The 72089-nt window shown below is 44.4% G+C and overlaps 1 protein-coding gene across 2 annotated transcripts; it reads left to right on the top strand.

Annotated features, from left to right (window-relative positions):
- The first annotated feature begins 33825 nt into the window (after positions 1–33825).
- On the top strand, positions 33826–38547 carry LOC122483251 (protocadherin-8). Of its 2 annotated transcripts, none has more exons than XM_043580023.1 (3): positions 33826–36399; positions 36894–37101; positions 37590–38547. In XM_043580023.1, the coding sequence occupies exons 1-3, from the start codon at positions 34057–34059 to the stop codon at positions 37961–37963; spliced, it is 2925 nt and encodes a 974-aa protein (XP_043435958.1). In that variant the 5' UTR covers positions 33826–34056; the 3' UTR covers positions 37964–38547. The 2 variants fall into 2 exon arrangements, with proteins under 2 accessions (XP_043435958.1, XP_043435947.1); XM_043580012.1 differs by having other exon boundaries at positions 33826–36690.
- Positions 38548–72089: the final 33542 nt, after the last annotated feature.

Raw genomic sequence — 72089 nt, 5'->3', positions numbered from 1 at the left:
TCTATGAAGTCAGCATTACCTTGATTCCAAAACCAGACAAAGACCCTACTAAAAAGGAGAACTATAGACCAATTTCCCTGAGGAACATGGATGCAAAAATCCCCAACAAGATATTAGCCAACTGGATCCAACAATACATTAAACAAATTATTCATCATGACCAAGCAGGATTTATACGTGGGATGCAGGGCTGGTTCAATATCCACAAAACAATCAGTGTGATTCATCACATCAGTAAAAGATAGGACACAAACCTCTCAATAGATGCAGAGAAAGCATTTGACAAAATACAGCATCCTTTCTTGATAAAAACCCTCAAGAAAGTAGGGATAGAAGGAGCATACCTCAAGATCATAAGAGACATATATGAAAGACCCACTGCTAATATCATCCTCCATGGGGAAACACTGAGAGCTTTCCCCCTAAGGTCAGGAACAAGATAGGGATGCCCACTCTTGCCACTGTTATTCAACATAGTATTGGAAATCTTAGCCTCAGCAATCAGACAATGCAAAGAAATAAAAGGCATCCAAATCAGCCAGGAGGAGGTCAGTCTTTCCTCCTGGAAAAATGACATGATACTCTGTATGGAAAACTCAAAAGATTCCACCAAAAAACTGATAGAACTGATACATGAATTCAGCAAAGTCACAGGATATAAAATCAATGCTCAGAAATCGGTTGCATTGCTGCACACCAATAATGAAGGAACAGAAAGAGAAATCAAGGAATCGATCCCATTTACAATTGCACCAAAAACCATAAAATACCTAGGAATAAATCTAACCAAAGAGGTGAAAAATCTATACACTGAAAACTATAGAAAGCTTATAAAAGAAACTGAAGAAGACACAAAAAATGGAAAAAGATTCCATGCTCCTGGAGAGGAAGAACAAATATCGTTCAGATGTCAATACTCCCCAAAGCAATCTACATATTCAATGCAATACCTATCAAAACAACCCCAGCATTTTTCACAGAGCTAGAACAAACAATCCTAAAATGTGTATGGAACCAGAAAAGACCCTGAATAGCCAAAGCAATGTTGAAAAAGAAAACCAAAGCTGGAGGCATCACAATTCCGGACTTCAAGCTCTATTACAAAGCTGTAATCATCAAGACAGTATGGTACTGGCACAAAAACAGACAGTCAGATCAATGGAATAGAGAACCCAGAAATGGACCCACAAGCGTATGGCCAACTAATCTTTCACAAAGCAGGAAAGAATATCCAATGGAATAAAGGCAATCTCTTCAGCAAGTGGTGCTGGGAAAACTGGACAGTGACATGCAGAAGAATGAACATAGACCACTTTCTTACACAGTACACAAAAATAAACTGAAAATGGATGAAAGACCTCAATGTAAGACAGGAAGCCATCAAAATCCTCGAGGAGAAAGCAGGAAAAAACCTCTTTGACTTTGGCTGCAGCAACTTCTTCTTCAACACATCTCCAGAGGCAAGGGAAACAAAAGCAAAAATGAACTACTGGGACCTCATCAAAATAAAAAGCTTCTGCACAGTGAAGGAAACAATCAGCAAAACTAAAAGGTAACTGACAGAATGGGAGAAGATATTTGCAAATGACTTATCAGACAAAGGGTTAGTATCCAAAATCTATAAAGAAGTTATTAAACTCAACACCCAAAAAACAAACAATCCAGTGAGGAAATAGACAAAAGACATGAATTGACACTTCTCCAAAGAAGACATCCAGATGGCCAACCAACACATGAAAAAATGCTTAACATCACTCATCATCAGAGAAATACAAATCAAAACCACAATGAGATACCACCTTACACCTGTCAGAATGGCTAACATTAACAACCAGGCAACAACAGATGTTGGCGAGGATGTGGAGAAAGAGGATCTCTTTTGCACTGCTGGTGGGAATGCAAACTGGTGCAGCCACTCTGGAGAACAGTATGGAGGTTCCTCAAAAAATTAAAAATGGAACTACCCTATGACCCAGCAATTTCGCTAGTAGGTATTTACCCAAGGTATACAGGTGTGCTGTTTCAAAGGGACGTATGCACCCCAATATTTACAGCAGCACTATTAACAATAGCCAAAATATGGAAAGAGCCCAAATGTCCATCAATGGATGAATGGATAAAAAAGATGTGGTATATATATACAATGGAGAATTACTTGGCAATCAAAAAGAATGAAATCTTGCCATTTGCAGTTAGGTGGATGGAACTAGAGGGTATTATGCTAAACGAAATTAGTCAGAGAAAGACAAATACCTTATGACTTCACTCATATGATGACATTAAGATACAAAACAGATGAACATAAGGGAAGGGAAGCAAAGATAATATAGGGACAGGGAGGGGGACAGAACATGGGAGACTCTTAAATGTAGAGAACAAACAGAGGGTTACTGGAGGGGTGGTGGGAGGGGGGATGGGCTAAATGGGTAAGGGGAATTAAGAAATCTACTCCTGAAATCATTGTTGCACTATATGCTAACTAATTTGGATGTAAATTTAAAAAAATAAAATTAAAAAAATATCTACCATCAAAAGAATTTGGCCCAAAATATAATGGTCAGTAAAAAATAAAATATTCATTAACATATGAAAAAAAAGAATATCTGTCTCTAGGGGCGCCTGGGTGGCTCAGTCAGTTGGGCAGCTGACTGTGGCTCAGGTCATGATCTTGTAGCCTGTGAGTTCAAGCCCTGCATCGGGCTCTGTGTGACAGCTCAGAGCTTGGAGCCTGCTTCCAATTCTATATCTCCCTCTCTCTCTGCCCCTCCCCTCCTCACACTCTGTCCCTCTCTCTCTCAAAAATAAACATTACAAAAATGTTTTAATAAATACAAAGAATTTTTGTCTTTAAAAAATTTTTTTAACTAAAAAATAAAAAGAATTAATAGTAGGAATATAAGGGAAGGAGAATAGGAAGGAAGAAGGAAGGAAGGAAGGAAGGAAGGAAGGAAGGAAGGAAGGAAGGAAGGAATTGCAATGGCCCTGTACCCATCAGTCAGATCTACTCCTTCATCTGGTTGCTTCCTCTTCCCCCATCAGCCCCACAAATCTATTCCCACTGCCTTTCTCACTCTGTTCTTCACCTATTTCACTAGTCTCTTTCTTACCATCCTTCTGGGTCCCCAAAATCATTTCTCTTGGCTCTCTATAAACCTTAACTCTATTCTCCTTCAGGGCCAGGCATTTCTCAGAGCCTATCAGACCCAAGTTTAAGATGTGACCTCTTCTGTAGAGACCATCTCCCCCCACAAATATAAATCTGCGATCGTGAAAAAAGATTTCAGTGTTAGGGGCACCTGGGTGTCTCAGTCAGTTAAGCTGCTGCCTTCGGCTCAGGTCACGATCTCACAGTCTGAGAGTTCAAGCCCCACATCAGGCTCTGTGCTGATAGCTCAAAACCTGGAGCCTGCTTCAGATTCTGTGTCTCCTTCTCTCTCTCTGCCGCTCCCCCACTCATGTTCTGTCTCTCTCAATCTCAAAAATAAATAAACATAAAAAAATTAAGATTTCAGTTTTAATCCTGCCATTTTATTCCCTGTTCCTGACAGATTTGTAATTTGGGGCTGGTGAATTCTAATAACGGTACACCTTGTGTTTGTTGCTCTGATAGGCTAGAAAGCTTCCAACATTTTATTTATTTATTTATTTATTACTAATTTATAAATAGCCCACTTCGCTTTGCTCGCTCTTGAACTCCCCAGATGTCAGGACACCAGTTAAAATAATTTCTGGTGGCCTGAACCTGTTACCACTTCAGGCCTCAAGCCCAGACCTTTGCAAATCAGTCAGCAGAGCAAGAAGGTTGCTATTCTCACATTTTAAAGCTTTCCCCTGTTAATATCGCCTGGCTGGATTTTCTTTTGCTAGAGAGCATGAGATCAGTGTTGAGACATCTGACAACAGCTTTTCTTCATTGTCTACAGGTGTCTGGGGAATTGACTCTGCCTGGATCTCCTCCCAGTCTTCCTCTGGCTCCTATATCCCTGCTTCCAACGGTTCCTCGTTCCCCACACCAAGAAAGGCTGGGTTGGGGAGAGGACTGGCAAGTATCCTTTCTAGTCTATGTTTCTCTGATTTCTTTTCTGTGCAGCACGTGTACACCTACTCCTAACTCATTTTTAGCTTTTGGTCAATAACTCCCTCAAATATTTACGGAGTGTCTTCTATGCACAAGCACTCACCGGGCAGCAGCAAATCAGACCTTATAGTCAAATGAAACAACTAATCATTCATTTAAAGATTTCATTACAGTTGTGAGAAGTGTGAGATGGGCAAGACGGTCTGAGAGAATGTAAGCTGTGACACAGCCCTGCTGGAATGTCAGGGAGGGCTTCTGTGAAGAAGTGATTTTGAGTTGAGTCGAAACTAAGGAGCAAAGTGGCTATAGGAGGAGGTAGAGGGGATCGGAAGGGCAGGCCAACAAGTGGAAAGGAACGTGGCCCTTGGACGCCCTGAAATAAGGCTCTAGGTGGCCAGGGCTCAGGGAACAAGGGGAAAGTGCCACACGTTGAATGCAGTGAAGCAGGCAGGGGCTGGGTTCCACAAGACCAGCAGGCCATATTAAGGATTTGGGGCTCTATCTGGAGTAATGAAATTTCAAACCTTCCCAGTCATCCATAGCATCAATTTCAAAGTCAGTTCTGTAAGCGAAGAGAACAAATCCACAGAAATTGAGACACTGCCCAGTTCCTAACGCCATTGACAGTTTGTAGGAAACTCTAAACCCTCCAGAACTGCAGCTCTGAAGCTCACTGTCCTGCCCAGGAAAGTTCCCAGTGATATTGTGTTAACTGAAACATCCTGCCGACCACTGTCCTGCTAAACAGGCTCAGTCTGGTCCCACCTTGGCCGGGGATGAGGCTCTCCCTTCGTACCAGCACGCCCCTCAGTATTCCCAGACAGCTAGTATCCAGCATGATGACCATCGTTAATAATACAGTATTGCTCCTGGAAATTTGCTTAGAGAGCAGATTTCAGGTGCTCCCACCACACAAACACAAATGCTAACTATATGAGGAGATGACATATTAATTAGCTTCACTGTAGTAATCACATCACTGTGTGTATGTATATCACATCGTCATATCGTACACCTCAAAATAGACAATCTTATTTTTTAGAATTTAATTTAGTTTTTAAAAAGAGGCCCGACTCCCCCACTTTCTGTCTGCAGGTCAGTGTCCTTGATGTTGTTGTGCATTGATGATGGACCAGTGGGACACTGGACAGTCTCGCCATGCAGATGAACGGGGCTCTGAAAGGAGCACGGGCTGGGTGTCAGACTGACAGGTGACAATGGGTGGTCCCCTCTGGGTTTCAGTGGGACGACCTCAGGCTGCTTGGCTTCTGAGTGGCAACCTGGAACAGGCCACCTTGCTTAGGTGGTTTCTCAGTGTCACTTTTCCTCTCTACTCAGTCCCACATGCCCTTCTCTCTATCCCACAGCATCCGTGCCAGACGTCTTCCATTCACCCCTGCAGATCCACTCTCCGTCCTGCTCCACCCAGCTCCGTAACCAGGAGCCTGACCCCCATGGACCACTTCAACAAGCCCCCTCGCTCTGCAGTTGCCGGCTGAAGTCAGCCCACGGGGAGCACTTCAGGAGAGAAGAGAAGGAGTGGAGGCGTTTATGACTTCTGCTCTCTTGTGTGGGTCACCGTGAACTGACCTCAGCCAAAGTTCATGGCTCCACCAGATGGACCTCTCCGGACAGCCGTCCTCACTGGTGCCAGTAACTGCTCCCTCCCCTGCTCTCTCAGGCCTTGGAGTTGCATTGGTTCCTGGTGTTGCCAACCCCTTGGACGTAGCACCAGCCCTCCTTGCTCTCCCTACACTCTGCCCTCATCTTTGCAAATGGTGCCTTCATCAAACTCCCCAAGGGACTGAACTTAAGGGTGCCATGCTCCTCCCCACTCCCTGAGCCACACACCCAAACTCACAGCCCAGAAGTCTCAGCATTCCATCCCCATCTTAGGCCAGTGACTGCCTTTTTTTTTTTTTTCTAATACATTTTGACTCAGATTCCCTGGTGACTGACCTGCATAGGCCCTCGAAGAAGCTGAAGGAATTTAACAAGTGTAGAGTAAGGGGAGAAGCATGGCTGATGCTCTGTTCCTCCCCTTCCCTAAAAGGCCTGACCCAATCTGTCTCCCTTTACCTCCAGCCACACTGTTCTCCTTGCTGCCTAAACACACCAGGCACCACCCACCAACAGTTTTACAACTCCTGTTCCCTCTGTCTGTAATACCCTTCCCCCAGAAATCCACCTGGCTCACTCCCCCACCAGATCTCTTCCTCAAATGTCACCTTTTCCATTAGACTTCTCTGCTCTCCCAATTTAAAATTACCCCCCCCCCCCGCCCACCTCAGTATTCTCATCCCCTTCCCTGCTTTCTGCCTCTCCAGCCCCCCTTTCTAATACACTCTCTAAGTATTTCTTTTGTTCATTGATCACACATACACCCTCACTTGAATGCTCTATGAAATGTTCCACGAAGGCAGGGATTTTTGTCTGTTTTGCTCACAATCATATCCTCAATATCCAGACCCAAACCACACATGCTATTTGTTGAACAAGTGAAATCTTGGTTCCAGAAACAGATATGTAGAAAGGGCTCCACACCAGTGACCATTTTTGGTCCCCAAACCTTTGATCAGTCTCCCGGCATAGTCACTTCCTGCCAACTCTCAACTGCAGCGAGTATCTGTGCCTCATCCGTGACTCTCTGCAGAACGGAAAACATAAGCTCTGCTAGGTGCATGTCCAGTCGCATCCAGTTGGGCTACATTCCTGGGGAGCTGAGGCCTTGCTCTTTCCAGTCTCCATTTCAGAAGTTGAATGATGCACTGGAACTATAAAGCTTCTCTTTACCTGGGAATATGACCCCACTGACCCTGCGGTAAGATATACACTTTGAGCAGACATAGCCATTCACTCTATTCATTCTGAAAGCTCCTAATACATGCTCGGCTTTTTGCCAGAAGCTGAGAAAGGAAAGATGAATAAAATATGGTCCTCTCCCTCCAGGTGCTCTGACACACCACACCGGTCTTCTATGAGGCGAGAAGATGAAAGACATTCTCTTCTGTAGTGCAGAATCAACCCACTAGGTTCGACCACTCCCAGACGGTGCAATAGCACTAAACACATGGAGAGACTTTCCATCCCCAGGAGAGCCAGGCCTTGCCTCTGGATCTACAGTCTCTGAGAAATCAGAGACATGATCCACCACCCCCTCCCCTTTTTATTTTTGAGAGAGAGAGAGGGAGAGAGCACAAGTGAGCAAGGGGCAGAGAGACAGAGAGACAGAGAGAGAGTATCGTAGTAGGGGCAGAGGGAGAGGGAGACAGAGAGAGAGAAGCGGGGCTCACCCAAAGCCGGGCTCTTGGTTGTTTTTTTGTGTTTTTGTTTTTCTTTTTGTTTTTTTTTTTTTTACCGAAGCAGGGCTCATGTTCCCCTGAAGTGGGGATCAAGCTCTCCTGATGTGGGATTTGAACTCATGAACCATAAGATCATGACCTGAGCCACCCAGGTGCCCGTGATCCATTCCAATATCAGAAACCAAGAGAGAGGAAGCCCAAAGTTGAGGTGAGTTCCTGCCACATCCTGGGACCTACAACTACCGCAAACCCCTGCAGGCAGGGACATAACCAAAATCATGACTCAGGCCCAGCACCTGCAGAGACCAGGCAAAGAAGTATTTGTTGAGTGAATGAGTGAGTGAGTGAGTGAGTGAATAAATAAATAAATAAATAAATAAATAAATAAATAAATATGAAGGAGCTAGAGGTAATAAGGGATTACAGTCAAAGGTGGGTCCCCTATTTTGTATCCATCCCTCCTGAACGCTACCATCTGCATTCCCAGAGCCCATGGGTCCTCTGGATGTCCACTGCAACGGGGGTAAAGGTTGGAGCCGAAAGAGGGGTTCAGTGTCAGGAGAATAAGCTCAATGGTAAAGATTAGAAACAGAGAACAAATCAGTAAATTCAGTTGAGGATTAGTATCTGGACCCTCAGGTGTCAGCTGAACATCGATTATTCATTAGATAATGCAATTGCACTCAACAAAAGGCACAGCAAAAGCCCTGGACAGTTTTAAGTAGCAGAATTAGCTATTTGTTCCCTTAGGTTTGTGTGCTCTGTGAGAAACTAAATGCGGTTTCTCAGGAATAATGCCCAGGCACAGCTTTTTAAGATAGCCATCGAAGTGGACCAAATACATCATTTCTTTTCACACGCTTTCCATTAAATTTCAGTAACTGTCTCTAAGAGGTTAGACTCCAAGAACCAGAATCAAGGATGCAGGCTCTAGGGCAGCCAAGGGGTGAGAGGCAGGTCACCAGGAAGCCTAATGCAATGAATTAATTCTCTGAATGCTGGGCCTCTGAATGATGGGGGACAGTGCTGGGGAAGGCGGGGGGGGGGGGGGAGGGCGCTGGGGGGGCACTTAAGGAACTGCACAGACCACCTCCCAGCTGATGTTTCTGCTGTTCAGATGCGCTGATGAATACTCTTGTTCTCCCACCTCTCAAAGTAACACCTGGAACCTAGTTATAAAGCACCTTAGTATGGAAATAATTCTGCCTGCAAAGCAGATGTGTGCTGCCCCTGCCATTTCTTGGGCATATGCAGAACTTACAGGGTGTCAAAATCTCAAAACTACTCTTCAAAGCACAGTACCTGTTCTCTCTCTGTTCACATTTCTAAAATGATGGTTGGCACAGGCTTCATGCAATCGATCCCAGGAAGCTTCTATCAACCCTTTTGCAGATGCTCTCAGTCCTGAGCATTTCCAGAAAGAACAGTACTTTTCTTTGAATAGTCTGCCAGCTGGTCGGAGAAAGGCAGGTGCAGATCTTTTTAAATGCCATATGCACTGCGTCCTCTCCCAGCTTCCCCGCCTGCCCCCCGCCACAATCTTGAGAAGCGGTTGTTCGGGTTGTTTTATTTTTTTCTTCCACACAATTTTCCCGAAGACTACTGTGGTCAAAAGCAACAGTTATTTTTAAAAAACAATGAAAAGTGTTAATACTAGTGATTTTAATTTACAAGTGGATTTTCAACACTTGCTACACAAAATTCTGTCTAATATAAGAAGAGCCGCCAAGGCTGGTCTGGAGAAGGAAAGAGGACATTTGACTTTTACCTCCTAGGACTAGTCGGCTGAAAATGGCACTGTTCTGTTCACTTTCTGTGCTCCTCTGTTCGCCTTAGAATAACTGAGGCAAGGAAAGGGATGGAGTGTTTCTTTGTGATCTTGCCATCACCACCAACCTGCTATCACATTAGATTTTTCCATTTTGTGCAGGAATGAAAATAAAATAGCAAGGCCCCGGCTATCTTTGATACAAGCCTAGAATAGCAACTAGAGGAATAAACAGCTCCAACCTCACTCATCGCTCTTTCAGGTAGAATTCTATTACATTTAAAAGTATCCTTTGAAATTCTGATTAGCCCCAAGCCTTTGAAAGCAGATAGTTATGCAGAGGCCCACCTAAAGCAAAATTCTCGAGCTGACAGCTCCACAGCCTTTTGACCCTCCACCCTCTGGAAGCCTCTGCTCAGCCTCCTGACTCCACCAGCAGATGTTTTTGAGCTCACTGAGGTACAAACCCTTCTGATGGGCATATGAAACCAGGGGTAAAGGACAAAACCGGTCGTTCTAGGGAAATAGGTATGTAAATTGACCCGAGAGAACAGAAAGCACTAATATATATGCAGCCTGAACAACACACCCTTCGTTCATTTATTCATCCCACAAAGATTTATTGAGCACCTACTAACATGCCAGGTACTCAGCTGGCTGCTGGGGATATGATGGAGAAAGACAGACGTAGCCCCTACCCTCTAGGAACTCACGGTCCAGTGGGGGAGACAGGCAGCAACCAAATGATCCCACAAACCATGAACAGCAGTTGCTGGGACCAGTGTGGCAAAGTGAGGTCCACGGGGTCCTGTGAGCACGTGGTCAGGGCTTCAATGAGCCAAGGCTTCCAGAGGGAGTTTTGACCTGAGATCCAGGAGATGAAGACATAGAAGGAAGGAGGGCAGAAAGGCCTTCACGTGGAAGTTTGTGGTCCTCAGTGCAATCCAACCTGCACAGACACCAGGCGTTGCTGTAGCTGCCTTACTTAGGCTGAGTGCCTGAACTGCACAGAGCCAGTGGGGTCTCATTGCTCATTTCATATTTTCTGAGCATTTACTGTGGGTAAGACACTGTGCTACCTGTTTATGAACACTATCACATCCATTCCTTACAGCATCCCTGGCATGTCAGGGGTACTACTATCTGCCAACCTAAAAGATGGTTTGGATCTGGCTTGTGGGTATTAGTTTACCCATCCCCAGTATAGAATGCATGTGAGGTGGCTGGAGTGAGAGCAGCCGTTTTGGACCATGAGGTGAAAGTATCTACTGGGAATGGCAGAGAAATAAACTAGAAGGAATCTGTATCCTGGTTATCACAGAGCCATCCTGTGAGCTAAGGAACTGAGGCACAGAGAGGCTGAGCAACATTCCCAAAGCCAACCAGAAAGTGACAGGCTAGGCCAGGACTGAACCTGACTCTATAGCATTCTGAAGTCTGCACTGCTCCTCCCACGCCTCACCATCTCTGATCAGGGATCTGGCGCCCTCACTTAAGCTTTCCCAGTGTGGCGGCTGAACACTCTGAAGGCTGAGATCTTCTGTAGGCCTACTCAAAACCTCTTTTGTTTCAAAGTAGCTGATTCCTCCCCTCCTTCATAAAACACAGGCAACAATTTGCCCATAACTGCCTCACTGAACACCACACATACACACAAACACACACACACACAGGCACAACCTCTAAGTGGTTGAAAACAAAGCGTGGGCACATCACCACTCTGCTTTCTCCTCTACAGTAACAACAACCCCACATCCCCCATTTATGGGGACACCCCATAAAGCACTAGTCTGCATCCACAGGCAACCGCAGCATTGCTTGCAGCAGAAGAGTGGACGAGTCTCCTGGCAAGAGGTCAGCAACAATATTCCAGCAGCTGTGGGGAAGGGCACATTCCTGGAGTCAGAGCCAAGTTGCAAGGGTTTTCCATTGCCCTTTGGGTTTCCATTACCCTGTCATTCTTGCAATGTGCGTAAGACTCCCAGATCCTACAAACTGGGCTTTTGGATTTCCTCGAAGGATTCGGCGGAGTCAGTCCCTAGGACACCAGAAACTAAGTCATCAGAAAGGATTAGTAAAGGGCACCAGAGGCTTTGCCAATACTACTGATCCAGGGACAGCTTCCGACTGACGGCCACAAATAAAAATAAATAAAAAAATTAAAAAGAACGCATTTAAAATTGCAGTGCTAAAATTCAGTGTGCTTGCGTTTGTACCTTGTAAACCTCCCTAGCACGTGTCAGAGCTAGGGTCCAGTGTGTACAGCCAGCAGAGGCCGCCTGTCCGTTGGCATGTTGCATTCGGACAACCCCAGGGCCTGCTGGTTACACCCACCACAGGTCAGTTTGGTCAGCTCTCTCTTCATGCCCCTTACCACCTTGTGCAGCACACAAAGATCCATCCAGAGTTTTATTTGGGCCCTCAGTTCGTCGAGATGGGTGGAAAATTCTGGAGGTATACAGAGTAAAGGACACACTGCTGGAAAATGCATGCCTTGTTCCTGGCTGGAGCTTTGCTTTCATATTCCTCAGTTGGGCTTAACCACACATGAATGGTGTATTAGTCAGGATTAGGCTCATTTGCAACCGACAGTAGCTTAAGCAAGACAGAACTTTATTTCTCTCCCGTAAATGAAATCCAGTGGGCTCACAGGGTAGCTCTGTGAAAACTGGGGACTCAGGATCCCCCTAGCTTATTTTTCTGCCATCCTCAGTACATGCCTTCTGCCCCGTGGGTCATTCCAGCCACCGTGTACACCTCCTAGACCAGGGACAGGCTCCACCCATAAGCCAAATCCGATCCTCCACCCATTTTGGTAAACAGGTCTTCTTGGTACACAGCCATACCCATTTGTTTGCATACAGTCTATAGCTGCTTTCAAAGTTCAGCGGTAGAACTGGGTAGTTGTGACAGAGATCATATGCCCCTCAGAGCTGAAAATACTCACTATCTGGTCCTTTACAGAAGAAGTTTGCCAACTTCTATTCTAGACCAAACAAGGAAAGGACAAATAAGGTCACAGCAATCCAAGCCATTTCCCAAAAATCACACAGGACATATCTGCTGATAACCTATCGCAGAATTTAGTCTCATAGCCATATCCAGCTACCGGGAAGGCTGAAGGATACAGTCTTGATTCGAGATGGCCATGTGCCCAGCTAACATTTTCGGGTCACATTACTAAGGAAGAAGAGGAAAAGGCACTTGAAGAGTTGGCTTGCCATCCAGGGACCCTTTTTGTCTCTCAGACTCAGGGTCTGGACAGAGACAGGCTGACTGGTTTCCTTGGCCCCCTCCCAGGTGCACAGACTGATGTGGGCCCCTACTGACTCTGGCCGAGCTGGCCCCTTGCAAGGGCTCCTTGCCTCCCCTGCTCTGAGCCACTGCTAGAGGCTCCCATCTGAGGCAGGCAGCCTCCACCCACACTATCACAGCAGCCAGATGGGAAGAATGATAGAAAAGGAGATGAGGGGCGCCTGGGTGGCGCAGTCGGTTAGGCGTCCGACTTCAGCCAGGTCACGATCTCGCGGTCCGGGAGTTCGAGCCCCACGTCAGGCTCTGGGCTGATGGCTCAGAGCCTGGAGCCTGTTTCCGATTCTGTGTCTCCCTCTCTCTCTGCCCCTCCCCCGTTCATGCTCTGTCTCTCTCTGTCCCAAAAATAAATAAACGTTGAAAAAAAAAAATTAAAAAAAAAAAAAAAAAAGAAAAGAAAAGGAGATAAGCTGACAGACAGAGATGGAGAGGTAGAGAGTCAGAGATCTAAGAGAGAGGACTGAAAAAAGGCTAAAGGTAGGCATAAAACATTACTGACAAACATAGAGGTGTGAAAAATTATTTTTATTATTTCATCTTCATTAAATTCTGCATTAAATTCGACTCTAAAACACTATCCTGCTGAGCTGGTCAGAAACTCATTGTAGTCAGCATGAGGGCCCCTCTCCCCAGATTTGAGCAAAGGTCCCAGGGGTTTCTGTAGCAATGCCCATCGATGAGTCACAGTGGGTATACTGGGACACCATATGGTCCCTTCAGATGAGGCTGAGAGACCCAGAGAGGCATGCTACCTAGACATGCTACTCTCTACAAGGCTGGGCACCCTCACCAGGGCACAACCACCTACTACTTTCCTAACAGAGGGAAGGCTCCAACCACACCCTCATTCAGACTCCTAGAAGCATACCCCTTCTCAGCTTCCTCTCTGTCTCTTCAAGCAGCTTCTATTTTCTTCCCAGGAAAAAACCTCATAGTCCAGAAAATACCAAGAATCTGACTACCTGTTAGAATGGGAAGTAGTAAGAACAAGAGTAAGATAGACACATGATGAAAGATAGATAGATAGATGTCACCAAGTTTGACATCTGTGCCAATATTACCAGGTTTAACAGCTGTGTATCTCCCCTACCTTGTAGCCCATTTGCAAGTCTCTGTGGATCCTCTAGGCCTTGACCCCAGGCTGGGTTTCCTCCTGTTGGGGGCTGTGAGAAGGAGAAGGAGGTGAAATATTTGGGAGAGAGGTAGATATCTTGAGAACCCCCAGAGGCAGCTCTACAAAAAGCCTGAACTTGGCTCTGATAATAACCACACCTAAATTTAAACCTATTCTAAAACAAACATTTATGTTAAGGTCCTTGTTGTCTATAGAAATTGATTATTACTAAGTGTTAAATATCCAGGCACCATCCATGAATGGAATTGGATCTTGACCTGTGGAGGGTTCCCGAGTGGGACAAGTTGAGTTACTACCCAGCCCATACCCACTAGGAAAGCTGTGCCAGTTATAAAAATACTAAAAGACTGCTACCCTCATTGATAAAAATCCACTGCTCTGAGGTCCTAAGTGACACCTTAGCTACTCCCTGGTGATCTCCCCAACTTCCCACAATCAAACAATTAAAGATTCAATCCTTCCTTAGCAGGAAGCCTGTAGCTCTTGCTCATAGATTAAGGCTACTGTCCCTTCTGATTGGTCAGTCTCCATGCCTTACTGGTTGCTGAATATTTTGAAATCATCCTAGATAAGAATGTTTTGAAGGGGGAGAAACATGAGCAGCAAGGAGAGGGCTCTCTTCTGGGGTGACCATGCACAGTTTTGCAGGCTGTTCACTGTGTAAGTTCTCCTGACTGAGGTAGCCACTGAGAACTGAATCCCATCCTGTGCTCTGTTTGCCAAGTCATGTGACCTGGGATAGGACTGCATATCCAGAGAAAAGGGAGCCTTTATCTAATGCACACAAAGGTGCTGTGTGTTCTAGCTGCCAGCTCACCTCAGAAGTTAGTCTAACTATCCAGGCCTGAGTGGAAGAGACCTGACTTAGGGTTGGAGTCATAGCCTGAGAAGTCAGAAGTACCTACAAGAGACATTTGGGAGCATAATGCAACCCTTAAAAAAATGGTTAGAGATAATGAGGGAGAGTGAAAATATGAACATGATTCCTCTGTGGGGGCTGAAGGACAACATGATTGATACAGAGAGAAAAAAAGAACCAGTCTGAGAAGTGATAAGATGAATTTTGTTTCCTACCAGCTTTCTAGGAAATTATAGCTGAGTATCCAAAAAAAAATGCCCAACTAAAAGACACAGAGTGGAGCTCAAAAGAGGGGTCAACGCTGGAAGTAGAAAAGTAGAGGGGCCTTAGAGGTAGGACAGAGAAACCCAAAAATTAGATGGTCCCCTGGAGAGCAAGATGGTGGTAAAATTGGGGTATGGCTCCATATAACAGAAAGTGCTTGGGGGTTTGCACTGTTAGAATTGGATTTTTTTCTTTTTTTGATTATTTTTTAATTTTTTTTAATGTTTATTTATTTTTGAGAGAGAGCACACATGTGAGAGGGGGACAGGCAGAAAGAGAGGGAGAGAGAGGGGGACACAGAGAATCCCAAGCAGATTCCAGGCTCTGAGCTGTCAGCGCAGAGCCTGACGTGGGGCTCGAACTCACAAACCAGAAGATCATGACCTGAACCAAAGTCAGATGCTTAACCAACTGAGCCACCCAGGCGCCCCTAGAAATGGATTTAAATTTTTCCTTACCATTAACCAGCCAGGAGCAATTGCAGACACTAATTCCTCTGAGCCTCAGTTTCCTTAAAAATAATAATACCTACTTTACAGAGCTGTTGAGAAAATTAAATTAAGTATGTAAACTGCCTGACACAACATGAGGCAAGAATCCGGGGCTCAACACCCATAACTATTACTAGAAATACCACTGCTAATATTCTCAGTAAAGGGATATGCTCCAAGTCTTGGAAAAAAAGCTACAGAGCAGGACAGAACACAAGCAGAGTCATCAGAGACATATTAAAAGGATGTATGATAAGTAACAAACTTCCTAAGATGTGTACTAGGACCATGCCCCTTTCTCCTGGAGACAGAATTTAATATATGAATGTGATTTTGATAAATGACATGTAATATGAGCTTATCTATGAATGAACTAGAATCACATCTGAGCTGGGTTTGGCATCAGGAGAGCTGAAGACAGGAAAGGAGTGATGCTATAAAGGCCCTGAGGAAGAAGAAAGATTCCATGAAGGCCAAGTGCTGAAGCTGCCTTGACCAGCCTGGGAATAAGCAAGGTGAATGCAAGGCAACAAGCTCTGTTTTAGGGAACTGGAATCAGTCTGGGGGCTCTCAAGGAAGAGGGAACAGGGGTGCCTCGGTGGCTCAGTCAGTTGACCATCTAACTCTTGATTTTGGCCCAGGTCAGGATCTCACAGTTCATGAGATCGAGCCCCAAGTTGGGCTCTTCACTGAAAGCATAGAGCCTGCTTGGAATTCTCTCTCTCTCTGTCTCTGTCTCTGTCTCTCTCTCTCTCTGTTCCTCCCCTACTTGCACGTGTGTGCTCTCTCACTCTCTCCCTCAAAATAAATAAATAAACTTAAAAAAAAGAAAAGAGGGGAAGGGGGGCCAAGATGGTGGAATAGCATGGAAGTTTTTTGCATCTCTCACCCATGAAATACAGCCAGATCAACGCTAAACCATCCTGCACACCTAGAAAACTGATTTCAGGATTAACACAACAATCTACACAACCTGAACCACAGAACTCAGCAGGTACATGGCATGGAGAGGTAAACTGGGGGAGAGAAGAGCTGCAGAAGGCAGGGAGCTGTTTTTGTGTGCAGAGAGAGGATGGAGATGGGGGGAGAGTATGGGAAAGCATCTCACCCTGAGTGAAAGCAGTTGGAGAGAAATGAAAGAGTGTACAAGGTACTGAACAAAAAAGAGAGAAAGGAGAAAGGAGAGGGTTTAAATTCCATTAAGACTCTATAAACAGGAGGAGCACAGAGTCTGAAACTCCATAGCTCAAAACCTGGCAGTGCTCTGGTGGGAAGGGTGAATCCCAAGGAGCAGAGAGCAAAGTTCTCAGAGTGCCCAGAGTCCTCAGGCCACAGGGGGAGTGGTGGTTCCCCTGCTGGGAGGACATTTGGTAGAGGCTGTGCAGCTACCCCAAGGCAAGGTCCCAACAGACCATGGAGAACAACCACATTTGCTAGTGCTGGAACAAGGACAATAAGGGTGAAGCCTGGCACCAGATGTGTGTTGTGATTTTCTATAATCCCTGAAACCCTGCTGCTACACAATTGCATGAACTTTTTCTGGGGTGGGCTGGCACCTACTATCAATCTCTGGGCATCAGGAGCACCACAGTCTCATGAACTTTCTTGGGTGCAGCCAGCACCCAGCCATTGCTCAGTTAGACTCTCCCCCAGAGATTCTGAGTGGGTAAAACCTGCAGCCCCTCAGAAGTGAGAGATTGAGAAACACAGCCACATCTGAGATAAAACTCAGGAGGGAGGTGCTGTCTGGCAACCTGACGGCTTGGTCATGGACAGTGTAAAAGCAGGGAGTGGACGGAAGCTGGAGACAAAGACGGGTGCGCGATTGCTGGTTGGGGAGAACAAAGTTCCAATACTAGAGACTGGGTAGCTGGGTGATGCCATTTTCACCCCTTCCCCGCATGCACATACACACCTACAAGCACCACAACAATCCACCCCAGTAAGCTAAGCAGCACCATCTAGTGGAGAACTGAACTGTTTCACTAAGACCTGCCAAACTGGGCCAACCTTGCTCTTCAGGAACACCACAAATCTCTCTGCCTGCTGAGTTTTCAGACAATAAAGTGCTTCATAGTTTGACTTCTATGGGAAACAGATGTAATTTCAATTGTATTTCATTATGTTTGCTGGTCAATTTATTCATTTTCTTTTTCTTTTTCATTTCTTTTCTTTTTCTTGAATACAGAAAGATAAAAAATTTATTTTCACTTTCAATTTTTTTTAATTTTTCTTTAATTTTTCCCAACTATATTTTTGGCTTTTTTGTAAATTTTTCAAATTCTATTTTACTTCCATCATTTCATTTTATTCTATTTCATTGTATTAATTTTTTCAAATTCTCGAATGTTTTCCTTTTTTTTCCCCCTTTTTTCTCTAATCTATCAAGCTCCTTTCAATAACCAAACCAAAACACACCTAGGATATAGCATCATTTATTTGATTTTTTTTCTTGTTGCTGTTGTTTTTAATTTTTTAATTTTAATTTTTTTTACCTTATTAATTCCTTTTCTTCCTTCAAAATGATGAAACAAAGGAATTCACCCCAAAAGAAAGAGCAGGAAGAAACGACAGGCAGGGACTTAACACAGATACAAGCAAGATGTCTGAATCAGAATTTTGAATCACAATAATAAGAATACTAGCTGCAGCTGAAAACTGATTAGAATTCCTCTCTGAGGAGATAAAAGAAGTAAAACCTGGTCAGGATGAAATAAAAAATATTATAACTGAGCTGCAATCTCCAATGGATGCCATGGTGGCAAGGATGGATGAGGCAGAGCAGCCAATCAGCAATATAGAGGACAAACTACTGGAGAATAATGAAGCAGTAAAAAAGAGCAGACAAAGCAAAAGAGCACGGTTTAAGAATTAGGGAAATCAGTGACTCATTAAAAAGGAACAGCATCAGAATCATAAGGGTCCCAGAAGATGAAGAGAGAGAAAAAGGGGTAGAAGTAACCCCTATGATTTGTGAGCAAATCATAGCAGAAAACATTCCTAAACTGGGGAAAGACACAGACATCAAAATACAGGAAGCACAGAGGACTCCCATTAGATTCAACAAAAACCGACCATCAACAATGCATATCATAGTCAAATTCACAAAATACTCAGGCAAGGAACGAATCATGAAAGCAGCAAGAGAAAAAAAAAAGGATTTAACCTATAAGGGAAGACAGATCAGGTTTGCAGCAGACCTATGCACAGAAACTTGGCAGGCCAGAAAGGAGTGGCAGAATATATTCAATGTGCTGAATCTGAAAAATATGCAGCCAAGAATTCTTTGTCCAGCAAGGCTGTCATTCAAAATAGAAGGAGAGATTAAAAGTTTCCCAGACAAAGAAAGTAAAGGAGTTCGTGACTGCTAAACCAGCCCTGCAAGAAATTTTAAAGGGGACTCTCTGAAGGGAGAAAAGAAAAAGAAGAAAAAAAAGACCAAAAGAAACAAAGACTAGAAAGGACCAGAGACCACCAGAAACTCCAACTCTACAAGCAACATAATGGCACTGAATTTATATCTCTCAGTACTCACTCTAAACATCAGTGGACTAAATCCTCCAATCAAAAGACATAGGGTAACTGAATGGATATGAAAACAAGATCCATCTATAAGCTGTTTATAAAAGACCCACTTCGGACCTAAAGACATCTTCAGATTGAAAGTAAGGGGATGAAGAATCATCTATCATGCTAATGGTAGACAAAAGAAAGCCAGAGTAGCCATATGTATATCAGACAATCTAGACTTTAAAATAAAGACTATAACAAGAGATGAAGAAGGGCATTATATCATAATGGGGTCTATCCACCAAGAAGACCTAACAATTGTAAACATTTATGCTTCAAATGTGAAAGCACCCAAATATAAAAATCAGTTAATCATAAAAATAAACTCATTGATACTAATACTAAAATAGTAGGGGACTTCAACACCCCACGTACAACAATGGACAGATCATCTAAACAGAAAATCAACAAGGATACAATGGCTTTGAATGACACACTGGACCAGACGGATTTCACAGATATATTCAGAACATTTCATCCTAAAGCAGCAGAATACACATTCTTCTCCAGTGCACATGGAACATTCTCCAGAATTGATCACATACTGGGAGACAAATCAGCCCTCAACAAGGACAAAAAGACCAAGATCATACTGTGCATATTTTTAGACCACAATGCTATGAAACTTGAAATAAACCACAAGAAAAAATCTGGGAAGATAACAAATACCTGGAGACTAAAGACCATCCTATTAAAGAATGAATGGGCCAATCAAGAAGCTAAAAAGGAAATTAAAAATTACATGGAAACCAATGAAAATGATAACACCACAGCCCAAAACTTCTGGGACATAGTAAAGGTGGTCATAAGACAGAAGTATATTGCAATCCAGGCCTTCTTAAAGAAGAAACAAAGGTCTCAGATACACAACCTAACCTTACATCTTAAAGAGTTAGAAAAGGAACAGCAAATAAAGCCCCAAACCAGCAGAAGACAGGAAATAATAAAGATTACAACAGAAATCAATTCTATAGAAAACAAAAAACCAGAAGCTGGTTCTTTGAAAGATTTAACAAAATTGATAAACCCCTAGCCAGTTTGATCAAAAAGAAAAAGGAAAGGACCCCAATGAATAAAATCAAGAATGAAAGAGGAGAATCACAACCAACACAGCAAAAAATACAAACAATAGTAAGAGAATATTATGAGCAATTATACGCCAATAAAATGGGCAATCTGGAAGAAATGGACAAATTCCTAGAAACACATACACTACCAAAACTGAAACAGAAAGAGATATAAAATTTGGACAGACTCATAACCAGTAAAGAAATCGAATTAGTAATCAAAAATCTCCTACAAAACAAGAGTCCAGGGCCAGATGGCTTTCCTGGGGAATGCTACCAAACATTTAAGGAAGACTTGACATCTGTTTTCTTGAAGCTGTTCCAAAATATAGAAATGGAAGGAAAACTTCCAAATTCTTTCTATGAAGTCAGCATTACCTTGATTCCAAAACCAGACAAAGACCCTACTAAAAAGGAGAACTATAGACCAATTTCCCTGAGGAACATGGATGCAAAAATCCCCAACAACATATTAGCCAACTGGATCCAACAATACATTAAACAAATTATTCATCATGACCAAGCAGGATTTATACGTGGGATGCAGGGCTGGTTCAATATCCACAAAACAATCAGTGTGATTCATCACATCAGTAAAAGATAGGACAAGAAGCACACGAACCTCTCAATAGATGCAGAGAAAGCATTTGACAAAATACAGCATCCTTTCTTGATAAAAACCCTCAAGAAAGTAGGGATAGAAGGAGCATACCTCAAGATCATAAGAGACATATATGAAAGACCCACTGCTAATATCATCCTCCATGGGGAAAAACTGAGAGCTTTCCCTCTAAGGTCAGGAACAAGACAGGGATGCCCACTCTTGCCACTGTTATTCAACATAGTATTGGAAGTCTTAGCCTCAGCAATCAGACAATGCAAAGAAATAAAAGGCATCCAAATCAGCCAGGAGGAGGTCAAACATTCACCCTTTGCAGACAGCATGATACTCTATATAGAAAACCCAAAAGACTCCACCAAAAACTGCTACAACTTATCCACTAATTTAGCAAAGTCGCAGGATATAAAATCAATGCACAGAAATCAGTTGCATTGCTACATACCAATAATGAAGGAACAGAAAGAGAAATCAAGGAATCGATCCCATTTACAATTGCACCAAAAACCATAATATACCTAGGAATAAATCTAACCAAAGAGGCAAAAAATCTATACACTGAAAACTATAGAAAGCTTATGAAAGAAACTGAAGAAGACACAAAAAATGGAAAAAGATTCCATGCTCCTGGAGAGGAAGAACAAATATCGTTCAGATGTCAATACTCCCCAAAGCAATCTACATATTCAATGCAATCCCTATCAAAATAACACCAGCATTCTTCACAGAGCTAGAACAAACAATCCTAAAATGTGTATGGAACCAGAAAAGTTCCGAATAGCCAAAGCAATGTTGAAAAAGAAAACCAACACTGGATGTGTCACAATCCCAGACTTCAAGCTGTATTACAAAGCTGTAATCATCAAGACAAAGCAGGAAAGAATATCCAGTGGAATAAAGACAGTCTCTTCGGCAAGTGGTGCTGGGAAAACTGGACAGCGACATGCAGAAGAATGAACATAGACCACTTTCTTACACCATACACAAAAATAAACTCAAAATGGATGAAAGACCTAAATGTAAGACAGAGAGCCATCAAAATTTTCGAGGAGAAAGCAGGTAAAAACCTCTTTGATCTTGGCCGCAGCAACTTCTTACTCAACATGTCTCCAGAGGCAAAGGAAACAAAAGCAAAAATGAATATTGGGACCTCATCAAAATAAGAAGCTTCTGCACAGTGAAGGAAACAATCAGCAAAACTAAAAGGCAACTGATGGAATGGGAGAAGATATTTGCCGACGACATATCAGATAAAGGGTTAGTATCCCAAATCTATAAAGAACTTATCAAACTCAACATCCAAAAAATAAATAATCCAGTGAAGAAATGGGCAAAAGACATGAATAGACACTTCTCCAAAGAAGACATCCAGATGGCCAACTGACACGTGAAAAGGTGGTCAACATCACTCATCATCAGGGAAATACAAATCAAAACCACAATGAGATACACCTCACAGCTGTCAGAATGGCTAACATTAACAACTCAGGCAACAGATGTTGGCGGGGATGCAGAGAAAGTGGATCTCTTTTGCACTGCTGGTGGGAATGCAAACTTGTGCAGCCACTCTGGAAAACAGAATGCAGGTCCATCAAAAAATCAAAAATAAATTACCCTACAACCCAGCAATTGCACTATCCCTAGGATAAGTATTTATCCTAGGGATACAGGTGGGATACAGGTATGCTGTTTCAAACAGGCACATGTACCCCAATGTTTATAGCAGCACTGTCAATAATACCCAAAGTATGGGAAGAGCCCAAATGTCCATCGATGGATGAATGGATAAAGAAGATGTGGTGTGCCACATCTTATATATATACATACACAATAGAGTATTACTTGGCAATCAAAAAGAATGAAATCTTGCCATTTACAGCTATGTGGATGGAACTAGAGGGTATTATGCTAAGTGAAATTAGTCAGAGAAAGACAAATATTATATGACTTCACTCATATGAGGACTTTAAGATACAAAACAGATAAACATAAGGGAAGGGAAGCAAAACTAATGTAAAAACAGGGAGGGGAACAAAACATAAGAGACTCTTAAATATGGAGAACAAACAGAGGGTTGCTGGAAGGACTGTGGGAAGGTGATGGGCTAAATGGGTAAGGGGCATTAAGGAATCTACTCCTGAAATTATTGTTGCACTATACGCTAACTAACCTGGATGTAAACTTAAAAAATAAATTTAAAATAAATACATAAATACATAAATCTGAAAAAAAAGGCATAAGAAAAGAAAGAAAGAAAGAAAGAAAGAAAGAAAGAAAGAAAGAAAGAAAGAAAAGAAAAGGAAAGGAAAGAAAAAAGAAAAGAAAAGAAAAGAAAAGAAAAGAAAAGAAGGGCTAAATGTTTCCCAGAATGGAACCCGGAGCAGGCAAAACAGTCTGGAAGTGGGGCCTTGTATCTGTGGCATCTTGACTTCCTAGCAGTGCTGACCAAGATCTCACGTCCTCCTACTTTGGTCCCATGGGCCTTAGGATGTCTGTGTTGAGCTGAATCTGGGATACAGAGTCTGCCCTGACCACCTCTCCAAACTCATACTTATTGAAATTAACCAGGGGTCTCCTGCATATGGGCAGAGACAGAGATCCATACCATGTCCCTGGTAAAATCTAAGGAGATGCTATTTCATTCATTCATTCATTCATTCATTCCAAAACATATTTATTCGTGACTTCGTTATTCTAGGCACTAAGGATAAAACAGTTAACAACCTCCTCTCTGACCCATGTTCAGCCTCTAGCCACTGCCCCATCCCAGCTGAGCAGAAGTGTACCTTCTTCCTTTTACCACTGCCCCCACCTTTTGGATCCAAGGTGCTGAAAACTTTCTATGGACTTCAGATCTAGCCTTGCTCCGGTGCTGCAACAGTTGCCCCCAGCTGCTTTCCGTCCTTCATCATCTCCTGCCTTCCACACTTGTCTGCAAACTGGCTCCGTGTCCCTTTAGTTTAAGCACACCCATCAGCTCTATGGCTTACTGTGCTCACTGTTTTATGGCTCTTAAAGGGCTCTGCATTCTTTGTACCATGGAAACCTCACCTCAACTGTGAGACAGGTAGAGGCAAGAATTATCCACTTAGGGGGACCTGGGTGGCTCAGAGTCTGAGCATCCAACTTCGGCTCAGCTGGGTCATGATCTCACGGTTCTTGAGTTCCATCCCTGTTATCAGGCTCTCTGCTGTCAGCACAGAGCTGGTTTCTGATACTCTGTCCCCATCTCTCTCTGCCTCTCTCCCACTTGTGCGCTCTCTCTCTCTCTCTCTCTCTCTCTCTCTCTCTCTCAAAAACAAATAAACATTAAAAAAAATGAATTATCCACTTCATTTAACAAATTTAGAAACAGGATATTTAGGATGCCTGCATGACATCTTGTGTCTCTTCATATTTTCTACATTCTATATTAAAATATTGTATTATTTTATGTGTTACTTACACCTTGCCTATTTCAAAAAAACATATGTGAATATTATATTCATCTCTAATAGGACATATTCTAGTATCTGAACCTTTTGGATATCGATGGTTATAAATAGAGCCTTAGAAGTACAGAGTGGCAATTATTCCTGCCCTATGCTTACTCCCAAGTCCAATGCTTGGCCTAAAATAGCCCCCTCCTTCTCACAAGGAGTTTGCTGAACCATCTCCCTGCTTCTTAAGTGAGCTCCCAGAAGCTGATCTTCTCTCCTGGGAATCTATCACTAAATTTATCACTGTTTATCACTAACCACATTACACTGAAGTTGTGTGATGGTGTACTGCCTTCCCCAGTGACCAAAATGCCCTAGGGAGTGACAGCACATACCCTGGTGCCTAACCCTGTGGATGGCACACACAAAAATGAACTAAATTCTCCTGATTCAAACTTTCCTAAATATTGTTCATGATCCCTTCTCTATTGATCACCCTACCAAAAAATTTCTTCTCAGGCTTCCCAGATGTCAATATTCATATTCATGTTGTCTAGCTATTCTTAGTGCTTCCATCCATGTGATTGTAAACTCTTTTTTTTAAACTTTATTTATTTATTTGGGTGGGGGAGGGGGGAAGAGAGAGGGAGAGAGGGAGAGAGGGAGAGAGGGAGAGAGAGAGGGAGAGAGAGAGAATCCCAAGCAGGCTCCACACTGGCAGCACAGAACCCCACATGGGGCTCGAAGTCACAAACCATGAGATCATGACCTGAGCCAAAATCAAGAGTCAGACACTTAACCGACTGAGTCACCCAGGTACCCCATGATTGTAAACTCAAAAGGGAGAGGGTTTAACTCCACTGTAAAGCACTCAACAGAGCATAGTTCTATTCCACACTCTGTAAGTTGCTTAGGAAAATGTTTTTGATCCTGGTAGTTGGTTGATGGTGGTAAAAGTAAAAGCCATTAGGATTGTGATTAATGAAGATACTTTATGCAAGTTTTCCCCCAAGCACAAGCAAGAGGACATGTAATCCCATTACCAATACTCAATCTTTCACTCTTGGGGGATTTCCTTGCTAATTAGTCTGAAGCTGTAATTTAGCCTATACTTTAAGGAATGTGTCACATGAGGACACTTCTAATTTATTTCTGACCTTCCTTGAACTTAGAGGCACATATGCCTTTGCCCAGCATTTCTCCCAACTGCTATTTTCTTGCCGCAAAAAAAAAAAAAGTAATAGTTTGTCCAAGACCTGAGAAGGGGAGGCAAGCTCAGGGCACATGCCCTGACTCTTGGCCTGTCTAAGGGTTTTGTCCAGCTCTCCTGTTTTATTCCCTCAAGCCTGCCTTCTAATGACTCAGCAGAATGAGCTTTTACACTGCATTAGCAAGACTTTGAAGTGGACAAAGGAACATAAAAATGAAGTCTGTCATACGTGGGTGGAAACTTTAAGAGCCAATACACAATTTGCTACATTCCCTCTTCCTTCTGCCACAACAAGGAGAAAGTTCCAGATGGTGGCTACTCTAACAGTCTAGGTCCCCAAGTGAGGACAGCATGCAGCATATTCCCAGATGGACATGCAGAGTAAGCAAGAAATACACCTGCTGCTTTAAGTCACTAAGATTTGGAGTTGTTTGTTACTGAAGCATAACCTAACCTGTGCTGACTGATACAATTGTCCTAAGTAAAGGAACTCCTATCCCAGACTTTGACAAAGTGTATTTTGCTCTCACCCCTGGATTTCCTCCTGGAGATCTACCTCTGCCATTGACCTCAGCGAATAGCTTTCTTGATCCCCAGAAATTCCATGGCTTCTGTATCACTAGACTCCCCCTCCAAAATACTCTACTCACAACATTCCACTCCTGGAAAAAGCCACTCCACTCCTCCTTTTCCAGAAGTCCAGCAAACAGGCTCCACTGGGGTTTGATGGAAAAGTGTGTAATCCATCATACATCTTACATTGTTCCCTTCTCCCAGCTCCCAGCCTTGAAGGATGTGGGGCCTGGCAGGGCCCCCTGGCCACTGAGGGAACAGGAGTCACCCAGTCGCCATGTTCTGACAGCTTGTCACATTATTTTTCCCTGTGGGGGCTCTGATCCCTCCATCTAACCTTCTTCTCAGTCCCCTGAGACCATGGACCTCTATACAAGGCTCCCCAGGCAAAGCAAAGCAAGATTGATGCCCTACAAATGGCCGGCCATGCCCGGGAGGGCTCTCAGTTCAATGCATGGAGCAGTCCATTCTTCCCCATCTCGCGTTCCCACACTGGACCCGGGAACTCAGAGCCAGGGCGGCAAGAATTCAACCTTTATTCATCCCAGAACACAAATGATCCGCCACACTCCCCTAATCTCCCTGGCCTTCTCACCTTACCTACCCAAAACCTTTCTGAAGCGCCTGGGTCTTCCTGGGATAACATGTGATTCACACTGCCCTTTGGACTGAGGGGCTGGAGCCAAGGGAGAATCAAAAAGTTTGAAGGAAAAATACTCATTTAAATACTGACCAAGGAGCGTTGCCCACCCCCACCAATGTGCCTCTTTTGGCATTTGGCCCTTATTACAGTAAGTAGTGTTTAACAACTGTAGGCTGGGTTGTGCTGCTGAAGAATCATGAATTAGTATTAATGCCAATGGTTATTTGTATCCACAATTCCCTGCGCTGCAGGTAAAAGCCTCCTAAGGGTTTGGACCTAAAAGCAGGCCTTCAGGGACTTGGTGGGGCGGGGGGGGGGGGGGGGGGGGGGGGGGGGGGGGGGGGGGGGGGGGTGTTGTGCTGTCGAGCAATACATATAAAAATGACTTCATCTAAATTCCCTGAGTGATTTCATAGACCAAAGCACCTCTGAAGGACAAAAAGACAACTATAAAATTACCTGAAAATAAATGCTTCTAAAGTGTTCAGAAATAATCCAGGATGAGGAGAATTGGGAGGCCGATAACGAATCCATCAGCTTTTTTTTTCTTTTATCCCACATCTAGACTTTTTTCTTCCAAGGCCGCAGCCTGTCACCATGCAGTTTATCAGCCGTCACTCCATCTCGATTCTGGGTGACATGAGATCAATGGCCTAAAACTGCTCTCAGATCTACGCAGAAATTTATAACACCAGGCTCTGCGGTGCCCTGGCTGGGCCTGGGTCCCAGGGCTCTGAGGGTGAGGCTGCCATGCAGACTTCATTTCCATTTCAAAAGTGGATTGTGACCCACTTGGAGCAGGCGAGTTCAAGCCATCAGACGCAAAAGAAGGCCTGAGTCAGAAGTCTTCAGCACTTACAGAACAATGACTTTGAGGAAAAAAGAAAGGAAGGAAAAAAAGACCAGTCAATGATTAAATTCTCTCTGCCTTGAAAAGGCTCCAGCTTCCTGCTTTAATTTCTTTTGAATCATGTGGCATTTATTAATAACTAAACCCCAAATTTGCAACGACATGTTTTAGGCTCTGAAAGCAATCAATCCATCCAATTTATCTAACTACAGAACTCCTGAGTATGGTTTGAGCAGAGATTTGTGGTTCTTTTCATCCTCACTGAGGGCTCCTTTGGTTGTCTACAACCTCTTTTTTTCCACCATGAACTCTGTAATTTGGTCCTAATTCTGCCTCACAGTGCCCATCAACCATCAACTGGGTCCTAGGAGGCCAAGCCATATCCTATATCCTATATTTTCCAACCAAAGGGCTCCAGGGAAATTCTTAATCCCGCTCCCCTCCAACCCTCCCCCTCCCCCCCCCCCCCCCACTAAATCTTTCGATGATAAGGAGAACACTGGCCTTCTGTCCACACCCCCAGGCCACAGGCAGCTATGGAACATGCCACTTCTCACCCCCTCTACCAGCACTATTTGTCTTGGACAGATGTCCAACAGAAGACCTACTGTGAGGACTCTGGACCTGCTCCTGGCCGAACCCAGAGTAGCCTCAACTTTCTGAGCAAAAAGAAACCCCTCCCTTCCACTGCTGTCTGCCTGAACTCTCCTTGGAACCAGACTTCCAAGAGGAGGTTCCCGGGAGAAACTGCATTCTCCAGAGGACTGGAGATGCTGGAGATCACCAGCCAACTCCTCTGGCACCGGCACCACTTACTCCAGAGCCCTCTGGCTGGGGGAGAAGGCAGGCCGGCAGATAAGGAAATAGTCCTCTGGCTAGACCCACAGACAAGTGCCGTCTCAGTGCATGTCTCTCTGTCCTGAGTCTCTTGGGATTCAGCCAGACCACTAACTAGCTAGTCACTGTTCCCAAACCTGCCACTTGAGAGCTCCCTCCTAGATCAATCTACCAGTTTAGGTTCTTTGGTCCATTTTCCTGCCCCTACCCTGGTAAACCTGTGATTTCACAATGACATCCTTCAACCCCATTGCCTAAGGATAGAACTAGAATTCCTTAACTGTGGTGTATGAAGCCCTGACTTGCTCACTCTGGCTTTCTTCCCCACAACATTCCTACTCCGGACCCTCATGGCAACCTATACCCCAACCCTTGGACCTTCATGCCATTGAGTTTCCTATTCCTGCAAGAAGGATTGACCTATTCATCTCCATCCCTCTCTCTCCCCTGCTACCCCCAGCTAATGTCACCTCCTGCAGAAAGCTTTCCCTGAGCATCTCCACTCCCCAGCACAATTGGGGCCCTTCCTCTAGGTTCATGCAGGCGTGCAATGCACACCTGCACCACTGCTCTTAACATATGGCCTGCATTCAGGTATTCCACTCCCCTAAAGACTGTGGGTAGCCACCTGTGATAGACTGCAGCATAGGCCTTCATCACAGCAATCCTCATATGCGATTGTGGTATCCTTCTTCATCTGTGTCCCACCTCCGGGCTGGCATACGGAGTCTATTTTTCTCCGCCGTCGTCATTGTCTTCTTCTTCTTCTTCTTCTTCTCCTCCTCCTCCTCCTCCTCCTTTTCCTCCTCCTCCTCTCTCTTCTCCTTCTCCTTCTTTAAATAAAGCTAGCAGAGAAGCATAGAACAGATTCTCCCTCACAGCCCTCAGAAGGAACCTGTCAACACCTTGATGTTGGACTTCCAGCCTCCAGAACTGTGAGAAAATAAATGTCTATTGTTTAAACCACAAAGTTTCTGGCAGTCCTGGTGAACTAATGCTGAGGGGAAGCAAAGAGTCAAACACTGGCTCCACATAAGGTACAGGAAGTCACCAGCTACTCCTGAGCATCCTAAGAGGGAAGGTCTTCTGGAATAGTCCTGCTCCCCCAGAATTATGTGTTGGTGTCCACTCAATATTTGTGTCTGTAGGTGGTTTCAGTCATGATAAATGGCTTTTGTAGAAAAGGATGGTGGATAAGTCCACTGGAAACTCCTTTTTGCCATCATCTAATCTCAACCAGAGAGTAAGTTTCCAAAAGATTTTGAAATGACATGAAAGCATTAAAGTTACTTAACCCTCACATGACCATGTCTCTCCTTCCATGGGGATCTATACACCCACCACTATACCTATTATTATTTCCAGAAGGGTAGGAGGAAAAAAAGAATCAGAAGGATAGTTAAAACTAAAGCAAAGAAGCAGACAGGAAGTGGGAGGGTTGTTTTGTTTTGTATTTTGTCTTTCTGAATAAATACCTCACCTGTAAAATAAGAGGTTTAGATTATACCTCCTTGTGCTTTAAAAGGAAATGATAATTAACATGTGTTCAGGGCTTCCTAAGTACCTGATACTGTATTCTTACACAGTCCTTAAGTCAACTTTACAAGGTATTATTATTATCCCCATTTACAGAGAGATCAAGTAACTTGCCCAGGGTTACACAGCAATTCAGTGGTATCAGATTTGAACACAAGCAGGATGATTCAATGCCTGCGGTCCACAGCCTATGTTTCATTTCTTATCAGGTTAAGCAGGCATCCCAGAGCATCCCGACACACAGAACACAAAAAAGGATGAGTAACCCAAGACTTGGAAATGGTCCATGATTTGTGAGCATCTGGCACTGGGATCAATCCAAAATCAATGTTTAAACAACAGTTACCTTCACCCCCAAACTGTCTCGTCTGACTGCTGAGTTTGAATCAGGGCTACGAAGGATGTTACTCTGTGGTTGAAATCAAAGTTTAAAAGTCACTCTGCCAGTATCAACAGCCCAATAAAAAAGGGAGGTGCATTTTTAAAAAATATAAGTTAGCATCTGGAGTGTAGGAAAGAGCTTGGTTGCATTTCTAGAGAGCAAACACCAGCAAAACTCAGTGACTTAGAAATTCTAAGAGATTTCTACAAAGTGTGCTTTCCTTACAAGAATGAAGTGGATGCTTCTGAAGAGCTGCCTCTGTTCTCTGCTTGGAGGAGCACTTGCTGCAAACTTCCCTGGAAGGTTTATCCAATGGAGTGAGCCTGTTGAAGGAAAAACAATAGGCCCTGGACTTTTTTTTTTTTTTTTTTGAATAGTTAAAAGGGTAAAAAATAACCCCTCTCCCCATCCATCCTTAGAATTACACTTTCCAGCGAAGTCTAGTTCCCTTTCCTGGTAGATATAATCCTAATTAAAAATAAATTACATGCTGTATAGAACTTGCAATGGAAAAGATAATCCTATTACATATGAGAATATATCCTGATTTTCTTTCCCGCTAAACTGTGGGAGATATCAGATCAGGCTGAGCCCCCCATTGTCGCGGCTTTGAAAACTTTCCTAGAGCCCTAATCCGTCACGTGACGCCCGTGTCAATCTCGGGGTCTGCACGCGAGTTTCACAAAGCAGGCATTAGGCTCGGCAACAGAAACCCAGCTTTGCGGAGCCCGCAGCATTTGCATTCCGAGAAAACGCCGGCCATTGTGGGGCTGTGTTTGTTCTCAGGATTGCGAGACTGTTGCCGGCTAAGTTGCTAAAACCCAGAGAAAGGGGCTCCTTTGAGCCTGCTCGGGCCTTTGGTATGATAACAAGTCGATGTGAGTTGCTTTTGTGGGGCGGGAACGGCGCTGGGGAGGGCGAGCTCCCCTGCCTTCCCCCACCCCCCAACCCCCGCCCCCGGCCCCACCTCCACGGACATTTTGCTTCCCCCGGGAGTTGCTGTAGGCGCTGATGCGCTATTTTAAATCGTATTTCAATAATCTGGAGGCCGCAGGAGGCAGTGCCGGGAGCTCGTTCTGCTCGCGTGCCTTCACACCTCTACGGCCGGCTCGGAAGGCCGTGTTCGCCGCTCGCCTCCTGCGGCTAACCGCCGGGGGCTCTGCGCCCCACGCTTCCTGGCGCCGCCGCTGTCGGGGTCACTTCCGAGCGGCCGAGTCGCCAGCCCAGGATAAAATGCTTTGGACCTGCTACTAGCCGCCCACACCCCTCCTACCGCCTCCTGTTTTATGCCTGTTCTGCCACTCCCTTCCCCCTGCCCCCAGCACGCCTTCCCGTATTTCAGTCTTGAGAATGAGCAAGATGACACGAAGCGCTTTGAGTAAAAATATTAGGTAGTTGGGATTCTCCAGCCAAGCAAAAATAAAACAAATTTAAACAGCGCGCGGCTGGGATCCTGTGGTCCGGCCCAGAACTGAGAGGCTCGACACCGCAGGGGGCGCAGGCGTGGGGTCCAGTTCTCAGTCACTTGTGACCGTGCTTTAGGCAATTGTCCACTCACGGAAACAGCTGAAAACATCCTTTTTCTGCTATTCTGCCCCACTGCCCTCACCCTTGTCCTCCCTCAACCCCTCCCTGGGTTCTTGGCTTCGCAGCCGATGCACGGCGCGGACCTGACCTCTAGGGGTTACACTACTGACACAGGGAGGCCGCTGTCCGACTGCGGAGTTCTGAAAGTGTTCGAGTCTGGGCTGGCCCTGGAAGGGGGGAGGGGGGGAGGGCGCGACCCTGGAAACACTAAAGGTCACTGGCAGGCCCCAGGCCGGAGTGGGAGTGCTGAGGAGCTCGGAAAGAAGACCGAAAGTTCTTTTGGCTGCGCATACCCACCGAGAAATACCTCTTGGGCAGGAGCAGAGAGAGAGCAAACTATTAATTGGCAGCTGCGAGGGGGGAAAAAGTGGAAGGGAAGGCTGGGGAATTGTACTCCTGCAGGGGGCGTCGCCCTTTCCTTGTCCCTTCGCGGCTGCAGTTGCCTGGCATCAATGCTTTTAGCAATACCAGGACAGCAAGGTGAACGGGGTGGGGAAAGGAACCCAGAGACACAACGGCTCTGAGGACGCCCCCAGTCTCTTCTCAATCTCATAAGAGCTTTATTTATTGATCTCTGGGGCTGCGTGTGTGTGTGTGTGTGTGTGTGTGTGTGTGTGTGTTGTTTGTTTGTTTTATTTTTTGCTCTTTGGCAATTCCAGGGCTCCTACTTCATTCTCCTCCACCCTCATTGCACCCCCACCTACCTGCTTGCTCACCCTGCGGAGCGGGGGTGGGGTGGAGGAGAGCCCCTGAATGTCTTCTGAAAAGACCCCAGGACATAATCACTCATGTCTGAGGGAAAGGAAAACACAGATTGGACGCTGACAGCAGGACTAAAATCTGGATTCAGAAGAATATTTACTAAATACAGTCTGCTTATCAAATCCATCGCCTTAAAAAATTTTTTTCTTGCAGTGCGTGGCTTTTGCTTTTATCTCTCCTCCTTCATACCTATTTGCATAACCTGTTCAATAAAGCTCTTCAATAAGAATTCGTCTTGCTCCTGCTTGGAGCTCCACCTCCCTGGGTCTTTGGATTGTGGGGGTGAGGAAAATACCTGTGAGGGGAGGGGGGCACCGCAAAGCCTGGCCAGTCCGGGGACCCACCCAGCCCAGAGTTTGGCAATACCAAAGCTCCACACGTTTGTAGGCAGATGGTTAAGTTCCCCCAGGTTAGTGCCAGGTTTCAACGTCATGCTGTGATTTTGTTCTTCTGGAACGGGATGAGTGTTGCTTCTCTGAGCAGCCCTATTAGAACAGAAAGAAAATCCTCTAAATAGGCGGAACAAGGCATCAGGAGGGAAAGTTCTCTAAATGCACTTTAATATGAGCCGGGTATTGTGTGGAATTCAGCGCCCATCACCGTTTAGCCGGAGAGTTATGGCAGTGATTGGGGATGAATAGAGGAACATAATGGATACATGTGGCGTTTGCTCATTATATTCAAGTTAGCCCAACTCCGCAGTGGAAACTGTTCAACTTTCTCTCCCCTTAGCTTGTCACAGTGAAATAATACAGACATTGGGGCCTCCAATGGGATCGCCTGCCACGCCATTCTATTTCCACTGCTAACGAGGGCTTCATAAGCCTTTGATACAGTCTGATCTTTGAAACCTTTCCAAATCTCCTCAAGCTTATGCTAAATCCTATTTGGAACTTTTTTTTTCCTGGCCTGCTAGCGCCCAGGGCTTAAGAAAGCCATTTGGACAGTGACATGCATACTAACACATCGCAGAGCTCTTTTCTGAAAAGGAAGTGGCAGCCCTGATCGCCGTCGCTCACACGAGTAAAACACAATTGCGTACACAAATTTGAATAAAATCAATTCTCTCTTATCCTTAGGACTCTTAAATCGAGAGAATGTATCTGAGAGCTTTGGGAAGCTGGGAGAGAAAGCTAGTAAAATCTTACTGGGTTAAGCAAGTCAGTGGAGATAAACGAACGAGGTTTAGGAAAGCCTCTAACATGCAAAATGCAGAGTGGGTGGGGGGTCCCTCACCACTACCCCGAAATCCAAGGTTGTTTTCAGTTCAAACAGCCGGCCCTGGACAGGCACAATTAACAAAACCATCCACCCCCTTTAACTCCCGGCGACCTGTGCCAACTCCTCTGTATTCAGGGCGCTGACAGGAAAGGAAAAAAGGCGAAAGGAGTTAAACAAAGAAAAGATTCCCTAATTTTCCTTTCTTGTTTTCCCCTCTAAGCCTTTCCACATTAAAGGGATTGTCAGAGGCTGGCGTAGGAGCGGCGCGAGCGTGAAGCTGCCATTGGCCGCCCGGCTCTGGTTATTTGCATATCGGCTGTTATAAAAGCGGAGGCGGCGCGCAGCGGCGCAGCTCCAGCAGCTATAGAAGGAAGGGAGAGGTGTGTAGTGTGCACCGGACTGAGCGTCCTCAGAGCCCGCCGGAACCTCGAGCTGCAGCCCACAGATCTCCCGCACTGGGCTCGCAAAGAGCGTGCTCGGAGGAGCCTGGGACTCACGCCCGGACCTGCACCTGCAAACCAGAGAGGAATTGCTCCCTCAGCTTTTTGGAATAGCACTTGGGGCTAGCGGCATGAGTCCGGTGAGGCGCGGGGGCAGCCCCTGCCTTTTCCCTTTACAGCTCTTCAGCCTCTGTTGGGTGCTTTCAGTGGCCCAGAGCAAGACAGTGCGATACAGCACCTTCGAGGAGGACGCTCCTGGCACGGTCATCGGGACCCTAGCTGAGGACCTGCATATGAAAGTATCCGGAGACACAAGCTTCCGCCTGATGAAGCAGTTCAACAGCTCGCTGCTCCGAGTGCGCGAGGGCGACGGGCAGCTGACCGTCGGGGACGCGGGCCTGGACCGCGAGCGGCTGTGCGGCCAGGCACCACAGTGCGTGCTGGCCTTCGACGTGGTCAGCTTCTCGCAGGAGCAGTTCCGGCTGATACACGTGGAGGTGGAGGTGAGGGACATCAACGATCACGCGCCGCGCTTTCCCCGGGCCCAGATCCCCGTGGAGGTGTCCGAGGGCGCAGCTGTGGGCACGCGCATCCCGCTGGAGGTGCCGGTGGACGAGGATGTGGGAGCCAACGGGCTGCAGAGCGTGCGCCTGGCCGAGCCTCACAGCCCCTTCCGCGTGGAGCTGCAGACGCGCGCGGACGGCGCCCAGTGCGCGGACCTGGTGCTGCTGCAGGAGTTGGACCGCGAGAGCCAGGCCGCCTACAGCCTGGAGCTAGTGGCCCAGGACGGCGGCCGCCCGCCGCGCTCCGCCACTGCCGCCCTCAGCGTGCGAGTGCTGGACGCCAACGACCACAGCCCGGCCTTCCCGCAGGGTGCCGTGGCCGAGGTGGAGCTGGCGGAGGACGCGCCCGTGGGCTCCCTGCTGCTGGACCTGGACGCAGCCGACCCCGACGAGGGCCCCAACGGCGACGTGGTGTTTGCCTTCGGTGCCCGCACCCCGCCCGAGGCGCGCCGCCTCTTCCGCCTGGACCCGCGCTCGGGCCGCCTCACCCTGGCAGGACCCGTGGACTACGAGCGCCAGGACACCTATGAGCTAGACGTGCGGGCCCAGGACCGCGGTCCCGGGCCTCGGGCCTCCACCTGCAAAGTCATCGTGCGCATCCGCGACGTCAATGACAACGCTCCGGACATCACCATCACCCCGCTGGCCGCCCCGGGCGCGCCTGCCGCCTCTCCCTTCGCCGCCGCCGCCGCCGCCGCCGCCGCTCTCGGGGGTGCGGACGCGACCTCGCCGACCGGACCTGGAACGCCAGAGGCCGGCGCCATCTCGCTGGTGCCAGAGGGGGCGGCGCGCGAGAGCCTGGTGGCGCTGGTCAGCACCTCGGACAGAGACTCGGGCGCCAATGGGCAGGTGCGCTGCGCCCTCTACGGGCACGAGCATTTCCGGCTGCAGCCGGCCTACGCGGGCAGCTACCTGGTGGTGACCGCGGCGTCCCTGGACCGCGAGCGCATCGCTGAGTACAACCTGACGCTGGTGGCCGAGGACAGAGGCGCGCCCCCTCTACGCACCGTGCGGCCCTACACGGTGCGCGTGAGCGACGAGAATGACAACGCGCCACTTTTCACACGACCAGTCTATGAGGTGTCCGTACGTGAGAACAACCCGCCCGGAGCCTACTTGGCCACGGTAGCCGCCCGGGATCCGGACCTGGGCCGCAACGGCCAGGTCACCTACCGGCTGCTGGAGGCCGAAGTAGGCCGTGCCGGGGGCTCGGTGTCCACCTATGTGTCGGTAGACCCGGCTACCGGGGCCATCTACGCGCTGCGAAGCTTCGACTATGAGACCCTACGCCAGCTCGACGTGCGCATCCAGGCGAGTGACGGTGGCTCCCCTCAGCTCTCCAGCAGTGCCCTGGTGCAAGTGAGAGTACTGGACCAGAACGACCACGCACCCGTCCTGGTGCACCCGGCGCCGGCCAACGGGACCCTGGAAGTGGCGGTCCCCGGGCGCACGGCAAGGGACACGGCGGTGGCGCGTGTGCAGGCCCGGGACGCAGACGATGGTGCCAACGGGGAGCTGGCATTCGAGCTGCAGCAGCAGGAGCCGCGAGAAGCCTTCGCCATCGGCCGCCGCACGGGGGAGATAGTGCTCACAGACGACCTCTCCCAGGAGCCCCCCGGCCGCGTCTTCCGGGCTCTGTTGGTCATATCCGACGGCGGCCGCCCCCCGCTCTCCACCACTGCCACTGTCAGCTTCGTGGTGACAGCAGGTGACGGACGCGGGCTGGTGGCGCCCGCCAGTGCAGGGAGCCCGGAGCGCTCTCGCCCGCCTGGCTCGCGGCTCGCGGCGTCGGGGCCGGCGCTACAATGGGACACGCCGCTAATCGTCATCATCGTGTTGGCGGGAAGCTGCACGCTGCTGCTGGCCGCCATCATCGCCATCGCCACCACCTGCAACCGCCGCAAGAAGGAGGTGCGCAAAGGGGGGGCCCGCCGGGAAGAGCGGCCCGGGGCGGCGGGCGGCGGAGCCTCGGCTCCCGGCTCCCCGGAGGAGGCTGCCCGGGGAGCCGGGCCCAGGCCCAACATGTTCGACGTGCTCACCTTCCCTGGCAGCGGCAAAGCGCCCTTTGGCAGCCCCGCGGCCGACCCGCCCCCGCCCGCGGTCGCTGCGGCCGAAGTGCCGGGCTCGGAGGGCGGCAGCGCCACCGGGGAAAGCTCCTGTCACTTCGAGGGGCAGCAGCGGCTCCGCGGCGCGCACGCCGAGGTGAGGCCTTCCTTCGGCTGGGCGCCCCCCTCCGTGCTCCGCGGACAGGCTGGGGGAAGGGATGGAGGGTTCTGGGTGTGCTTGCGCCGGAGAGGTCTAACCTGTCACACTTGTGTTTTTTTGTTTGTTTGTTTCTTGTCCAATCCTCACCGCTCCCTCCCTCCATCCCACCCCCGCCCCGCTACTCCCATTCCCTGCTGCAGCCCTACGGTGCCTCTCCCGGCTTCGGAAAGGAGCCGGCGCCCCCTGTGGCGGTCTGGAAAGGACACTCTTTCAATACCATCTCCGGCCGAGAAGCTGAGAAGTTCAGCGGCAAAGACAGCGGCAAAGGGGACAGTGATTTCAACGACAGCGATTCCGACATCAGCGGGGACGCTCTGAAAAAGGATCTCATCAACCACATGCAGAGTGGTGAGGACTCTTCTTTCCTGCCAAGTTCAACGTTCCTTCTCTCCCCGCCCCCTTCTGCCCTCCTCTCACTCTCTGTTCCCCCAGCCCTCCTCCTCCTTCCCCACTTTTTTCAGTCCTCGGGGTTTGGGATCCCAGCCTTCCTCAGAGAGAAGAATTTCAAAATGCCTCGTCGAGGCAGCTCCACCACCTAAATAAAGAGCACAATCCCATCCGGTTAGGCGGAGGCAGGGGTGACGCTAGCTACCTGAGGAGGGGAATTCTGCTTATCAGGTTTTTAATTTGCTTCCAGCCAAAAAGCTGAACCAACTTCGTGTTAAGGTGGCTTCATAGGAAGCAGTATTTCTTTCAAATCTTGAATCGTCGCGTTCACCCCCATACTGTTTTTTTTCAGCCACCCTGACCCCGTCTGACATTCTGAAGAGGGAGGCGTAGCTGTATGCAATCTCAGTAACAATCATCACCCTCTCTCCCTTTCTCTTTTCTGTTAGGACTGTGGGCGTGCACCGCTGAGTGTAAGATCCTGGGCCACTCTGACCGCTGCTGGAGCCCGTCATGCGGAGGGCCCAACACACATCCCCCGCCTCACCCACCGGCCCAGATGTCTACCTTCTGTAAGAGCACGTCCCTGCCTCGTGATCCTCTGCGCAGGGACAATTACTACCAGGCCCAGCTGCCCAAGACAGTGGGGCTGCAGAGCGTCTATGAGAAAGTGCTACACAGGGACTATGACAGGACAGTCACTCTGCTCTCCCCTCCCCGCCCGGGGAGGCTCCCAGACTTGCAGGAGATTGGGGTACCCCTCTATCAGTCCCCCCCTGGCAGGTACCTGTCCCCAAAGAAGGAAGCCAATGAAAATGTGTAATCCCATGCTGCATGTCTTCACAACATATACAGGTCACTCCGAGAAGCCCCTAAATTATTGACAGGTTTCAGTGTTGTATATATAAATATGCAAGATGTGCCTTAAAATGAAGTTGTTGGAAGCTATTTCCAATCACATTGGTACTGTTTGGTATTTGCAAACAAAAATGTAGTTAATGTAATTTTTATGAAATGTGTGCAGTATTTAATTTTTCTTATCATGCTATTGACTTTAATTTCACTTGCGGCTTGCCATTTTCTTAGTGTTTTTAACCTGTACATTGTGTAATGTAATGTTTGTATATAATGAAATTTTGTTATATTTTTATATAATAAAAGCTAAAGTGGAAGTTATTGCCAAAGGAACTGTCTGTAAGACAAAAAAAAATGGGAATTACTTAATGGAAATTTACCTTTCACCTGAAACAACCTAGTGTTTGAGAATTTTTGCCTTGCCAAGTATACCTTGTATATCTTGAGTCTGTGGTAGATTTCAAGTTCAATGTTACTTAATTACATTTGGTTTTCTGTAAACCGTGTCACTTATAAGCACAGTAATAAAGGATTTGTCATGTGTTTGAAGAATCTGCTAATTGCTTTTCATGAAGTTGCCTACAGTTAGACATTCACAAATAATCTAAGAGCCAGAATTAAACCTTCTTTCAAGTGCTAATTATTTGGGCATTATTAATATTCACAGCAATATTAAATTTCCAAGTATTGGAAAGTCTCATCTGAGTATTAAAAATACTTTATTTTGTAAATCATGCACAACTCCATTTACATCAGGCACTCTATAAAATCCTTTTCCTCATTTATTCACTCAACAGATATTTATGGTGCATCTACAAAAAGTGGAGAAAGCTGTTCGGGCTGTTCATTCACTAATTAAACATCTGTTGAGTTTTTACTAACTGCAGTAACTCCTCTAAGAGCTGGAGTTCGAGGTTAAGAAGACCTAATCTCAAGGAGCCCTTAGCATATAGGATGTTAATAGCAAAAAGACACTCAAATGTATGGGTGAAATGACATGGTACTTGGGATTTGCTTTAAAATATTCTAGAAGGAAACATGGGGCTACATGAAACAAGACTGATAAAATATGGATCATTGCCACTGCTAGCATGGGTACATGTGGAGATGGAGGAGGGTAATGATACTGATCTATTTGTGTGTTTGCATGTACTTGATGTTTGTTATGGAAGGTTTTTAAAAAGCCACTCTAAAAGACCTATGTCTATTTCTTATATTTAATGCATTCATTTCATTGGAAAATAAAATGATAACAATAAGCGCTAGCATTTACTGAACAAGCTTTAAAATGAGCAGAGCTCCTTACAAAGCATCTGCATGAATTATCTCATTTAATCCTCAAACTACCCCCCATGAGATGGGAACTATCATTATCTCCATTTACAGATAAGGAAACTGGGGCACAGCAAGGTTAGGTAAAATGCCCAAAGTCACACAGCTAATCAGTGCCCAGAATGAGATTCAAACCCAGATTATTCAAGGCAAGAAAATAAGATGAAGCAACAAGAGGTTGTTTTTTTTTTATCTTGAAAGAAACAAAGAGGTGGAAAAGTCCCAATGCATTGCCTTTACCGCCTGATTATTGTTTAGCTCTTTATATTTGTGAAGTGCCTGTGTTCCCTTATTACTAATTACAGAGTGTGAGGCACTGTAATGAATAGAGGAGCCCTCAAAGCTGCCTGTTGAAGTCATAATTGAAACCAGTGGTGGCTCCAAGCCAAACAGCAGGGTGGTCACACACAAGTGCTTCGCCACCCACGGCCTGCACAAAGTTCAGCGGTTTCTTCATGCAACTGAGCTGAGCATGTGCCTGACAAGTTCAGACTGCCCAGACATCACGTTCTAAAAGAAAGCATCAGATGTGGCTAGGTTACCAGACAGCTCCAGAGCCACGATGACCAGGCGCCAGCAGAGAGAGCCCTAGCTAGAACTCCCATTTCAACATCTACATCTTTATTCTTGAGCCAGTCCCATCAAATGCAGAGCCGAAGGACCAATAATCCCACACTGCCGTCTAAAAACATCCGATCTCTGGGGTGCCTGGGTGCCTCAGTCGGTTAAGCGGCCGACTTCAGTTCAGGTCATGAGCTCACCTTTGGTGGGATCAAGCCCTGCCTCCGGTTCTGTGCTGACAACTCGGAGCCTGGAACCTGCTTCGGATTCTGTGCCTCCCTCTGTCTCTGCCCCTCCTCCACTCGTGGTCTGTCTGTCTCTCTCTCAAAAATGAAAGAAAGAAAGAAAGAAAGAAAGAAAGAAAGAAAGAAAGAAAGAAAGAAAGAAAGAAAGAAAGAAAGAAAGAAAGAAAGAAAGAAAAGAAAGAAAAAGAAAGCAAGCATTCAATCTCTGAATGTGTTTGCCTGTTTTTATCCTTCCAAAGTAAAATACTGTCATTGTCATTATTTTATTTTGTACCATGAAAACTATTTCATTAATCCAAAAAATCAGTTGTCAAAACCGCTATGACTTCACCATCATATTTTTCCCTTAGAGAAATGACCATTAAGAGACCTTATTTTTGCTTAGAACTTAAAAAAAAAATCAAACATACAATTCAGTCCATAAAATTGTTTGTTTAAACCAAAAAAAAAAAAAAAGGCAGGTGTGGGGGAGTTGAAGGGGAGTTCTAAGGGCCAGCAGCAGGAGCTCTCAGAGAAATGGGAGTTAAGTGCAAGAGGCTTCATGCTTTTCTCTAGAAATGTTGACTTTTGTGTACATTTCTAAGAAAATATATTACTTATTAAATTAAATGAACAGCTCTAAATGCCGAATACTTAGGACAATGCCTAGCCCATGGTAATAATTGCTTCGTTCTATCTTGCCTTCCTTGAAAGCCAATCTCTATAGTAACTATCAGCCCAGTCCCACCACTAGGGAAGAGGACACAGACTCGGGCTGTCTGGCCTTGTTTCTCAATCAGTTTGCTTTCTTCACTTTTTCCTCTTTCAGTATGTCATTCAGAGCCTTGTGTATACTCAACACTCTACAAACAAGTGCAGCTAAAGTAAACATCACAGGCCAGCTCACAAACCTTAGAGATCTGTGATGGTATCACAAACACCTCTCTCGAGTTGGAGGCCAACAACCCTTAGGCACGTTGGCAGTGAGCACTGGGACATGGGAAAGTCCTTGGGGAAGTGGGAGTGTCACCTTGAAAGAGAAAGCTCAAGCCAGACTTTCCCAGTTTCATATTTTTATATCTGGCCCCATTGACTTGGATGTCCTACACTTCCTATAATAAAATATCCATCAAAGAAACCACTTCAGAAAATTAAAATGTAAGTGGTTTCAACATCTATTGAAAAATGCATTCTGAAATAGAGTGAAAACAGGATGCATATCTTCAATACAAATATATATGCACATGGAGAGAAAATATATATACAATCAGGATGAGTTCCATGCCATAATTAGCTAACTATCTGGCTTATCTCACTTGGCACACATAAGGTTTTATCCTCTAAAAATTCCATTTTAGAAAACAAGCATATTCACTTTAGTATTGAATTCAGTAACAACGGGATAATTGGAATGCTCTAAGTTTTAAAAGCAAACTGAAGCAAAGTAATACTATACTCAATGGAGAACTGTGCTTTGCAACAACTCAGAAGGGCTTTGAAAATGCTGTCTAGTTTTCAACAGCTATGCAATAACTCAAGAGAGTATTTATTATTCCCTTTCTTCAGAGGAAAATAATCTGCAATGGAATTCACCAACAAGTTCAAAGTCACCTAATGAGTGAACAGCAGGTAAAAAGAGACACCAGGCTGTTTTAAAAGGCATCAGTTAAAATGCCAGATTAAATGTGCCCTTTTACCAGGGGGAAAAAGTCTTCACTCATTATCCGAGTACAGGATTTGCTCCCACGAAACTTGTAAAAGAAATTTCAACATGTCAGAGTAAAATCCACATAGTTTAAGGCGAATCAGGGAAATTCCATTTTGCCCACCCACTGTGACACTTGGCTATATGATGGACACTTTGGACTCATTGTGTCCAAATGGAAATCACCCCCTTTCCTTACCACCATCATCCCCCAAACTACCTCTCTGGCAATTGTTCTAAACCCAATGAATGGGACCACAGTTTATAGACCAAACCCAAAATACACACCATTTTAAGACTCCACCCTATTTCTTTCTTCCGCTCAATCAAGATCCGTTGGTTCTATTTTCTAAATATTTTTTTAAGTTTACTTTTTTATTTTGAGAGAGAGTGAGAGAGAAAGAGAGAGAGAGTGAGTGAGCAGAAAGGGGCAGAGAGAGGGGGAAAGAGAGAATCCCAAGCAGGCTCTACATGACCTGAGCTGAGATCAAGTGTGGGTGGCTTAACCGACTGAGCCACCCAGGCGGCCCTCTACATATCTTTTTAAGTGTTCCTTCACTCCACGCAGGAGATCTAATACTCTGCCCAAGTTCCCACTCTGAAGTCCACCTCAGCTTCAGAGGCTGCTTCGGGTTGCATCTGTGATAGTCTCCATCATCACGTCTGTCTCTGCTGCTTGAGACTTGCTTGAGGCCCCAACACTGGTAGGGCCACACAAGTTTATTCAGCCTGTGCACAGAGCAGTCTGGAAGGATGGGGGATTTAAGACCTGCAGAGGCAACCTTCAGCCAATTAGGGATGAGTTTGGTGGACAAACACCCCAGCTTTCCTGTCTCTTGGAGGGGCAGTTTTGAGTTATGTTCTACACAGTTCTCCTTAGAATCCCAAGTGAATTTGAGCCCCAGTTGCCCACAGCAGCAAGGCACCCAGCAATACCCCCGCTCATTGGTGTTTCCCTACCTCACTTTCCTCAGTGCTTTCTAGGGTCACTTCCCAAACAAATTTCTTGCACCCAAGTCCCTGCCTCAGTGCCTGCTTTTAGGGAGACTATCCAAATTAGGATGGCTGCACAAAAACAAGAATAAAGATACCATTTTTTAGTGATTACTGTGCTCTACACACTGCACCAAGCACTTTACATGCAATCCTCACAGCTTTGCAAGGTAAGGACTCATTAGACCATCTTACATATGGGAAAAGCAAGACTTGGAGAGGTAAGGTAACTTGCCGTAGGTCACACAGCTAATTGGGGGTGGGGGGATGTTGAGACTAAAATGGACATCTGTCTAATACAGAATAAGAAATACTTGGGGCTCCTGGGTGGCTCAGTTGGTTAAGCATCTGACTTCAGCTCAGGTCATGATCTCGCAGGTTCATAAGTGAGTTGTAGTCCTGCATTAGGCTGTCTGCTGTGGGCACAAACCTGCTTCAGATCCTCTGTCTTCCTCTCTCTCTGTACCTCCCCTGCTTGTGCTCTCTCTCTCTCTCTCTCTCTCTCTCTCTCTTTCTCAAAAATAAAATAAACATTTAAAAAAGGTGGGGGGCACCTGGGTGGCTTAGTCAGTTAAGCATCCAACTTCAGTTCAAGTCATGATCTCACGGTTCGTGAGTTCGAACCCCACTAGGGGTTCTGTGCTGACAACTCAGAGCCTGGAGCCTGCTTGGGATTCTGTGTCTCCCTCCTTCTCTGCCCCTCCCCCACTTGTGCTCTGTCTCTCTGTCTCTCAAAAATAAACATTAAAAAAATTGTTTTAAAAATACTGCCTTATTCAAACTCTCATGGTATCTTTCCTGGGTTCCAGCACAACGCTACCTGCTCTGCCTGTCCCCTTCCACTCCAGCCTCCACACTGCCACCATAAAGACTTTTTCTAAACATCTGATCTCAGTCACTCTGCTGATTAATACCCACATGACTCCCACCACCTTTAGGAAGTGCTGTCGGTGGCATCCCAGACCCTTCATGCTCTTGCCACCACCACCACCCCCCCCCCGGCCGCCCTCCCTCCCCAGACTGGGTCCTGCTGCTGTCCCTTCCTCCCCGCCAGCCCACCTGCTATGCACACCTGGAGCTTCACCCACAAGGATCTATGTAGGTTTCACGAAGGGCCTTCATGCTGGCCCTTCAGCCAGGGCTAGCATTCTATTTCCTCTCCCTCTCCCCATCTTCCTCTCCTATGATCCTTTCTTCTTACCCTTCAAGACTGTTCAAGAATCACTTCACCTCCTCTCCCAGCCACCAGCCAGACCGGGCAGGGCACACCTCCTATGTACTTCCTTAGCGCTTACCAAACTGAGGGTGATCATTGCTCCATATCTCTCTCTCCCCCGGCGGCCCATGAAATCAAGGACTGTGTCTTTCAGCTCTCTATCCCCAGCACCTGGCTGGTACATAATCAGGATTCAATAAAACCACTTGCTGAATGAAATGATTTACTGAGCCAAGCACAAAAGGTCATGGTTACACACCACAGCCAAGAGACTCTGCATCTACAAGTCAACATACCTCCCCACAAGGGGTCTATGCTAAATATGCCTCCAAATCAGACATGACCAACAGATTCAGGATCTCATCCACCCCAGCCAGTCTAGTGATGGCAGGAGTTCCAGAAGACCACAGAATAGCATCAGCCCTGTCCACATAGAAGCCACCTTACCTATTGAAGTTCAACCCTTCCCCCATCTTCAAGTCCCAATGCAGCAGCACCTCTTAGACCCAACTCAAGCCACTCACAGAAGTGTGTGGGCATCATTTTTCTGGAGATTTGATGTGATCTAGTCCATTTCAGTATTTCAGTATCTGAAGCAACATGGCCCCAATACAAATAATTGTCAAATCTATCTTTCATTCTAGGCAAACACAGCAAACCATGCAGTTGATGAAAGCATCTAGTTGTTTTCTATGTTAAATGTTGGCTATTAGTCTCTTCTCTTATTGAGACTTTGTCCATTTTGCTAATTTTTCTCCTATCAGTTCTAGGAGAATAGCTGCTGAGGAGTGAAGATTTCCTTCTGATGAATGTCACTAGATCATCGGAGAAAGAACTGGGCTGTTGGCAGTAGTGGGTGAGTGGGTGGAAACGGAATCTCAATTTTATTCAGTGACTGACTTTCAGCCATCACTGAACCTCCTTGTGATTCATTCTACTTATCAGCCAAGAGCCCTTAATCACCAACCTCACTGCAGGTCTGAGAATGAACTAATGATGCTGAAATGCAGCAAGAATGCTAAGGGCTGTGTCTGCCATCCTCTCGTGCTGAAGAAATTCAGTGTCACCATTCTGTCTCTGGCATTCCTCCCAAAGCATGGTGGGGCATCTCCCAAACTATATCTACATACAAAACTAGTAAATGTCCCATTCTACAACATTATCTAGATTTTTTTTTTCAGGTACCCATATGGACCTCTTAAGTATCTTCATAAATCTTTCAATTCCTTGCTCAACTTTGGGTGACTATTCCTGAGCAGCACAGCCTGAGATGGAGATTCTCCTAAAAATCACTTATTGAAAAAGTTCTCTCAGGAGAAAGGGAGGGAAGCCAGCATGAGAGGGCAGGAGAAAAAAGCTTTCCTGGGAAGGAAGCCATCATAAGTCTTCAGCAGCTCACAGCAGCCAGGAAGGAGTGCAGGGGTTCCACAGGTACTTGTGGGTGGGGCACCAAGAGCATTGACTTTAGCAGCGCTTCCCAAATCAGAATCACCTAGAGGACTTGTTAAGACACAGAGTGCCAGGGGCACCTGGGTGGCTCAGTCGATTAAGCGTCCGACTTCAGCTCAGGTCACGATCTCGAGGTCCGTGAGTTTGAGCCCCGCGTCGGGCTCTGGGCTGATGGCTCAGAGCCTGGAGCCTGCTTCCGATTCTGTGTCTCCCTCTCTCTCTGCCCCTCCCCCGTTCATGCTCCGTCTCTCTCTGTCTCAAAAATAAATAAAACGTTAAAAAAATTAAAAAAAAAAGACACAGAGCTTCTGATACAATAGGTTTGGGGTGAGGTCCTATAATGTGCATTTCTAACAGGTTGCCTGGTGCTGCTGCTGCTGCTGGTCCAAGGACCACTCTTTGAGAAACACTGCACTATGGAGATTATGCAGTGTCTCCAGAATATTTAACTGTATGCTTGTCACAGACACCAGAACAAACAGAAAACCCCCAAGTAGAGACAAGGTGAAGTGTTAAGTGAAACTTGGAGCTAAAAAGGCAGGATCCTGCCCCATCTACCAAGACATCATCTACACTATGTGCCTTGCCTCTATCCTCTCCTCCCCTCACCTCTCCGCTCCCACAGCACACAGGTGAGAGGTGTTGGGAGAGGTTAAAGGGGGCCTGGAAAAGTCTATTGGTGTCCACTCCATGCTGCTCACAAATGATGAGGTTCCTGCTGGAGTGCTGTGCACAGCTCTGAGTGGTACAACTTGTCAGGGACCTGGGGCATGTCTGAAGGGGAAGGAGTGGGGGTTGAGGGTACTCAGTGCAGTAACGTTTCATGGGGGAGATTTGGTAAACAATCTATAACAATGCATGATACTCAAAACTAGGATGGGTTACCTCAAGAGGTGGTGATTCCCTGTCACTGGAAACTTTCAAGCAAAGGTAAGACAATGAGCTGATCGAATAAGGGGTGAGGAGTTCTGATTTGGGGGTCAAATAAGGTAGCCTTTGCGTTTCCTCCCAAGCTTATTAGTTACTAGTTTATGCAAATTCCTGTTATGGCCTTTCTTCTTCTCTCCAGGTATTCTCAGTGTCCTGTCCTGCTCTACCTGATTCTCAAATGGTAGAAAGCTTAGCACTCTAGCTTTTATTCCATTCATCTTGTAAGAGCCCCTAAATTCCTTCCAGTTTTCTAAGAAAAGCCAGAATAATTCCTGTTTTCCTGGTTGGGTACTTAGCTGATCTGAAAGACCAGGTCTATAATTTTCTCCTTTTATGGCATAAAACCCAACTCTTGTCCCTGCGAAATTGTCTTTGATTTGTTGTAAGGTATTTCTCAAGACACTTTTTAAAATATACTGCTCACAATGACAGCCCTCTGTCACTGATCATGATAAGTGACCCATCTTACAGAAAGGGAAACCGAGCAAGATTATCAGAAGCAGGTGTCCTCCCTCTCCCTTCCTTCGTCCTGCCACCTCAACCCTCTCTTTGGTGCTTATTAAATGAAGATATTTATTCAACCTAAGTCCCAAGCTTATGTTCATTTTCAATCATTTAAGAATTGAGTCACTGGGGTTGTGTTTTGGCCAGCCTCCTGCATTCACTCATCCCAGACCCATGCGCTAGAATACAAAGGGGCTGTGATTCATTTCTGCTCTTCAGCTTCACTAATCAGAGAAGCCCATGGCTCTTGCCATGCGCTGAGTGATATAACGGAAATCTCTAGTCTGAGGGCATGAGATTCAGATGCAGCTTTAAAAAAAAATGTCAGGCAATCTGATTTACTGTAGCTGTGGAGATGTGGGAAGAAAAAAGAGCAAGAGTGGGTTGTTTGTGTTCTCTCTTACTCCTGACTAGGACACAGACAACTACCAATTTGCTTGACCAAGTCATCCATGTGGGCTCACATAACTCCAGCCAGACAAGGACGAATGGACAGGCCCGAGCAGTGCACAGACAGCCAGTTTATAGGAAACATCATCAAAATCCCCACGAAATGCAACGATCCACAACTAGTTTCCAGAACGCCTCTGAAAAAGAGAACTGCATCTGGTTGGTATATTGAGATGGGGAGGGGGGAGATCAGCTGCTGACCGGCCTTCCAAGGAAGGTCATTAATTGTCAGTTAATGTTGTTGTTTTTTTCTTTGCTGAATGGGGCGGGCGCGTCTGGAGCAAGTTGAACCACTGGGAGGAAGAGAGGGTGATTATCCTCTGCCTTTTCTCACAGCCGTTTTTCAAAACAAATGTTCAATGAATATTTAAAGGATAGAGGCTTAGGGGACCTAAATCTTGTTTGTGATGTTTTATTTCTTTTATTTAAATAGATCTGCAATGAACATGACAAAACATTAACATTTGTCAATTTCCATTGGTTAGACAGATGAGTCCTTGTTTTGGTTGTTGTTGGGTTTTTTAACCGCAACAAAAGAGTATGGCTTTGAAAGATCACTTCATTTCTTAGCTTGCCCAGGGCTTCCACAGGTCTTTATCCCACAATATTACTACTATGCCACCATCCCCCCACCCTCATTTCTTATCCCTAACTGAGCGCTGCTTTGGGCAGGATAAATATCAACATGTGAGTGGTGAACATAATCACAGCCTAAAGACATGAGCATATAGGTTCCCGGGTCAGAGAGAAGCATATGAGTGTCTGGGATACATGGATAATGTCTCTGGCCAGCCCACCTCTCCTCCAGGCAGTACCTTAGAGTCAGCGACACCGTCCAGCCAGTTACGTAGAGGAGTGAGAACAACAACCCTTACAGAGCAGGGTTTATGCTACGTCAGACTTGGGACTAGGCCAGGATCTGGGGGAGTTCCAAGACACCTCTGACAGCAGAGGATGAGCCATCTCCCCGACTCTATATGCAGGCACCTCTTTATAAATATCAGCTTTATGACATTCACAGCCAGACTAGTGTGGCCAAGCTCCTGGCACTAGACATGGTCTCTGTTTATTTTGAAGGACCTTATCTTTTCAAGCACCAAACATCTAAGGAAGACATAGAAAAGGAGAATTCAGATTGTGGCCTTCTGGTAGACCAGAGTGGGGACTGGCTCTCAATCTACTAGGTCTGGACATAAAGGATTCCGGATGAGCTTGAGGTGACTCTTAAGAGGTAAAGAGTTAAAGTCGTGGTTCTCAAAGTATAGTCATTGAACCTCTAGGGGTCCCCTAGAATCTTCTGGAAAATGCACAAGGGAATATCTATTTTCATAATAACACTAAGATGTTATTTGCCTTTTTCACTGTGTTGACATTTGCTCTGATGATGCAGTGGTGGATGAAAGTACTGGTTGCCTTAGCATGAATCAGACAGGGGCACCAAACTACTAATCATTGTATTCCTTATACTTGCAGGAAAAAAACATCCTCAAGAATGACCTTGATGAAATAGTAATAATTATTACTTATATGAAATCTCAACCATTGAGTGTGTCTTTTTAATACTCTATGTGACAAAATGGGAAGTACACATAGAATACCTTTGCTACAAACAGAAGTACAACAGGTGTCTCAAGGAAAAGCACTAGTATGACTAAGTTGCAAGCTGAAATTGCTGCTTTTTTTGTGGCACCTGAAAAAATGACTGGCAGACAACTATGGTTATTCAGACTTGAGTATTTGGTGGACCTCTTGAAAGTGAATAAAGTGAGTCTGTCACTCTGAGAGAAGCAGTGACAGTGCTCGTTCAATGGTAAAATTTAAATCCTCAAGGTAAAATTAGAATTTTGGAAAACCTGTAAGTTGACAGTTATCCAATGCTCAAAGACTTTTTAAGTGAGATTGGTCGGTACATTAACAAATATGAATGTTACAAAATTTAGATGATCTTCCTAACTCAGTGAATCACTATTTTCCAAATGATCGACGCGTGACGTTAAAAAGTCATGTAAGGGTAAATGATTTACTCAAAGTGCAAGATAAACCAATGGATTTTAATGTAACAAAGGATGAAACATTCACTGATATGGTTTCAGATTCTACATTGCAACTAGGCTTTAAGAAACTACTACCTGTAGAGTTTTTGTACAGTATCAAAGAGGACGATAATTATAAGAAAAGGCTAGGAAAATACCCTTTTCTTCTCCAACTACACATCTGTGTAATGCCAGATTTTCTTCATATACAACGAAAACAACATATTGCAACAGTTTGGATACAATAATGATTTGGAAATTCCAATTCTCTTCTATTAAGCCAGACATTAAAGAAATTTGCAAAAATGTAAAATAATGCCTCTTTCTCAGAAATTGTTTTGCAAATATAGTTATTTTTCATAGTTGTCATTTTGTTAATATGTATTGGGTTTGTTGTTGCTATTTTAAGTTAATATTATCAAATTTTCTGTTTTAATTGTTCATACAGAAAATATAGAGAAATATTATCTACATACACAAAAGTTATCTTGAGTTCTCAATAGTTCTTAAAACAGATACAAAAATTAAGAACCACTAAATTAGAACATTACATGAAATTGAGTTAATATATATATATAATGCCTGGCCTATAAAAAGTGCTCCGTTATATTAATAGCCTCCACATATTTATTATGTTCATGCACTGTTATAAGAATTCATTCAATTCTCACAACACCTCTATAGATAAGTACTATTATTAGCTTTTTTTACAGATGAGGAAAATGAGGCACAGAGAGGTTAAGTAACCTATGCAAGTTGAAACAGTTAATAAATCATAGAGCAGAATCTGGGCTCCTGATCCCTATATTATACTGTCAGTACGTGTTGGTGTTGATATTGGCAATGGTTATAAATTAGATTCTATAGTTTCAGGTTACTCACTGTAATAATTTTCCTCTTGTTATCCCCAACCCTTTTTTAAGGCCTTATTTAATATTCCAAATTAGTCTCCTATGTGCTATGGGACATTAAGGGACTAGAATAAAGGGATCAGGAGTACAATAGTACCCCCTCCCATTTCTGTGGTAGAAGAAGTATACATTCACAACAAGCTGAGATTTTCCCCTTTTAAAGTCAATCTTACAGGATTCATCTTGCATTTGTTCAGTAAAATGGCACTTTCCCCGAATGTGGATCCCGGCCCTCAAAGAAGGGACAATCTGATTGAAGGGAATAAAACAAATACATGAAATAACAGCTAGAACAGATGACAGTGTCTAATTAAGTGTTAAATTAATATGAAACCAGATTGAACCTTTTTTAAAACATTTCACTTAGATGATTTAGAAAATACTTTAGGGTCTACCGTGCCTCTGGGTCATAATTAAGAACAGTAATTATTATTGTACTCCTGATGTCCCAGAATTCTGAGTTAAACTCTTTCACATCTCAATTCGGCGAGCTTCTTTCCTCTGCTGATGATCTTCAGTAAGATTCTCAGTTCCCCCTGCACCCACAATTAAGAGCAGGTTTCAGGATGAGTTCCCCTGTATTGCCACCAGCCACCAGCCCCGCACTAAGAGACTCTTTGTGCACCATGAGAATGTTGTTGAGGACTCTCGTTACAACACACAGAGCTCTTTTTCTGGGCGGTGCCTGTCAGGTACTGGCACCAACAGTGCCTGGGCTTCTCTGAGCTACTGAGCTATGTTTCTTTCATGCATATCATGGATTTGCATCTGGCCAGGTTTCCTTTCTCTTTTGATGTATAGATGTGTAGGCATTTAGGGCCAAGTGAATGGCTAGCCTGTTGCAGGGCAGCTCTGGGGGATACGTTTCTGTTTGAACTCACTTTTATCTCCTTTTTAAGTTACTTGCTTTCTTCTTTTGCTCCTAATTAATTGTAATTTTGCTATCTTGACTAATTAGTTATCCTGGAAAATGGACCTAAATCCTTGCAGGAATCAGGTGGGTTATAAACAAGTGTTCTATTCTGCCACCAACCACCAGTACAGCCTTGAGCAAGTCTTCCAACCCTCCAGTCTTCTCATCTGGAAAATGCTCACCTCCGGGATGCCTCCCAATCCTAACAGTTTATGATTCTTAGTTGTATATAATGGAGAATTAAGAATACCGAGATGTCTTAAGGCAAGGTTTACAAACTGAAATGCACACTAAGGATGCATTTGCTGGGTCCTTCTTAACATGTCACCAATCAATAGGTATCTGGAAATAGGCACAAAAAATGGAAGGTGGAAACATTACTGTCACAGTGCTTCCCTCTTGTCCTTACCTGTGGCAAGGGCATTTTCACGACTTATTAAGCACCTACTTTGTTCAAGGCAGAATGCTGGGAGCAGGGATAGAGAACAAAAATGATAAGATCTGATCCCCAAATTTCAGAAGCTTAGCAAATAAAGGAGAGAAACTCTTAGGAAAAGAACACAAGGGAGGGAGGGGTGAGAAAGGGGAGAAGCGCTGAGTGTGGAGCTCCTCAGAAACTAAAGAACGCCAGCCCTGACCAGAAGCAAAGGGCCAGGGGCCCAGGAGCTCTGTGGCTGGGGAGCCCCTCTGTGGCCGCCTCATGGCAGCAGTGACAGAGGAGCCCCGAAGGAAGGAGACAGCTCCCCCTGCTACAGGTGCCAGGGCTCTGTTCATGTGCATCCATAATAATAATAACTTCACACGTGAGTTAACTTCTTTTTCCAGGCTCTGCCAAGTTTATGTGCCAGATGGTACTTGCCTCCCACATCTGATTTACTGTAGGGCGGACCAGCTGTGCCTCAGCCCAGGGCAGGCCCGCATCTGGCAGCCAGTTGGTAAAATTCTCTCCATATGACACTCGTGCCCTCATATCATATTCCCCAGAGCAATTATCTTTCTATCTGTCAAGGGTTTTTTTTTAATATGTTTTTCTGTTCTTGGCTTATTTCTAGGACTATTGTTGAGTATCTGTCAGCAACAGATCTGCTTAAGCACCTTTATGTCAGAGAAAAGGCTCTTACTGTGATAGATAAATAATGCTACTACCATATTCTATAGTAAAAATACTCGCAGATAAAGTAAAGAGGCAGACATGGCTGACTGCATACCCAAGAGCCATCCCTCCCTTTTTCCTGTGTTCATATGACTCCAATTTTATTTGGGGAGGCAACAAACTTCAGAAGACCTCAGCCCCCAACCCCAAAGGATGTGAATTGATTGCTCCAAGGTGACCCCAATCTTCTTTCTAATAATTGCATGGGGGGGCGCCTGGGTGGCGCAGTCGGTTAAGCGTCCGACTTCAGCCAGGTCACGATCTTGCGGCCCGTGAGTTCGAGCCCCGCGTCAGGCTCTGGGCTGATGGCTCAGAGCCTGGAGCCTGTTTCCGATTCTGTGTCTCCCTCTCTCTCTGCCCCTCCCCCGTTCATGCTCTGTCTCTCTCTGTCCCAAAAATAAATAAATGTTGAAAAAAAAAAACTAATAATTGCATGGGGCATATGAGGGTGACCCAGGACTAGCCAATGATACATAAGTGAAAGTCTGTTGGGGGTGCTTCTGGAAATAATTTTACCCTCCTTAAACAATGAGAGAGAGAGAGAGAACCTAAGAGAAATAAAAAGATGTGTACACAAAGACCTGTACCTCAGCGTTCATTGCAGCTTTACTCATAACAGCCAAAGCTTGAAACAACCCAAAAGTTTGCCAACAGGTGAATGGATAAGCAAATCATGCTATATTCAAACAACAGGATATTAATCAGCAATAAAAAGGAACGAACCACGAATACATGCAACAACATGGATGAATTTCAAAATCATTACACAAAGCCAGAGTCCACACAGCGTGTTCCATTTCTATGAAGATCTAGAAAAGACAAACTTAATCTATAATGATAGAAAGCAGATCAGTGGTTGCTGGGAGGTGGTAGGGACAAGGAACTTTCTGGGATGATGAAAATGTTCTGTATCTTGACTGGGTGACAATCGTGTAGATCTACACATTTGTCAAAACTCATTTAGCCATACACTCAAAGTAGGAACATTTCGTAATAAGAACTTATATCTCAATAAACTTGAAAATGTTTAAAAGGAAATAATGGGAAAGACTCTACTTCCTTCCTTCTATGAACATCGTTGTGCAGAGATGTATGCTTGGAGTTTAGGCAACAATTTTGCAATCACAAAATGATAAATCCACAGTTCCCAAACTGTATGCTGAGGCACTCTTGAGTGCCACAGTGAATTCACAAAGGCATCATGGGGTAAATTTTCAGCGCAAACTTTTTTTTTAATTTTTTTAACGTTTATTTATTTTTGAGAGAAAGAGAGACAGACCATGAGCAGGGGAGGGGCAAAGAGAGAGGGAGACACAGAATCGGAAGCAGGCTCCAGGCTCTGAGCTGTCAGCGCAGAGCCTCATGTGGGGCTCAAACTCACGAACCTCAAGATCATGACCTGAGCCAAAGTGGGACGCTTAACCGACTGAGGCACCCAGGTGTCCCTCAAGGTAAACTTTTAACAACAGTGATACCAGGGGCGCCTGAGTGGCTCAGTCGGTTAAGTGGCCAACTATGGCAGGTCATGATCTCATGGTTTGTGGGTTTGAACCCCATGTTGGGCTCTGTGCTATCAGAGCCCACTTTCGATCCTCTGTTTCCCTTTCTCTCTGCCCCTCTTCCACTCGTACTCTCTCTCACCTCTCAAAAAATAAATATTAAAAAAAAATTTAACGATAGTGATACCCAACATCTGTCAAACATGGTACAAACTACCAACCAGATCAAGATAGTCCACAGTTTCAATCGAAGATAGCGCTACATTCCTTTTGATGACATATCTTCATGAAGCTAGGTCTGCGGAAGTTGCTGTGATTTCAAAACAAAAACAAAAACCAGTACTATGTGAAAATCAATATGGAATAGGAACTGAGGGTAGTGGCTGGAGAAATTGTGTAGTGCCCAACAGCAGCACATATCTCACTAGTGAGTAATTGTAGTTTTTTACCAATAAAATAAAAATATTTTTTTCTTTCCATGTATGTGTATTATTTTTTTTCAAAAGGTTACTAAGTTGTTAGGACATAAATTCTTACTAAATCTTTTGGACCTAACTACCCAATAAGAAGAAATGTTAGGTATTTCTTTTGGTCTAATGGCTCCTTGAAAAAAAAATTCTGAAGCAGTAAGGGCACTATGAACTGAGAAAGTTCAGGAACTCTGCAATAAACTTAAGAACCAAAAGCCAACATGCTGGGGATTGGCTAATGGCTAAGCAGAGAGAGAAAAAGAACTGGAGCCCTCAGTATCACTGACTCGCTGCCCATACAGACTCTGGAATACCTACATCCAGACTTAATTATGTTGGGGTACTTGAATGCCTTTATTGTCAACAGAATCAGACCTATAAATACAGAGAACAAACATGGTTGCCAGAGCAGGGGAGGGTGGGTGGAATGGGCAAAATGAGCGAAGGGCAGTGGGAGATACAGGCTTCCAGGTATGGCATGAACAAGCCACGTGAATAAAGGCACGGCATAGGGAATATAGTCAATGGTATTGTAATAGCGTCGTATGGTGACCTGTGGTAGCTGCACTTGTGAGCATCACATAATGTTCAAACTTGTCAAGTCACTATGTTGTACACCTGAAACCAATGTGCAACACTGTGTGTCAACTATACTCAAACAAAAAGAATTTTTTTAAATACACACTACTAATAAACGTGTAATGAAAGTAGAATCCTAAGATATCGCTGATAGCATTGGAAACTGGAAAAATAAGGTCGAGTTCTAAAAATTATGAAAAATTTACATTTTTGGAAAACTAAAAATAAATGTCTTTATAAGAAAAAAAACAAGTCAAACAAAACTTAGAAAGAATAATCTACATATCCCACATGCTGACTCTTAGAAGCCAAGCATACATCTTTTAAGTTCCTTTTATATGCCTTTGTATGCAAATAATTGTAATTTGTATGTGTGTTTGTAACATAAATGTAGTATTTTTATAACTTGATTTTTTTGACTTGTGGCGATTCAAAAGGTATGCAAATTTTATATTTTGAAAGACATCAGTAGGGGCACCACACTGGCTCAATCAGTAGAGCACGCATTGATCTTGGGAGGATGAATTCGAGCCCCCTGGGTATAGAGCTTATATTTGAAAATTAATTAATTAACAATGAATTAAAAAAGAGCTGTTTTATTTTAAGAAAGCTATCAATAGGCTACACTAATTTATTCTTCCATCAACGCTGAGTGTAGCAGTTTCTCCACACCCTCATTAGAGAGGTCATGTGGCTGACTTCCCAGATGATAAGGATAAGACCAAGCCCCTCTCCAGAGATGGGTTCAGGGACTGGCATGAGACCCAGTTCTGGGCTGCTGAAACAGGAAGGGAAAGTTGTCTGAGGAAACTTCTGGAAAAGTTTCCTGTCTCCTAAAAGGGTCATAAGAAAAAGAAGATTCTCTCTTCCTTTGAAACTTTTCAGGACTGGATGTGGTGTCTGCAACCCCTCAATCCTTCTGCCACCGTAAGAGCAACAACCTTAGGGTAAAGTTTGGCAGAGCAAAGAGAGAAGGAACCTGGGTTCCCACTGTCATTACAAGCCACTGAAGCCACCACATGTGGAGCTGGCTGTACCTCTAGACTTTTGGTCAGTTCAGATAACAAATCCACTCACTCCATAAGGCAGTTTAAGCCATGTCTTTCTGTCACGTGCAGCCAAAAGCTTCCATTTGCCATTACTGAGTGGTTTCCATTTGTTTTTTATTATTGTTAATCTTACGGGCAAAGACTGACAGCATGTTCTTATTTTAATTTGCATTTCCCTTTTATTTATAATGTTGAGTATTTTTCACATGCATAGTGACCCTTTGTATTTTCTATTTCTAATTTCTATTGTGAATTGATTATTCATATTCCTTGTCCATTGTTCTATGGAATTGTCTGTTGCCTTATGAGCCCTTCACTTTTTTTTTAGTGTTTATTTATTTTTGAAAGAGAGAGATGGAGCACAAGCGGGGAAGGGGCAGAGAAAGAGGGAGACACAGAATCCAAAGCAGGTTCCAGGCTCTGAGCTGTCAGCACAGCTGTGAGATCATGACCTGAGCTGAAGTTGGACGCTTAACTGACTGAGCCACCCAGGTGCCCCTTTATGAGTCCTTTAAATATTATGTACATTAATCTTTTTTTTAAATGTTTATTAATTTTTGAGGGCGAGCACAAGAAGGGGAGGGGCAGAGAGAGAGACACACACACACAGAGAGAATCTAAAGGCTCTAGGCTCCAAGCTGTCCGATCAGAGCCCGACTCGGGGCTTGAACCCACGAACCATGAGATCATGACCTGAGCCAAAGTCAGACACTTAACCGACAGAGCCACCCAAGCGCCCCTAATCTTTTGTGTTTTTATATCTTGCCAACACTTCTTCCCATAGTGAAGTTTGTTTGGGATGTTGTTGTTGTTGTTGTTTCCAGATAGTCAAATCCATCAGTGTTTTCTTTTCTGACTTTTTCATCTGTGTCTGACATAAGAAGGCCTTCTCCATTTCAACATGATTTTTTTAAATCACATTTTCTTTCAATGTTTTATATTTAGATTTCATGATTCGTTTTTTAAATACATCACTGATTTACTTTTGTGATGGTGTAAGACTGAAATCTAACTTTATTTTTCAAAATGAACATGCAATTTTCTCAACACCTTTTAAACATTGTTTCCCCACTAACTGCAATGCCATCTTTATCATAAGCTGAAGTCCTATAAGCAGATTCATCTGCTTCTGGATCCGATATTACTAATCTGTCAGTTTTTACACCAACACTGCACTTGTAATTATTATGCTTTAGGAACAGATTTTGATATGTGGTAGGGGCAAGCTTTTCCTCTTTTACCCTTTTTTTTCTTTTCTTTCTTTCTTTTTTTTGTTTTGGAGAGAGAGAGAGAGAGAGAGAGGAGGGGACAAGGGCAGAGGAAGACAGAGAGAGGAAGAGAGAGAATCCCAAGCAGACTCCACCCTTAGTGTGGAGCCCAGCTTGGGGCTCAAACCCATGAGCCATGAGATTATGACCTGAGCCCAAATCAAGAGTCGGACGCCTAACCAACTGAGCCACCCAGGTGGCCCTTCTCTTTTACTTCTTTTTTTTTTTTTTTTAGTATTTATTTATTTTTGAGAAAGACAGAGTGTGACCCGGGGAGGGGCAGAGAGAGAGAGAGGGAGACACAGAATCCAAAGCAGGCTTCAGGCTCTGAATTTTCATCACAGAGCCTAATGCAGGGCTTGAACCCACGAACCGTGAGATCATAACCAGAGTTGGACGCTTAATGAACTGAGCCACCCAGGTGCCCCAACCTCTTTTACTTCTTAAAGGCCTTCTTATCCTCTTGCTTTTCTCCTTCCAAGTTAATAGGATTTTTATTTAGATTGCACTGAATTTGTAGGCTGATTTGGTGAGAATTGTTGTCATCTTTACAATGTTGAGTTATTGCACTTAGGAAGTGTGTCTTTCCTTTTGTTCATGGTCTATTTTGTTCTGTTTTGTTTTGTTTTAAAATGTTCTCAGTATAATTTCAGACGTTCTTTGTCATTAAGTCTTGCCCATTTCTAGTTCGGTTTATTATATCAGTATTCTTAGGATTTTGTCAAGTTTGTTGCTACTTTGAATGTGATTTGGATTTTTTAGCCTTTTAATTTTCTAATTGGTTAGTACTAGTACTTAGAAAAGCTATTAATTTGTGTAAGTTGATTTTGTATCTGGTCATCTCACTGACCTCTCTTATCAGTTCAGTTAATTTGCCTGCACTTGTGATCCAGAAGGTCATATAAAATATTGCTCTTACTGTTGGTGGGAATGAAAATTGGTGTAGCCGTTCTGGAAAACAGTGTGGAGGTTCCTCAAAAAATTAAAAATAGATCTATTCTATGACCCAGCAATAGCACTGCTAGGAATTTACCCAAGGGATACAGGAGTGCTGATGCATAGGGGCGCTTGTACCCCAATGTTTATAGCAGCACTCTCAACAATAGCCAAATTATGGAAAGAGCCTAAATGTCCATCAGCTGATGAATGGATAAAGAAATTGTGGTTTATATACACAATGGAATACTACGTGGCAATGAGAAAGAATGAAATATGGCCTTTTGTAGCAGCATGGGTGGAACTGGAGAGTGTTATGCTAAGTGAAATAAGCCATACAGAGAAAGACAGATACCATATGTTTTCACTCTTATGTGGATCCTGAGAAACTTAACAGAAGACCATGGGGGAGGGGGAGGAAAAAAAAAAGGTTAGAGAGGGAGGGAGTCAAAACATAAGAAACTCTTAAGAACTGAGAACAAACTGAGGGTTGATGGGGGGTGGGAGGGAGGCGAGGGTGGGTGATGGGCATTGAGGAGGGCACCTTTTTGGATGAGCACTGGGTGTTGTATGGAAACCAATTTGACAATAAATTTCATATTAAAAAAATGATTCAGTTTAATGCATTTGGCCTTGAGTTGTTTCTTTTTTTAAATCTAATACTAATATTACTGGACATGTCTGTTTTGTCATCCTCTTCCTGGGAAATAGTTTCTCATCTCTTTATTTGCAAACTTTGTATGTGTACATGTGGTGTGTGTGGATTGTTTGTTTGATTTAGATCTGGCTTTAAAACAGAATTTTTAAAAATCAGATCATAGAATATCTAGCCATTCATTCGATACATATTTACTGAGGGACTCATCAGGGGACAAAACCAACATCCATCTCTGCCTTCATGACCGTGACATCTAACCCACCCACACTCACTGTGGCCCCTCTCGTGTTCGGACGTGTTCCCATCAGCTTGTTTTACGCTTTCTATTTTCATGTATCTTTGTTATTTATTTTTCTCCAAACTTGCTTTGTATCAGATTGGGATTTTTTTTCCCCTCTATAATGGTCTGGAAATTACACATCTTATTTCTATTTTTCTAGAGGTTGCCTTAATTTTCAACAACTAAATTTTTCTATCAAGGCCTAGAGTTAGTATCACACTAACTCTAATACGATCAGTATGAGACTCTTCGTACCCTAACAGCATGTCCAGACCGTGACACCATTATTCAGAATTCTAGCTGTCGCCTACAGTGGATATTTTTATTATGTATCCGTATTTTTTGGATTAGTTATAACTATTACTGAATACTTTGCTCAACATTATTTTCCATATTCAACCTTCCTACTTCTTGCATCTGTTTTTCCTTTTTGCTATAATAAGTTCCTGAGCAATTCTTTCAGAGAAGTTCTGTGAATGGAAAACCTCCGGAGTCATTACATGTCCTCATACTGGAATGCCAGTTTGAATGAATAGAAAATTCTAGGTTCAAAATTATTTTCCTCCAGAACTTAGAAGATTTTTCTGCCTTAGCTTCTAGCACCTGTGTATCTAGTGAGAAGTCTGATGCCAGTCTGACTCATTCCTTGGCAGGTGCATGTTACAGAAACCCAACTCAACCAGCTTCAGCAAAGTAGGGAATTTATCAGCTCATCCCTGGAAAGCCCAGGGGTGGAGCTGGCCTGAAGCATGGCTGAGTCCAGTGGTCCAAACAGAGTCATCAGGGTTTTTTTCCATGTCTTGTGGCTCTATTTGTCTGTGTTTCTATGTTGGGCTCATTCTTCCTACTGTGACAAGCTTCCTCTATGCAAGAAAATAACTACACACAGCTACAGCCAACATCCCTGCTCCCACATAACCCAAAAGAGAGAGACCCACTTCCCCATTAACACAGGAGAAAACCCTGGAGAGGACTCTGAGTGAGCCCTTTTGGGTTTTCTGCCCTTCCTGAGCTAATCACACTCTCCCTATGGCCTGGTTTGGACGGGTGGGGGTAGGGGACGATGCTATAATTCAGTCTCATCTGAATGGCATGGACAGAAGGAAAATCACACAAGAAAGGTAAAACTGTAACTACCATTGTTCACAATAGTAGATAAGATTTCTCTTTTTCTGGAAGCTTTTTCAGATTTTCTTTTTTCCTTGGAATCTGTCCTTTTTGCCAGGATTTTCTGGTATAGATTTTTTACATTAGTTCTACTGGTTTTCGGTGACTACTTTAAAACAGATAATGCTTGGGGCACCTGGGTGTCTCAGTTGATGAAGTGACTTCAGCTCAGGTCATGATCTTGTGGTTCGTGGGTTTGAGCTCCACATCAGGTTCTCTGCTCTGAGCACAGAGCCCGCTTGAGATCCTCTGTCCCCTTCTCTCTCTGCTCCTCCCCCACTAGCACTCACTCTCTCTCTCTCTCAAAAATAAAATAAACATTAAAAATAAAAAATGTAATGAAATAGACGATTCTTGTCTCTCTTTAACATAAAGAACTATTTCTCCCATGATTTCCTTCCTTCCTGGATTGATCCTTTTTGTCTTTTTTTAACTGTATTTTCCATCTCCATGTATTTTTGTTCTGAATTCTGATAGATTTCCTGAGACATATCTTCCCGGTCACAAATTGGGGCTATTCCATTGCTCAGTCCTCTTATTTGAATTTTCCATTTCATATTTTTAACTTTCTAGAACTATTCCTTGCTCTCTGAGTCCTTCTTTTTCAGAACAGTCTATTTTTGTTATTGTTTTAATGAGTGCACTTCCCTCGCAGTTTTTTTTTTTCTCAAACTTCTGTTTCCTGAATTGTCCCTTTTTATTCCAAGATCAGAAGCTCTTCTTCTTAATCTTGGTACTTCTCTTTCATGCTGTTGGTTCTCCTCAAGTGTCTGATACTCATTGGTTGCCCCTTCATACTGCGAGCAGTGTGAGTAGCTGACAAATGTTTCTTCTGCAATTGCGTTGATTGGTTTCCCTAAAAGACATTTCTCTTGATAGGGTTCTTTGTGAGGGGGCTGTCCCAGAAGGGAAGCTAGAGCATGGGGCTGCAGGCAGCTGGGGAACCCTCGCCAACTGCCAAGGTGAAGGGGACTCTACTGTAGCAATGAAGAACTCAGTGATTTCCCTTCTGGGAAGAAGGTCTTTCCTTCTCTCCCCTTTGTATCTCTTATGAAATCTGGAACTTCCTCAAGGTCATCTTGGTTATTTCACCTCCAGACCCTCCAATGACCCAAGAAATCTTCCCCCACGAGACACCTTCCCCATGTCTGCTTTTTTAGCCACACTTGCTGTTTGGCAAGAGGTTAGTGAGAATTACAACTAGCCCTTCTAGTCTGAAGGCAGTTCTCAATTGAGGTGCTAACAATTGCCCCAGGACCCTCTTCTTGCTCCTTAAATTTTCAGAAGCTAAGCCCATAGTGGCCTTCATTCTTCTCTAACACTACAGTTGTTTTCTTCCGCATAGATTCTGAACTATGGTTTTCTTGGCTCTTTCCAATCCCATCCATTTGAGGAATTCCTCCCAATTTCTAGCATTAATCTCCTTTTACTGTTTTGAGAAAATCAGAGAGAAAAAAAAGTATCCTCCTATGTTCTGATTGATCCCTACTATATGTGTTCCAAAGTATTTATTATACAATATTTTTATATACTGAACTCCCCAAGGAGTGCTAAAAGGGAACCAGTTTGCTAGAATTCGATTTATATACAAGGGAGATGTGAACAAATTTTTTGTTTATAATATGCAGTGAGTGCCAGACACCATGCTAGTCACTTTATATGCATTCCCTCTTTTATTTTTTTAATATAATTTATTGTCAAGTTAGCTAACATACAGCGTATACAGTGTGCTCTTGGCTTTGGGAGATTCCCATGATTCATTGCTTACATATAACACCCAGTGCTCATCCAAACAAGTTCCCTCCTCAAGGTCCATCACCCATTTTCCCCTCTCCTCCTCCCCCCCATCAACCCTCAGTTGGTTTTCTATATTTAAGAGTCTCTTATAGTTGCCTCTCTCTCTTTTTGATTCATTTTTTTCCCCTTCTCTTCCCCCATGGTCTTCTGTTAGGTTTCTCATATTCCACATATGAGTGAAAATATATGATACCTGTCTTTCTCTGACTGACTTATTTCACTCAACATAATACATTCCAGTTCCATTCACATTGTTGCAAATGGCAAGATATCATTCTTTCTCATTGCCAAGCAGTATTCCATTGTATATATAAACCACATTTTCTTAACCATTCATCAGTTGATGGACATTTGGGTTGCTCTTTCCATAATTTGGCTATTGTTGATAGCACTGTTATAAACATTGGGGTACATGTGTCTCTATGAATCAGCACTCCTGTATCCTTTGGATAAATTCCTAGTAGTTCTATTGCTGGGTCATAAGGTAGTTCTACTTTTAATTTTTTAAGGAACCTCCATGCTGTTTTCCAGAGTGTCTGTTCCAGTTTGCATCCCCACCAACAGTGCAAGAGAGTTCCCCTCTTCTCCACATCCTCGCCAATATCTGTTGTTTCCTGAGTTGTTAATTTTAGCCACTCTGACTGGGGTGAGGTGGTATCTCACTGTGGTTTTGATTTGTATTTCCTTGATGATGAGCAATGTTGAGCATCTTTTCATGTGTCTGTTGGCCATCTGGATGTCTTCTTTGGAGAAGTGGCTATTTATGTCTTTTGCCCATTCCTTCACTGGATTATTTGTTTTTTGGTGCATTTCCTCATTTAATAAATGCTAATTCTCATAAAAAAAAAAAACTTGGTGATCCATAGATGAAGGCTGAGATGGGGGAGATGGGCAATCTCGTAACTTACCCAAAGTTATACAGCTAGTAGGTCACAAAGACAAGTTCCAAACCCAGATATCTCCAATCTCAAGACCCAAGAAAACCAAACACTATATATAGTATCTCCAAGCAAGTAAATGGTCAGATTATGTTATGATAATGTAATTCTGTCACTTCAAGTGTTGATTGAATTGAGTCTATCTTTAGGCCAATCTAATGGTCAATCAAAGTCACTTATTTGGGGAATTTGGCATTGGGACCCTGCGATTTTTGATAAGTCAGGGAAGAGGCAGATATGCTTGGTGCATATGTGAGTTAAGAAAAACAGTCAGCCAAGGAAAAAAAAAGTGAATCAAGCTGACAAAGGAAAGCAGAGACCCTGAGGCCCCACAGGGTAGCTGACGCAGCTCCTGGTGGCTTTTCAGTTCCTGGAGTCAGCCTCCTGGGAGCCCTTTTGCCATCTCTCCTCCAGTATTCTATGAGGCAAATTTTCCTTTTTGCCTAAGCCAGCTTGAGCAAACTGTGACCAAATGGTCTCTAAAGAAGACAAGCATAAAGCAATTGTTATCCCTCACCTCCTGTGTGTGTGTGTGTGTGTGTGCGCGCGCGCGTGTGTGTGTGTGTGTGTTGATGGAGGGGCTATTTAACTTCATTCCAAAGGCCTCTCAGTGGTCATATGGAGATGATAAAACCCTTTCTTACAATAGGGTCCTGTCATGCACAAGCAACACAGGCTCTGCAGTATGATTTCTGAGACACCCCAAAGGCCTTTTGCCCTCCCCACACTCCTCCTGCTCCTAAAACTGCACCATTACAAGTTAGCTCGTGGGTGTAAGCCTTGTTGCCCTGAAAACTGGTAGCATCTCCACAACACAGCAGGTTTCTTGTAAGCAGAGACTGGCCCCATTCATATTGGAGTCTTCCCTGTACGTAGGACCATACTGGAGCGGGACTGGGCACACAGGCCTGTGGAATAAATGAACCGAGTGGAAAAACAAAGGCAGAAGGGGAAGGCGAGGGCACACACACAGAAGCCTTCAACTTCACCATTTTGAGCTAGGTTGGTTCCAATCATAGGTGAGCCGTAAGATGACAGTTAGGAAGAATTGAAAAATCCTGAACTAGATGACAGACTACATCCGTCTTTGCAGTTTCCATTTACCTTTACAAGCATTAATACCACCTGGCCAGACTCATTTCAATGAAGAGGAGTAGAAAGGTTTACATGTTCTCGGGGATTGAAGGGCATAGAAGGGGGCAGGGGGAGAAAAAATTGCCAGGCAGAAAAGCAGAGCTGTCTGAACCTCTCCCTCCTGCTTTCTCTTTTCCCCACCCCTGCTCTATTTCATAAGTTTTATTGCCATCCTGACATTATCTACATTATGATTTGAAATTCATTCAAGCAGACTAACTTGTGGTTGCGTTTGTAAAATTTGAAAAAACAAATTTAATTTCTTTCTTCAGAAAAAAACTGCAGTGTTATAAATACAACTAAGGGACTGTTCATGTGCACTCAGTGACTGGAACAAGCAGATGCATGGTTTTAATATCCATTTTCATAAGCCTGGAGGTTAGCCTCCCGACAGTACCCAACAGGAGTCCATATGATCTTTTCAAAGCGCTCCACTAATGAGCTACCATTGTGTGTGCAAACAGCCCTGTGAGAAGGGGGAGTCATACCAGCCTCATCTACAAGTGAGAAGACTGAGGTCTGAGCAAGGGAGGTGAGTTTTCCCAACTGCACAGCAAACCCATGGCAGTTCCCTGTACTCAATTCCCTGAGCTGGGTTCCCGTTTGACATGAAGCTCCCTCAGGCAGTTAATTCATAGATTCTGACATGACCATGGGGTAGAATGGAGGTAGAAATTCCACAAATGGAGATAGACTTAAAGCATATGTTATATAACATCTGTGTGCATGTTCAAGCTCAAAAGAAAATTTTCACATGGCTCATGGACAAAGGTTTTAAGAAAAATCATGGCAGTCTCAGGAAGAGTATTCTTCCTGATAAACATGAGTGGAACACTATTCCACATGGATGTAGGGCCCAAAGAGTATTTCTGTATACTATTCTTGGTCTCACACAGGATGTGAATCTAATTGGAATTGTTTTGATCCACATCTTGAATTTTCCAATGAACAGCCCATTGCCTAATTGGCCCCTTGAGTTAGCAAATGGTTGCTATTTTGACGACTGAGTTTTCCTATCTATAACAACTTTTTACTTCATTCAGCTCAACATACATTTATTGGGGAAGGAAAAATGCTGGATATTGGGCAAGGCAAGGAAGGAGAGAGGAGATGGGAAAGAAAGATAAATAATACGCAGTCTGGTTGCCTCCAGAAACATAAAGTCCCTTTGAATAAATAGCTAAATTAGAGGGCAAATGGCATTTGATACTACAAAAGAGGTAAAGATATCAAAAGGCAGAGGAAGAAACAATGAATGTTGTAACAGGATGGCAAGGGGCAGAGGAGGGAAATTATAGGGTTTCATGAAGGAAGCAGCATATGAGCTGGGCCATGAATGAATAAAATATCAAGAGATGAAGAGCAGGAGGGCATTCTTGACCAAGGGAACAGCATAGCGAAGACACAGGAGGAAGTAGAAAGACAAAGAGTGGGTAAGCGGGAAGTGTGAGTGGAGGTCAGGTTGTAAAGGACCTTGAAGTTGGGTCTGCAAGCAGGGGGTGCTACCAAGCGTTTTCAAATAAGGACTCAAGAGCTCCCTGCTCGCCTGAAATAACTCGGTTATGTCTAATGAAGAAATAAACTATGGTTTTTTAAAATACTGTATTTGGTGGGCATCCGGGTGGCTTAGTCACTTACACATCCAACTCTTGATTTCGGCTCAGGTCATGCTCTCGTGGTTTGTGAGTTCAAGCTCTGCAACCATGCTGTCAGCACAGAGCCTGCTTGGGATTCTCTCTCTCCCTCTCTCTCTCTGCCCTCCCCTCACTCACATGTTCATGCTCTTCTCCCTCTCTTTCTCTCAAAAATAAATAAACTTAAAATAAATAAATAAATAAATCACTAAGTCACTGTATTTGGAGGCCGCTTTGTTACAACCGCTTAGCCTTAGTCTAATAAAAACACCCTCATTTTTACAAATGAGGTACCTGAAGTTCAGAGAAGACAAGTGCCTTAAACAACATCATGTGACCAATCTGTGGCAGAATGAGGGTCAGACAAGGAACTTTCAGCCGGGATGCTCCGCTGCCTCAAATGATGTGATGAGGATGATGACGATGATGGTGGTGAAGATAATGGTTGTGATGATGTTGGTGATGATGCTAACGAAGATTGTTTGTTTTTGATAAACTGGTCTTTAGAGGTTTTGTTTTGTTTTTTGTGTCTCCTTTTCTTTACACGTTTCTATTTTTTAATCTAAAGTCACCCAACAGATTATCCATGTACCCACTTTAATCAATTACCTAGGGGTGATACATCCCTGAAACTTAATTACAACATTGTTTCCCAGACTAACATTATCTTACAGCGTAATCTAAAAATCACCTCGGAAAGACAGGACAATTCATTAAAAATCACTAATGTCTGAGGGGTTTAAAGATGCAAAGCGTTCATTTGGAGAATGAGAAATCAACGCACATTGGCTCTGGCTGGTCCGGGTCTGTCACGCTCTGTGTACGTGGGATGCTTCACGTTGCTGAAGCCCAAGTTTAATTAACATGCTTATTCTGTGGTGGTACTTCCAGTCTAACAAATTAAATGTTTAAACAGCCAGTGCAAACATTTAGATCTGAGTCAAAATTGTTTGCACTCTGCCAGTTTAGGCATTTAATTTATTATAATCCTTTCCATAATACATGCCTTGAAAGTCATTTTTTTTGCACTGAAAAATATCTTCAGTTTTTCAACTGACAATATAGAATCTGAGACTATCGGAATGTGATGGGATAACTAATTTGGACTGCAATCCATGGCACTAAATGACATAATAAATGAATCTTCATCTGTCCTGACTTCCCCCAGTTGACCAGGTGATGACAATGACAGGTGCCAACTCTGGGTCTGACTTTTGCCCCATAAATCTCTGCTTTTGTAGACAGATCCTACAGCAAGATGAAACAAGAATCTTGCAAGACTCTCCAACATTTCATCTTAAAAGCCTTTCCCTAGATCCTGACCTCTTCCCCTCTGCAGCTATTTTTCCAGAATATAGAATTTTGCTGGCTCTCAACAATTACCCCTTTCCTGGGGCTAAAGAAAGTGAAAAATGCACTGGAAAGAAAAATGGTAACAGAAGCTCCATTGAAGCAATGCTGCCCGCACTGATAAAGATCTCAGGCCAGCAGCCAAAGTAAGAGGCTGGACAGACCAGATCTCCAGAGCAATGACCCTCTGTTGTTCCAGGTGACCACAAGGTGGCAGTGAAGGTCTTCTTCGCCCTGCCCATTCGAATCTCCCCCCACAAACCCCCAACCCCAGATACCCTGCCTCCTCCCCACCGTCACCCAGAGAAACAGACCAATGCACACAGATCTGTAAAAGCACCAATGTAAAATTTACATTTTGAATAGATACCTTTGTTTTATTGTGAACAACAAGGAAACTGGAAATTGGTTGGAAGTCCCCTTCAATGGCTCTTGCTTAAAAAAATGGCACATTGTGCTCAGACCAAGTGGAAAACATCATAGTAATAGACACTTGTCACACAAACTCATTAAATCTTATTTTTCTCATCTACTGAATGAGGGGTGGTCCCCTCTTATCCCTGAGGTTTCTTCCAGTGACCCTTCCAGACAGAGAGTAGAATGGCTCAAACTCATCAAGAAGTTTGGGAGGAGGATGGGTGCTGTGTGCTAAAAGTCACCAGAAACTAAACTCAAAATTATTCACTCTCTGGCTCTTCAAGCTTCCATTTCCTGCTCAGAAATATTTCAGGGTCTTCCACAAAACATCCCAGATTGTTTGGGGTTTTTTTTTTCTTAATGTTTATTTATTTATTTTGAGAGAAAGAGAGAGAGAGGGTCAGAGAGAGGGAGAAAGAGAGTCCCAAGCAGGCCCTGCATTGACAGAGCAGACACGGGGCTCAGTGTCACAAACTGTGAGATCATGACCTGAGCCAAGATCAAGAGTCAGACACTTAACTGACTGAGCCACCCTGGCGTCCCCCAGATTGTGTCTACCTGGAGACTGAATTATCCAGAATCAATCTTGGTCAGATTTCATATTGAGGCTATATCTATCTGAAAAATTGGCTGGTGGAAAAAAACAATCAACTCAGATCAATCCAGCTTTCTTTGTTTTCCCAAATAGTTTGTGTTGTTTAGACACACTAGATTTTTTTTTCCCCAGAGCCAGCTCCAGAACTTTCCATTCAAAATACATCTGTGAAATGAGAAAGAATGTCTGGCCCCTCACCACATGTTGTTCACTGGTTAAATGGTGGGCGCATTAATTGAAAATAGAAGACAAAAATCCTTTCTCACTGAACATTTATGCTGAGACACTTTTAAATATTTTTGATGTCTAAGTATTGTAACCAAATGAGGCATTTGCTTTTTAAAACCACTTTAAAAAATTAATCATAATGCGAACTAACGTTACTTACTATGTGCTAGGCAGTGTGTTAAATACATTGTATGTATTGTCTCATCAATACATCGTATGTATTCTCAGTAGACCCCTATAAGGAAGAAACTGACATCTTCCCCGTTCTATAGATGCAAAAGCTGAGGTTTAGGGAGCTGAGGTCACCTGACCGAGGTCATGTAGCTGGAAAGCATATATACATATTTGACTGCAAAGTCCCAGCACTTCAAGGCAGTTTATCTAGCTCAAGTTCTGTTTTTTAGTTTTCTCATAATCCTCAAGGATGAGCCCTCTTTTTTACTAAGACCTGGAGAATTAAATTTATTTAATATTTTTAACATGAGACCAATTCATTAAACTTTCCAGTGGCAGGCGCAGACTTATGGTCGAAAGGATACCAGGGGTCACTTAGGGCAGCTCCTGGCCACTGAAGGAGATTCTGCACTCTTGGAATTAAGGAATCCACCCTGTCTTAGTCCATTTGGGCTACTATAACAAAATACCATAGGCTGGGTGGCTTATAAACAACAAACATTTCTTCCTCACAGTTCCGGAGGCTGGGAAGTTCAAGATCATGACACTGGCAGACTCAGTGTTTGGTGAAGCCTGTCTTCCTAGTTGCAGACAGCCGACTTCTCTCAGTCCTCATATGGTGGAAATTGGGAGAAAGCTCCCTGGGCTCTCTTTTATGTGAGCATGTACCCCATATGTGACTTAATCACCTCCCAGAGGCCCCACCTCCAAATACCAACACACTGGGCATTAGGATTTCAATATATGAACGTGGAGGCAGACACAAACATCCAAACCATAGTATACCCCTGTAGCCTCAGCTACCATTTAAGTGCCTTCCCTCTTGTCTTAAAGTTCTAGGGACACAGAGAACAGCCAACTACCACATTCCTTCTGAGAGTGAACTTGAGGACTATCAAGAAAATATACGACTCTTAAGCCAGATATGATGAGAGGTCCTCCAGTCCTGTACTGTGCTTCCAGATAGAGATTATATAGTCAAAAATAATAAAACTTACAAATCACAGAATATTAATGAAAATCACTAACTTTTCTGAATATTCACTAGAGTGCAAAAGGCTTTACCTTTGTTAACTCATTTGACAGGAGGAGAGACTGGGGTATAGGAGAGGTGAAGGAACTTTCCCAAAGCCATACAAACAGAGAGCCAGTGACGCTGGAATTTGAATCCGCTGTGCTCTGATTTTAATTTGATAAATGCTTGCTCTGTGTCCCTGGGTTGGGCTGATGTGGAGAAGACAGGGGAGGCACCTGGATTGGCAGAATCTTGGGCAAAGCATTGAAATGACAGCACAGTTCCCTGAGAAAACTGGTGTTATTTCTTTAGATGAGTCCCCCCACCTGACTGCCCTCAGTTTCCTCATTCTCAAAATTCCATAAGGACCCTTTTTTTTAACTCTGAAATTCTAGGATTGGGGTTCAAGGAGGATAGATGGGCTGCAAAAGAAAACAGGAAAGTAGCAAGTTGGGAGACCAATGGACCCACTGGTCACCATAGCTTCCTGGTTCTTTCTGCAGGAATTCTGTACCAGTCAGGAACTTCTTCCATTCTCCACATTATGCATTCAGCATTAGACCTCTGTTTTATCTTCAGCATGTTAGTATTACACATTTATATTTTGCCAGTTATCTCTTCTATTAACCCGGGCACTCTGCAAAATGACTTGTCATTAATAACGTGAACTGGCTTTTTCAGTTTAGACAGAAAGGAAGATATGGAATTGAAGGAACTGTGTTATCTAATGCATTTTCAAAGAGATTTGTTTGGAGAGAGCGCTTGTTAGAAATACCTAAGCAGAGAGCATCAAATCTTCGACAAAATATATATTAGAAATATTGCTTAGAGGACTTTCAGGGATTAAAGTCTACCAGCATGCATTGCTTCAAATTTTATGACAAAATTTTAGCAGCATGCATATTAGAATCTTACAAACACATTCCTAAATGCCAACACCCCAATCACAAATTCCACCCCTATTGGGACGTGGATTTGAGGGTATGTTTGTTCAGGGAGGCAATTTTGGCTTTATTGTTTGGTTTGCTTGTTTACCTTTATAAATATAAGGACAGATTTTTAGAATGGAGTGGGACCAGACAGATTTTTCCCAACCCCCTTGTTTTATAGATGAGGAAATCAGATCCACGTGCAGGAGCGCTCCCCAGGTCATATAACACAAAAGTCCTGCAAAGCCAGGCCTCTGAGCAGCTGCTTGACTCCTAGTGCCTCACTTTCTCCATCATGCCAGCCTCATAATCCACAAACAGACAGAACCAGAAACAAAGGAGCATAAGAGGACAATGTCATGAGTCAGCCACCAGTGAAGCCATCTCTGAGCCTAGAGAGAGAGGTTTCATGATGCTTACCAGAGCCCCAGAAAAGGGCAAACAGACCTGGTGTAGGGAATCTTCACAGAACAGGCGGAGCAGCTGTGGAGGGCTGAGCTGGCATCTGACACCCCAGGGGCTCGTGCCAAGCGTGGTGATTTACCTGGGAGCAGAGACTTATATGGAACACACATTTGACTGCAAAGCTGACAAGTCTTCCAAAGGCAATTCAGTGAGAAAGGATGAGATGTGGGGTCACGGAAGCCTTGAGTGTGAACCCCAGCTCTGCCTCTCACTGCTGTGACCTTGAGCAACTATCTCACTTCATCCATCTGGCTCAGCAACCCCATCTACAAATGGAGACATCTTTGTGTGCTGTACAGCACGGTGAATGTGTAAATTTTAATATCGTGGCTTACGTTTGTAAGGTTTTGTACTGCGGTGAGAAACTGGCCAATCAACCATGATTTGCCTCTTCGGCAAGGACACACGCAGTAAACTCCGACTCAAGAGAAACAGAGCTGGGTTTGGATTCCTACAACCAGAGGTGGCCACAAATTATGCAGTGTTGGCCTGGACCTCCAGCCCAACCTTTCTGTTCCACCAATCAGCTGCTCTGCTTATGTTTGATTAAGTTAATTCAAACACCATCCAAGCCAGAGAAACACACTACCGCTATTGTAAGAGAGGCCCAAGACTGGCAGAAAGAATGCACTAAACAGCCCTGACGGGCAGCTGCACTATGCGTGAAGGGGAGTCGTGCAGAGCCCTCTGCCCCCTCTCCCTATGTTGGAAGGAGTCTGCCACGCCACTGGGTTTGTGGGCAGGCAAGAGATGACCAGCTACTCTTACCGAAGGCACGCAACCCTCTATGACCCTGACAAAAGGTCAGCTTACCACGGAGGCCCCAAAGGGCGTCCAGAGCCTTTTAGGGACACATACACATGACTATGTAATGCATAGGATCAGCGACCTAAACCAAGAGACTTCCACTGCAGAGCCTATCTGAAGGCAGACCTGAGGAGGAAAAAAACCGAAGGGCACATAAAGTCCAGATGAATGGCTCAGAAATTTTACAGACAAGGTAACCCCAGGATTCTTGTCATAGGAAGGATCATTTCTCCAATGGCAGAGAACCTGCTGTCCAATCACTAAACAAACCAACCTGTACAATGATTTACTTCCTTGGCCTCGGTTTATCTTCTGGGTCTCAGTTTTTCTC

Source organism: Prionailurus bengalensis, chromosome A1 (assembly GCF_016509475.1).
Source record: "Prionailurus bengalensis isolate Pbe53 chromosome A1, Fcat_Pben_1.1_paternal_pri, whole genome shotgun sequence".
NCBI classification, from domain to species: domain Eukaryota; kingdom Metazoa; phylum Chordata; class Mammalia; order Carnivora; family Felidae; genus Prionailurus; species Prionailurus bengalensis.
The sequence above is the reverse complement of the archived record's forward strand: the minus strand, read 5'-3'. Positions and strand labels throughout refer to the sequence as shown.

Excerpts from the sequence above, each read along its gene's own strand:
- LOC122483251 (XM_043580012.1), top strand. The coding sequence starts at position 34,057 with ATGAGTCCGGTGAGGCGCGGGGGCAGCCCCTGCCTTTTCCCTTTACAG. Across the intron at positions 36,691-36,893 it reads TCCGCGGCGCGCACGCCGAG|CCCTACGGTGCCTCTCCCGG; the intron begins GTGAGGCCTTCC and ends TCCCTGCTGCAG. Across the intron at positions 37,102-37,589 it reads CATCAACCACATGCAGAGTG|GACTGTGGGCGTGCACCGCT; the intron begins GTGAGGACTCTT and ends CTTTTCTGTTAG.